This window comes from Lycium barbarum, chromosome 7 (assembly GCF_019175385.1).
Source record: "Lycium barbarum isolate Lr01 chromosome 7, ASM1917538v2, whole genome shotgun sequence".
Lineage (NCBI taxonomy): Eukaryota > Viridiplantae > Streptophyta > Magnoliopsida > Solanales > Solanaceae > Lycium > Lycium barbarum.
This window is the reverse complement of record NC_083343.1, coordinates 122,156,109-122,216,213: the sequence shown is the minus strand read 5'-3', so window position 1 is coordinate 122,216,213 and position 60,105 is coordinate 122,156,109. Positions and strand designations below refer to the sequence as shown.

The 60,105-nt window shown below is 35.1% G+C and overlaps 4 protein-coding genes across 6 annotated transcripts; 2 read left to right on the top strand and 2 right to left on the bottom strand.

Moving 5' to 3' along the window:
- Positions 1–5,820: 5,820 nt before the first annotated feature.
- Positions 5,821–19,004, top strand: LOC132604079 (WD40 repeat-containing protein HOS15-like). Of its 3 annotated transcripts, none has more exons than XM_060317406.1 (14): positions 5,821–5,979; positions 10,228–10,373; positions 10,466–10,829; positions 10,974–11,068; positions 11,210–11,256; positions 12,397–12,547; positions 12,704–12,767; positions 13,741–13,899; positions 14,019–14,140; positions 14,704–14,778; positions 15,582–15,635; positions 15,762–15,835; positions 17,953–18,027; positions 18,362–19,004. In XM_060317406.1, exons 1-14 carry the CDS (start codon positions 5,919–5,921, stop codon positions 18,579–18,581), a joined length of 1,707 nt encoding a protein of 568 aa, XP_060173389.1. In that variant the 5' UTR covers positions 5,821–5,918; the 3' UTR covers positions 18,582–19,004. The 3 variants fall into 3 exon arrangements, with proteins under 3 accessions (XP_060173389.1, XP_060173391.1, XP_060173390.1); XM_060317408.1 differs by lacking the exon at positions 5,821–5,979 and adding an exon at positions 8,957–9,215; XM_060317407.1 differs by lacking the exon at positions 5,821–5,979 and adding an exon at positions 8,957–9,288.
- Positions 19,005–20,260: 1,256 nt separating this feature from the next.
- LOC132604077 (G2/mitotic-specific cyclin C13-1-like) lies at positions 20,261–23,214 on the bottom strand. The gene is made up of 6 exons (XM_060317404.1): positions 22,643–23,214; positions 21,507–21,739; positions 21,229–21,415; positions 20,985–21,134; positions 20,768–20,902; positions 20,261–20,674 (listed from the first exon to the last, which is right to left on the bottom strand). The coding sequence occupies exons 1-6, from the start codon at positions 22,943–22,945 to the stop codon at positions 20,606–20,608; spliced, it is 1,077 nt and encodes a 358-aa protein (XP_060173387.1). The 5' UTR covers positions 22,946–23,214; the 3' UTR covers positions 20,261–20,605.
- A 2,353-nt stretch (positions 23,215–25,567) lies between these two features.
- LOC132604078 (G2/mitotic-specific cyclin C13-1-like) lies at positions 25,568–28,420 on the bottom strand. Its single transcript, XM_060317405.1, has 6 exons — positions 27,881–28,420; positions 26,872–27,104; positions 26,594–26,780; positions 26,350–26,499; positions 26,135–26,269; positions 25,568–26,041 (listed from the first exon to the last, which is right to left on the bottom strand). Exons 1-6 carry the CDS (start codon positions 28,163–28,165, stop codon positions 25,973–25,975), a joined length of 1,059 nt encoding a protein of 352 aa, XP_060173388.1. The 5' UTR covers positions 28,166–28,420; the 3' UTR covers positions 25,568–25,972.
- Positions 28,421–39,054: 10,634 nt separating this feature from the next.
- Positions 39,055–39,845, top strand: LOC132601864 (uncharacterized). The gene is made up of 2 exons (XM_060314922.1): positions 39,055–39,294; positions 39,354–39,845. Exons 1-2 carry the CDS (start codon positions 39,055–39,057, stop codon positions 39,843–39,845), a joined length of 732 nt encoding a protein of 243 aa, XP_060170905.1.
- The last annotated feature ends 20,260 nt before the right edge of the window (positions 39,846–60,105 follow it).

Genomic DNA, 60,105 nt, shown 5'->3' with positions numbered 1-60,105 from the left:
TCTGGCCCGATTCTAAGAATAAAAATCATCTAACATTTACAAATTAAAGTGAAAATATATTTTACTTAACCAAAATTAAACAATCAATTTGAGTATTCAAAACACATGTCTTGCATTCTTGGTAAATATAAATACCGAAGAGTGAGTAAGCTTTTACGCTAAGAAGAAAAAGGCGACGACATAGAATCATCTAACACTAAAAAAATTAAATTGGAAACATTTTATTTAATCAATAAAATACTGACAAATATGACTATTCAAACACATGTCTTGTCTTCTTGATTAATATAAATATCAAAAAGTGAGTAAGTTTTTAAAATGTCTAAAGCAAATGACCAAGTTTTATTGCCTGTTTTGACTAAGGTTCTAAAATTGACTTATTTTGATAAGTGTTTTTTCAAACTAAGTACTTTTGGTGAGAGTCATTTTGTGTTTTTCTAATCAATTTGAAAAACACTTTTGAGCAACAATTAGTGTTTGACCAAGCTTTAAAAAATGTTTTTAAGTGTATTTTCTCGAACGTGTTAAAAATGTATTTTTGGGGAAAAGACCTTTTTAGCTTCTGTAAATCAACCTTTTAAAATAAGCAGTTTTGACCTCCTAAAAGCTTTGACCAAACGGGCTATTAGTCATCATTTAACTAGGATGGAATTTGTGAAATTTAACTAGTTCTAGTAGGTCATGACTACCTTCAGTTTGTCTATATAGCTTTAATTAGAATTCTTAATATTTTGAACTCGAATTTCACACGACAATAATATTGATTTCAAATCTTTTGAGGCAGGGGCAGCTAGTGAAGCCGTTGCCTTAGGCTCCAAATATTTTAGTAGTGAATTTTACAATTTTATTTTCACTTAAATAATATTAAAATATGCAAAAAAAGAAAAGTACAATTTCTCATTTATAAGAGAACAAAAGAAATATTGTCTACTTTTTAACAATAGAAATATTTTAGAACTTCAAATTAAACTATTCAAATCTTTATATTAGAAAATAATTTTTTTCATAACAAGATCAAATGTAATGTATTGCAAACACATAATTAACATCTTATAAGCTTGAATTACTTTAAAATGTAGAACAAAACGTCTTGGAAGCAAAACTATTCTTAATTCTATTCTTCATCCTTTCCATCCGCCGCCGCCTCGGGTTTATTCAGATAAGCACCGTCACTCTCGAGTTCATCACCAACAATCTCTTTTTCTGCATCCAAACCATAAGGCCCAGCATCTACTTCGGATGACCCAGCATCCACTCTGAAAGGCCCAGCATCCACTCCCGACTCAGCTCTCCAAGCCACTGCATGTTGGTGATGGCGGAAGATTGCCTCGTGTAATTGCTTGGTGAACCTATGCATATTAGGGGTATAAAAGGTGATTTGATTTTAAATAGTCTTGAAAATGTACCTCGCGTATTCGAAACCAACCACTTCGATCACGACTGTGGCGGAAGCATTGGCGCTAGTGTGAGCGATTTCTCTAGTACCTATCCCGACTAGATCCTAGAGCACTTTAATCTCAAGCTCCGCATCATCCAAAATTTGAGTGGAACTACACCAACTAGAATATAATCCGATGGAGTAATCGGTTCAGCTAACACGACTCCTTCCTCCTCGGTTTCTTCATCGCTTTGCAGTAGCTGAAGGTTAGTTAGCTCGGCAGCTACGAGCGAATCAGGCCTGGGGAGTTTCCAGCTGAATTTGTGAACTCGCAAGTGCTTCCGCTTCCTTGAGCAGCTCTGACTTATTACCAGAGCTTTTTCCGTGAAGAAACAGGCAGATGGGCTCTGTGTATCTGGTAGGGGCTGAGGGTAGAATAGGCGGTATTACTACTCCGCGAGGGTTAAAGAAAAATATTGAGATTTTCTTGGTCATAAATAACCTCACCAAAGAAATTCCTCAAACCAGTGTCGACTTTCTCCTTCATATTTCCTTTACCTTTATCCGCCATGGAATTCAACTTGGGTTGAAAGAACTATATAGGCTCAGTCTCTCTCAATATTCTGCCAGAAAGTTTGTTATTGTGCTCACAGTGAGTGCATACCAACAAAAAACGATTGTGGTACAATTTTGTTTTATTAAACAAAAGGTAGGCCAGAACAACATAAGAGGATAATAATGCCAGTCTCTTTTAATTTTTAGTGACAATTGAATTGCAACCCTTATATTTTATTATGATAAGTTGCAAAGATTTGAAACAAGTATGTTTGTTTTTTGTCAAAAGGAAACAATCTACCAATTGCAGAATATGTAACCACCTACAAGTCGTAATGCACATAAGAAATCAAATTGAAGGTCAACGAGAAGGATTAAATATATATATATATATATATTATCCCATAGCTAATAGAGTATTTAACTGTAGCTCTAGCGGTAAGTTATACTTCAATTTTTACAACTCGAAGAAATTTGCAAACCAAACTAAAAATCACGAAAACACAATGTCATAGTTATTTGGCACATCAACCTCTCGGTAACCCTCGACACACAATCCAAGAGCCTCCACTCCACCAACTTGGGCCACTCTACCGGATCTTTAAACAATTAAACCTCGAAGACAAGAGTAAGCAAAAAATCAATTTTTGAACATTTGATGATGAAGACATTCAGATCTCCAGTGTCACGCATCAGTGAAGCACTAGAGATCTGGATGTCTTCAATGGTAACAAGGCTTAAATGAAAAAGACGGATAAATTTAAGGGGTTGCTCATGTATTTTTGTCCCTTCCCACGTTAATTTCCACAAAATGTGATTCTTCCATGTAATGTTGTACTTGAATCTAAATCCAGATTCTGGGAATAATGCATTTTGTTTGCTTAAATAATGTGAACACTCAGTGCAGGATCGAGTGTAATCTGCCAGAAGGATTTAGCCAGTCTGCCATGTATACACTTTAATTCTAAGTAATTGTTTAATGAGCTTAATACAATCCCACTGCATGCCCACCATTTGACTTGTATATATACTAGTTATGTGAGGCCCGTGCTAAGCCCGGGCCCAAACTCAAGATATAAAAGTAGATATTTTAACTAAAAAAATATAATATGTGTTAGTACAAGTGTACAACAACAACAACAATCATATACCCATTGTAGTCCACAAGTGGGTAATTATATAAAAGCAAAATTTTCATTCCACTGCTTTAATATTTTAACTTCCATTTTGATAAAATTATTTACTTCAAATCAAATGCGGAGCCAGAATTTGACATTTATAACTTATGTATCCTAATTTTCTGAAGTTATTTAGTTCTAAATAAATAATCTATACATAGTTAATGAACTTTTAAGACAAATACATAATTTAACTTGTGCAACGGATGGAGCTGCTCCTCTCTTAATTAGGGATTAGGGGTTCGAACATGGATATGGAAAAAATCTTTGGAGGAAGCGTTCCCTCCGAATAGGCGCGATACAGTGCTAATTATCTAGATTAATTGGGCTTAAATGCGGATATCGAGCACGAACCAGAAAATCAAAGAACATGAAAAATGAGGTAGAAGGTTCGATAGCTTTTGAAAAGTAGACCTTAAAAATAAAAAATAAAAAAATTGACTTAAATAAATAAGATTAGGACCTAAAAGTAATTAATTTTTTTTTTTTAAGAATTAGAAATTATTGTGAGGACTACAAAAGTCCCCAGGTTCGATAGCTTTTGAAAAGTAGACCTTAAAAATAAAAAATCAAAAAATTTACTTAAATAAATAAAATTAGGACATAAAAGTAATTAATTAAAAAGTTTTTAAAAATTTGGGAAACTCTTGTGAGGACTACAAAAGTCCTCACATTCCCTCTTATATTATATAGTAATATATATATATATTTTTTTTCTTCTCAAAATCAATTTCAATTAGAGTATATCTAATCATTACAACAGGGATGAATTTACTACATATATAAGAATTTATATGCCCTTGATGTTTACATCAACTTAATGAATAAATGAGACATGCCTTCATTTATATTCTTATTACTAAGTTATATAATCAATTAATACATATTCTCATCTTAATTTATAACTTAATCATGGTAGATTAGTAAAAATATAGTGTAAATATTGGGTGCAAATAACTTTTCATAATTCAATTTATGGGTTTATCTCTAAATTCATTAGTCGTGGCTCGATCCATCCACTAAATAGTATAAATAATGTATTTGAATGTGTTGTGGTAAAATCTCAAATACAAATCATAAAATTTGAATTCCAAATTCGCCTCTACGTCTTAAATATAATTAAATAAATTTACCCTTCAACTCAAGTCTATGCCTTGGCGAGCTAACAGGTTCATCTAGACCTAGTCCATTAGTCTAGCTTTTCTTTCACTCAGTAATATATTTACTCAAAGCCACAAAAGTAGTGTAACACCAAATTTTGTTCCTGAAAAATAATAATCAAGAAGAAAAATAGTGATAAGTACTAATATTTGATTTCCATAATTTGTGTGATTTATAATCTTTAGATTTTTTTTTTTAATCAAAAGATTATATCTGATTCTTCTCCTCACGATCGTCAAACTCAAGGGCTTTGTTTGTTCTTGAATTGACGGACAAATTGTTGGGTTGAATTTGGTCACGAATGTGGAGTTAGGATTTGATCACAAAAGCAGAGGTATGGACGACCTACGGATCACCACCGAAGATGAAGACTTTGGATCACCACTTTAGATGAAGACTTCTCAATTTGCGGAAGACTTATGTATTACCATCAGAGATGAAGCTTCTTAATATGCGAAAGATTCGCGGATCGACACTGGAGAGATGATGTATTTATTCCTCTCATCTTCTTTGGATGACTTGATTTTGATTGGCTTGTGTGAGTCATCAAGTCTATCACAACGACTAAGTGATGGTTGAAACATGTCATTCAGGCACTTGACAATATTTGATTGGTCTTTTTTTGTTGACTTGACATGCTACATCACTTAAACATATGCCATCATTTTATTGGGTCTTGAGTTCGCTTGGTGCGCCAAGTTATTTTGACACATGACATAAAACTTGAGCTAGTGTAGCGGGCTCATGATTTGAAGACCAGCTCAATGGATTAGCCCAATAAAATTAGACTTCAATTTAATCTATGTCTTGGACTTAGATAATTTAATATTAATTTGAGCTCGACATTTCTTGAATTTAGAAATTTATTCAAATTTAACACGAATTTTAATCTCATAAAATTCGTATGTCTACAAGTAGTTTTATCTTAAACAAGTGATTTTTTTTTCTCCAAATAGTTCTTTTTTAACGTTTTTGGAAAAAACTCATTTTGTCTAATTATGTTAGTTGAAGAAAACGACTCTACCAACTTCACGAGATAGGGATAGCGTCTGCGTACACTTTACCATTTTCAGACCCGATATTATAAAATTATATAGGGTATGTTGTTGTTCTTGAAAAAAACCCGGAACAACTAAATGGGTTGGGAGGGCCAAGGGGTCGTCTGGTACGCGGGATAAAAATGGAAGATTTTAGGAGTAAATTTTTATTGTGTTTGGTTGATAGTGTGAATTTATTATGCGAACCGTCAATCAAACACACTATAAATTTAAACCCAGACTAGATAAATTTATACACCAAACACAATATAAATGTAATCTCAGACTAAGTCATGAATATCCCACCTTATCCCATCAAACTTGAAATTATTTATCCAACCTCCCAGATGAGTTAAATTAATCCAAGAATTATAATCTCAAAACTATAATCCCGAGATAATTTAGTCCGCGAACCAAACGACGACCTCAAGCATTTTAGCTCGAGGTTAGTTTAGTCATTATACAGTCAAAACAATTTCATTCGAAGTCTCCCAATTTCCCCCTCTCTCTCTCTCCATTATATAAATATCAAAGGGGAGTAATAGTAATAGTAGCCTAACTGTCTGTTTATTACACCAACGGCGATTATTATTATTCACAACAACAATAATGATTTCTATTACCTCTGCTGAACTAAACTACGTCGTTTTCCGTTACCTTCACGAATCAGGTACTTACATTTTTTAGGGTTTAATTAACGAATGCTAATCATAATTTTATGTTATTCATTGTTCTTAAACTCATTTTTAAGAGTTTTATGTGTAGAATTGTTGTGTTTCTATTGTATAAACTTCTGGTTTTAAAATTTTAATCAGGTGTCATTTTTTTTTTAATTTTTTTTTTATTCTCTTTGCTTTCTTTACTTATATGAGTTTAATTCTGCAAAGTATACAATTTTTTCTTATATATTGTTACCGTGTATCTTTTAGGGTTCAATTATCGATTGTTAGTCATAATTTTATGTTCTTCATTAATTCTTAATTTTGAATTAGAGTTTTGTTTGGAGAAACTGATGTTTTGTTTCTATTGTAAATTTTTCGTTTTGATTAGGTCTCTGTGTTTTTTTCCTAAAATAGATGAGTTTAAGGACCTGTTTGGCCATGAAAATTGTGAAATTTGAACAAAATTATTTTTTGTTTTCAAAGTGAAAAATGGTTTTTTTGGAAATTGGAGTTGTGTTTGTCCATAAATACAAATTGGAGTTGTTTTTGAATTTTTGTGAGTGATTTGGAGTGAAAATTCTGGAATTTTATGGCCAAACATGATTTCCGGTACTTCATTTTTAGGTTTATGTTCTTAATAGTTCTTAATTTTGAATTGAGTTTTGTTTGGAGACACTGATGTTTTGTTTCTATTGTAAACTTTTCGTTTTGATTAGGTCTCTGGCCATAGAAACCAAATAATTTTCACTTTAATTGGAATTTTTGTAGATGGAATTGTGTTTGGTTATAGTATTTGCAAAGAATATTTGGTTGTTTGAATGTACTGAAATTGAAAAAAAGTGAAAACAGGGTTTTTGGTGTTTTCCAAATTCAAGTTGTATTTGGAATTTTCATGGCCAAACGCTGATTTTCAAATAGAGCGAAATTTGTTTGCGAAAAAAAGTGAATAATTCTCATGGCCCAATGGGCCCTTAGACGAGTTTAATTTTGCAAAAGTATACATTTTCTCTTTTACATGCAGTTGCCGTGTATCTTTTAGGGTTCAATTATCAATTGCTAATAGTAATTATATAATTCATTGTTTTTAACTCGTTTTTAAGAGTTTTGTTTGGAGAATTTGATGTTGTGTTTCTGTTGTAAACTTCTTAAATTCTGTTTGTTTTGTTTAGACTTTTAGACCAGTTTAATTTTGCGAAATATACATTTTTTCTGTAACGATTCTAGTGCATAAACATGTCGTGAATAAACTTTATCGAGCAGTGGCTAGGATTTCTAATCATAATTTTTAGGGTTTAATTATCGATTGCTAATCATAATTAATGTTCTTAATAGTTGTTTAACTTGTTTTTTAAGATTTTTATGTTGAGAATTGTTGTGTTTCTATTGTAAACTTTTTAAGTTCTGTTTGTTTTTTTTTACAGTATTTTTATTTTGATAACCGTGGTGTCTAGGCCAGCTTGACGAGTTTAATTTTGCAGAGTTCATTTTTCTCTTCATATGCTTTTACCGTGTATCTTTTAGGGTTCAATTATTGATTTTTAATCATAATTATGTTATTCGTCTCGTTATCTTTCCTTATTAGTAGGCGCATTAGCGCATTATAATTTCTTGTGCTTTGATTTATGTTATTATTTGCTACTTTCTGTACTTTGATTACTCTATTTTATCTGTGCCGCTTTCGTGATTTGCATTTCCATATCGCTTTGAATTCCTTGATTATCCTGTTTTACTGTGTCGCTTGCATTATTTCATTGCAATATCGTTTTAAATCTTTTAACCTTATCTGACCCCCTTTTTATGCTTCTATTGAGCCGAGGGTCTCTCGGAAACAGCCATCCTACCTTGGTAGGAGTAAGGTCTGCGTACATTATACCCTCCCCAGACCCCAAGATGTGGGATTTCACTGGGCTGTTGTTGTTGTTGTAATCATAATTATGTTATTCAGTAGTTCTTAGTGGCCGTTTGGCCATGAATATTTTTTACTTATTTCTGGAGTTGAATTCCAGGTATCATGTTTGGTCATAAAAATTCCGGAAAATTATGGAATTCAACTTCGATTGAATTCCGGAATTTGAAAAACATCGAAAAGTTGTTTTCACTTTTTTTTTTTTTGCTCCAAATCACTCACAAAAAGTAGTTTTTTCAAATTTCACAATTTTCATGGCCAAACGGGCCCTTAATTTTGTTAGACTCTTATTTGGAGGAACTGATGCTGTGTTTCTATTGTAAACTTCTTGTTTTGATCAAGTCTCTGTGTTTTTTCTTAATTCTATTTGCTTTGTTTACTTAGATAGATGAGTTTAATTGTGCCGAAGTATGCATTTTTCTCTTTATATGTTGTTACCAAGTATCTTTTAGGGTTCAATTAGTGATTGCTAATCATAATTTATGTTCTTTATAGTTCTTAACTTGTTTTTTAAGAGTTTTATGTGGAGAATTGTTGTGTTTCTATTGTAAACTTTTAAAATTCTGTTTGTTTTCTTTATAGTATTAGACGAGTTTAATTTTGCAAAGTATACATTTTTCTTTTTATATGCTGTTACCGTGTATCTTTTAGGGTTCAATTAGCGATTGCTAATCATAATTTATGTAATTCATAGTTGTTAACTTGTTTTTTGAAGAGTTTTATGTGGAGAATTTGTTGGCGAAATTTGATGTTGTGTTTCTATTCTAAGGGTCCGTTTGGCCATGAAAATTGTGAAATTTGCAAAAAGTAGTTTTTGTTTTCAAAGTGAAAAATGATACTTGAAAATTGGAACTGTGTTGGCCATAAATACAAATTGGAGTTGTTTAGAATTTTTGATTGATTTAATTCTCTTTGCTTTGTTTACTTAGATGAGTTTAATTCTGCGAATTATACAATTTTCTGTAACCATTCTAGTGCATAAAAATTTTCGCAAATAAAATTGACTTCGTCGAGTAGCGGCTAGGACTGCTATCCGCCGGGGGGGGGGGGGGGGGGGGGGAGCAATTGAGATGAAGAGAAAGCGTTACTCAGTAAGCTTTGAGATCTTGAGGGGCTGTGATCTGGGCAGGAGGAAGGTTTCGGTTGTTTCTGCACTTACTATTCAACATCCTTGGAAGCTCCATCCTTTGTTCACAATTGGAAATAGTTTGAAAATGCGGCTGGTTACTTCATTATCTTGCCAGAAAAGAATCACTGGGATGAGATACAATAAAATAAAATAAAAACGATGAGATCATTTTCAGTTGATCTAGTGATATTTCTGTAAGGACATGTGAGGTACTATCTAGCTTTGAGCTTCAGCATTAACAGACTACAACACCCACTGCAAGTTGTGATATTCTCTTTAGAGGTACTGTCTAGCTTTGAGCTTGAGCACCAACAAAATAACATCACCCTCTGCAAGTTGTTATATTCTATTTAGAGGCTAGTAAGTTGCATATAAAATACTACTTTGTCAGTTGATCCAGTGATATCCGATATGGCTTCACTGCCTCAAATCGCTCCTCCTTTTTTGGATTCTTGTGAGGGGCTGCTATTCTCATCAGAACTACTGAAAGAGCACAAATGGAGGACGCGGCTATAAAAAATGATTATCTTCTTCAAACGCTTCTGACTTGATTTCATTGAGTTTACATGTCCTTGCTTCAGTGTTTCTGTTAGTTAGGATAGGCATATCTTGCTATGGTGAACATACTAATGTTACAGGGCTGTCATGTGCTTTGTGTTTTAATTTCAATTGAACTGCATATTGTTTTTCTTTTTTTCTGGATGACAAACAATCATCTTTCAGTTTCATGGGCTTCCTTATCTATTAAAGGGGGTTTAGAAGCTTCCATTTTCGTGCTTATTTTAATTATTGGTTTAGTCTATGTATGCTGTATGGGGGCATTGGAACAGTCGCTCCGGATTGTTTAGACAATACAGCAATAACAACATACCCAGTGTATTCCCACAAGTGGGGTCTGGGGAGGGTAGGATGTACGTAGACCTTACTCCTACCTTTGTGGGGTAGGGGTAATAATAACAATAATAAGAAATCCATTCAGCTCCATTACTTGATTGAACAGCCGAAATTTCAGTTACTTTTCGCGATCTACCAAAGTTGGTCAAGACTCTAGTAATGGCTGGTTCTTTATGGTACCAATTGATGCTTCATTGAATTTGCTTTGATAATAGGCTGGCTGACATCTTGACTTTGATTGTGTTGGAGTAGTACGGTAGTACCAAGATCGAGTCCTAGGAAAGTGGATCTAATCAGTCTACTGGTTTCGCTGATATATTTTTTCAGGATTCTCGCATTCAGCATTTGCTTTAGGATATGAGGCAGGGATCAATAAGAGCACAATCGATGGAAATCTAGTTCCTCCAGGTGCTCTTGTTACCTTTGTGCAAAAGGGTATTCAATATCTTGAACTGGAAGCAAATTTGAGCAATGTAATGCAAAAATTTTGATATTCTGATTTTTGGATCTGAAGTTGAGCTCTGTTGAGAACTCTGAACTAACCAATAATAACTATGGAATGCAGGATGATACTGATATGGATGAAGACTTCCAGTTTCTACAACCTTTGGATCTCATTACAAAGGATGTATATGAGCTGCAAAAAATAATAAAAGAGAAAAAGGAAAAGCTTCAGAAAGATAAACCTAGGCGGAAGGATAAGGCGAATGCTGACCATGAGAGGGACCACGAACGAGAATCTGCAAGAGAAAGGGAGAAGGAGAAACAACAGAAGCAAAAAGAGCGAGAACGGGATAGAGAAAGGAGTGAAAAGAACAAGGAGAAAGAAAAGCGCAAAGACAGAGAAAAACCACGTGAGGATATTATGGATGTGAAACTGAGCGGAGAAAAAGAGGCTGCCAGACGTGAGGAAAATGGAAAAGCTGGAGGTAATACATCCCCATTGCGACTAATTTGCTTCTCATATGAGCATTATAGATGTAGCATAATTTGAGCGTGCAGCTGATACTTCTGCACTTTTCTTTGTTGGTCTTGTGACACCCTTAAGTTTTGCTTGTTGAGTTGCAAAATAGATTTGGAGCCTATGGAGATCTGCACAGACTCAACCTCTTTACCATGTGAAATTCCTAGTTGTGATGTAATGGTTTTGGAAGGGCATACATCCGAGGTTAGACTGCTTGTCTCAATAGGTGATCCTATATATATATATATATATATATATATATATATATATATATATATATCTTGTTTCTTTTTCTGTCTTCGATATTAACATGATAATTTTCTCTTGTTCCTAAACTCATGCCAGGTTTTTGTTTGTGCTTGGAGTCCAGAAGAGTCAGTTCTTGCATCTGGGTAAGCATCAGTACCATTTCTTTCTGTTGGTGCTCTCGTCTATGAATCAACTCATGTTCATTTTCATATTTCTGTTTCCAATTCTCTTGTGAGCTTACGACATCGATTATAATCATCATAAGCACTAGAACTTTGAAATAATCTTGATATTTTTGTTTCCACATTTCTATTTCTTATGCTCTTGCAACATCAATCTGTTCAAGGATAGTTGCTTCATCTTCAAAATTTTCGGTAGAACCGCTGTTGTCCTTTTCCGAATGCTTTAGACAGAGTACAACAACAACATACCCAGTGAAATCCCACGGTGTGGGATCTGGGGATGCTTTAGACAGAGTAAGTTTTTTTATTCACTGGATGTTCCTAGGTACTCCATTCTCTTCTTTCTTATGGAATTGATAGACAAAGGAGATTCTCATTCTAGGAAAGCAGATTAACCTAGGAGAAATGTGCTTATGCGATAAAGCAAACACCACACTGCAGAAAAGGAAAATGAGCGGAAATAAAAATTCAACAAGAACTATTCTGCTGAAGTAATAGACACATGACCGAGAATTTAGCAGTTCTCCAATATGTGATATGATAAGTATTGTGGGGCCACAAGGGCTTATCTTTGAAAATATATAATTACCAAGTAATACGTGCAAAGATGAAATTGCCATCTTCTAGACAGATTACTGGGCCGTGCTATACCAAATTGGTAGTAAATAGTTTGCAAAGAGTCAAAGACAAAACCCATTTACCAGCTTGGCTCCTCAATTAGCATATATTTGGTCTCGGGACTTCTGGTCATGAAGGCTTTACTAGAACTGTATTCCAATTTCCAAATTAGTTCTCTGACATGAATTGGAAACGTTTGACAATGATGTGGCTTCGTCAACTACAGTAATTTGCTCTGTCAACAGTTTTGTCTACCTTATCGATGAAATGTTGGTCAGTAATATCCTGATAACAGCTTTTGGTTACTGGATTTTGTTTTAACTATTTGGGTGCATCTATTGCCCCTAGCCCCTACTCTCCGATATGTCCTAAAAGGTCAAATTCTTCGAAGTTGTTTTTCCTTAGTTAAAAGTTTGAGACTTGTTTTAGACTCTACTAAGAAACCATCTTTCTTATAGCTAACCATATTAAATATCAACCTAGGGCTGGAGACTCTACTGCTAGAATTTGGACCATTGGAGATGGTCCATGTAATTCTACTATCCAAAGAGGGCCTCCAAATGTTGTGGTTTTAAAGCATTTGAGAAGTCGAGCAACTGAGAACAACAAGGATGTTACAACACTTGATTGGAATGTGAGTTTTCTGCTCTGCTTATTTTGGGCTGACTTTCATTGTCTTTCTATACTTTTCTGGTGGACTTTCTGAAATTAGACTGCTTTGCTTATGGGTTACCAATTTGATTTTCTTGTTATTATTCGGTCTTGTATTTATGACTTCTTCTTGTGTTAGGGCGAGGGTACCCTGCTTGCAACAGGTTCTTACGATGGCCAAGCCAGAATCTGGAACCGAGCTGGTAAGGGACATGTAGGAAAAACTGGTTCTGATGATTGAATGTATAAATTGGCCATTGAAAGTATGATTTCGGAAATGTGTTTGCTTAAGTTTGTTCTTTGGATTATTTTCATGATACGCCACAAAATATTCTTATGTAATGGAAAAGGCACCAAGAAACAATCCATATTCTTATCTAATGGGAACTAAAAGGCACCAAGAAATAAACCATATTCTTATCTAATGGAAACTATAAGGCACCAAAAAACAATCCATATTCTTATCTAATGGGAACTAAAAGGCACCAAGAAAGAAACCATATTCTTATCTAATGGAAACTAAAAGGCACCAAGAAACAACCCATATTCTTGTTTGGGAAATTGATTAGCTTTTTGCTATAGAGGATCAGTTGACTCATGAGATAACCGTACTCAAAAGCATTTAACCGATGTTTTCAGTTATCTTTCTTTAGCTTCATTTTGTAGAGAAAAGTTTTACTAGAGTCTTCATATGCAGCTATGAGGAAGGCTGGGAATTTATTTTCTTTTGGAGGACAATGGGTTAAGGTTTTCAAAGTCTATAAATCATGTTAGGGTACCCTTGGTTCATAATTGACCCTTTTATTCCAATAACCTTCCCTCAAGCTTTTTAAGAAAACCTGGGATGAGTTGTACTTGATGCTTAAGCTTGATATGTGATCCTTTCTGACTTTTGTATTTTACCCTGTCGAAACAATTCAAGAACGTTGAGTACTTCCCATTGTTTTCCACAGAATATCTTTGCTTTATCCTTTTCACTAATTGACAAGATATTCAGCCTTGCAGTTGTTAAAATACTCGTGTTGTTCATGTGTCATCAAACTGGATTGTTTTTTCAATTATGTAACTTCTGTTCAGTTTTCTTGGTATTTACTGTTCGTGGCACCTTTATCATCTTATTATGTCATCTCTGGTTCTGATATCCATGATCAATCCTATAACTGACTTTTCATCCAGGGGAATTGGTTAGTACTCTTCACAAACATAAAGGGCCAATCTTCTCTTTGAAGTGGAACAAGAAAGGTGATTATCTCCTTAGCAGTAGTGTTGATACAACTGCCGTTGTTTGGGATGTGAAGTCTGGCGAATGGAAGCAGCAATTTGAATTTCATTCAGGTGTTTTGTTGTCCTCGTTCTGTCTTAATTTTGCTGTATATTTTACCTCATATCTTGGCAAGGATAGAGTTTGTTTTCTTTTGCGTATTTTCTCACTATTGTTATACAACCCCATTCAGGTCCAGCACTTGATGTTGATTGGCGAAACAATAATTCTTTCGCGACCTGCTCCAGTGATAGCCTGATTCATGTTTGTAAAGTTGGGGAGAATCGACCAGTCAAAACATTCTCAGGACATCAGGTGTGGTCCAGTTGTTGCTTCTTTTTTTTTTTTTCTCTTTTTTTTTTGGGGGAAAATTTCTTTCATAAATATTTGGTTGATATTGGAGGGTTGAAACTTGTCAAGAACATTAAATTGGATCAGTGTACATTTTCTCTTTATCTATTTGATGTATGTGTACTGATTATTACAGATTAACGAGATGATGTGCTAAATAATCCCTCTTGGTCACAGAAAAACTGGCTTGGTGAAAGTTTTATGTTGTCATTTCAAAAGTTTTATAATCCAAGATAAGAAAACTAGCTCTGGGGTTAAAGGGTCATTGTCACTGTATTTTGATCAAATAAAACAAGGCACTCATTTACAATACACGAGAAAATCTCAAACAATCATGTGTATACTTTCTCATTTGGTTTTTATCATAGCAATTCTAGTTCTAAATCTTCTTTGCTCTTTTCAATGTGAACTGTTTGTGCAAACTTGAGTACCAGTTGAAATACTGAAGCTTAGCATGATATGTTAATTGGAACATTGATGTATCCTTTGTGAATATTCTTAAAGGGTTGTTGACTTCGCCATTGCAGAGTGAAGTCAATGCTATCAAGTGGGACCCCTCAGGTTCCTTGCTGGCTTCATGCTCCGATGATGGCACAGCTAAGGTAATTCCTAAATTGTCCTTCTAAACCAAAAGCAGGTAAAATATTTGTTGAAGAAAAAAAAAAAAGAGGCAGTCAAAGTAGGCCCCTGCCTCTACATGTTTCAGAAAGTGGCTTTTTACGGTTTTCTTGTTTTCTAGACCTTGCTAATTACGCTTGAATAATATTAAGCTAATTACGCTTGAATAATAGTTAGGTTCGGAATTTATGTATTAGTTATATTAATGCATCTTATTGTCTTTTTCTTCTGGTAGTTCCTTGTCATTTTATTTTTATCTTATCAGAAAGTCCCTTATTTATATCTTTGTCATGGAATTTGCAAGTTATTCTCCAAAAGCAAGATCAGCTTAATTAGGTCTGGCAGATAGCATAATTTGGTTATTGACACTATATGAGCTCGTAGTTTCACCAGTGACCTCTTAATGTGGAAAAATATGCATTTCCTACCCCCTAAGAGTTTGGTCTAGCGGTAAGAGCGCAAATCGTGATGTGTGGGTTAGGCGCGCATGTCACGTTTCAAACCCTGCCACAGACAAAAGCTTGGTATTTTTAATGGAGAAGGGTAGAGGAGCAGTGCGATGCGCCACTGGCCCTCGGGGATTTTTGTGTTATCAAGAAAGAAATTCCTAATCCTTGAATCAATAGTGCCAAGAGAGCTCAACAAATTACAGAACTCCAGATTAGAGAAAGTTGAATTTTAGCTTCACCTTTTTCTGAGCTGGACTTTGAATATGTTGTTTCCAAGAAAGTCTGTTTATTGTGTCGGATAAAATAAAATTTGTCAATAATCCATTCTTTCTGTGCAGATATGGAGCATGAAACAGGATGCCTGCTTGCATGATTTCAGAGAACATGGCAAAGTATCACATATAACATAAGAATTTCATCTTAAAGTCTTCTATTTTTATTCTTTCTTCTTCTTTATGGTCTGTTGATTCATTTAATCAAATCAGACATCAGCTGCTAACCATAATGTTTTTTTATAGGAGATATATACCATCAAATGGAGTCCAACTGGTTCTGGTACAAGCAATCCGAATAAGCAGTTGTTGCTGGCAAGGTAATTACTCTCTCTATTGCTACCAGTCATGTTTAAAAATTACACTATTCTTTCTACCATAATTTTCTGTAACATGTGGTGGTAGCACAAGGTTCTCGATAAAATTTTATATCAGTGTCGTAAAATATGATTGGATCATTGTTCATAGCTAAGTGATAAGGATTCTATGTTCTGCCAGACACAGTTTTCACTGATCTATAAGATACTCCCTCCGTTCCATTTTATATGACTCTATTTCTGTTTTGTACTTTCAGAAAGATCGGGTACCTTTCCTTATTTGATACTATTTCTGTTTTGTACTTTCAGAAAGACCGGATACCTTTCCTTATCTGCAATCTCGTTAACCTTAACAATCCCTTTTTACCTTGATGCATGCTCCTTTAAGAATGATATAGCATGTTGAGAACCACCATATTTCTAAGGGTATGTTTGGTATGTTATATACATTTAGATTACGTGTCAAAAGTAATGCTTTCTTAAACTTCACTTTCAATCAAACACCATGATATAAAACGAAGCACGCGGAGTAACAGTTTTGCACTTTATCCTCGAGTGATCTGTGGAGTTAGATGTAATCTGAAGATTTATTCAAGCCCCTCCTCTGTTTGCACTTTACGCTTCAAGTTGAATTAATCTTGTGTACCATATAGCAATTTTAGGTGGTAGGGAAGGATGGTGGTTTAGTTGCCTGCTGGTTACATTTTTCTAGGCAAATTTTTTCTGATTGCCTAGATATTCTAATTCCTTAGATAGAGGAGCAACAGATGTTTGAACCAATAACTTATGTTACCAATCTTAAAAAAATGTTTGAACCAATTAGTCCCTTGCTTGATTCTGGTGCCCAAAGTCCCAACCAGCATGGAATTTTAAATCCTGCTTACTCCTAACTTGAATCTGAAACAACTATCCATAAGCAAACCCTTCCACCTGGCCAGTTTGTTCGCACCTTTAATGTTCCATTGGGTAGCTCCTAACTCTCACCAGCTCATGGACAGGTTACTCTCCCAACCAAGGTTTTAGACAGATAGGAAAAACTTACCTAAGGTTTTTGTCCTTTTTAGGATTTAAACTCTGGTCTCCCATGATCTTCACTCAGTTCATGCTTGCTACTTTACAGCCTTTGGTGCATTGGGGCTGATTTATCTCTGTAGTTTTCCCTCTTCTTCTGGTATTAAAGGAAAAGAAGAAAGAGGTGAAAATAACTCCTATTAAAATTGGTTAACATTCAAGAGGGCTCCTTATTTTTGGAATGTTGTGCCCAATATTTTACTGGAGTATTTAAACTTTTCTTTTATTCAAGTTCAGTGAACTTAGATACATTTTAAATTAAAACAAACATTTAACATCATTAACTCTATCATCTTTCAACATCTTGGAAGTATCTTTTTCGTCAAGCTTTTCTTTCTGAAATTTGCTTTATTTTTGTATTCAATGTTGATCATCCATTTTTGGGATTTATTGTTCAACTGTGATATACTCAAAATTCATTTTGATTGATCACAATTTATGGTTTCTTTGGTCATTTACAGCAACCATGCCCCAATTCTGAGATAATTGGGGCCGGCTATGTGGATTCTCATCCATGTTGTACCACTTAGATTCATCTCAATCCAATATTTAATACTATAAGTTCCCTTATCTAAAGAAAATTTAAGTCTATCATTAAAAGTTTTCTACAGTTTTTTACTGTCATACAAATCTATAACAAGAATAAAAGAAAAGCTCCCTAAACTTTGGCTGAAGGTTGTTGTGTAATTTTTTTTTTTTTTTGCATGTTTTGAATATGAGAATATAAATGAATGGCCAACTACAACATTGGCCAGAGGCTCTTTTGGGAATAAAAAGATTCAGTCCTGTGGTAATTGAACATTGAAGTTGATAGGACGGGATTAGTGGCATGTTATTTGATGGGTGATCTGATATTTCAGATTTTGGGATGATTGCAATCTGGCCATAACCTTGCCTGTAAAAATAATCCAGAGACATACAGTTTCACTTTAACCGTCCAGCAAATCGATTCTTGATGTGCGCTGGCTCCAAAAAGAGATCTGATGTATTGCACCTCACCTTTTAGTTCTTTGAGCTTACTGGTTTTGTTTTATTGTCTGTCTGTGTAGTGCCTCGTTTGACTCTACCGTGAAGCTATGGGATGTTGAATTAGGCCGTCTTCTTCACAGCTTGAATGGTCACAGGTAATGGATGTGCACTCATTTTTTTTTACTTGAATTGGATAGTCAGGAGATACTAAGACACTCTTAGTACAATTACATTGTAAAAGAAATAATTCCCGCTTGAATTTGTAGTGTTCAACTATCAAATGACAGACTCGAGCATAATGGGGTTTGTTTACTCATGCTCAAGTGAACTATCAATAACTATATAACTCTTCCTTTTATTTGGGTGTGGGTGTAGGGGGTGGGGAGGTAGTTGAGTGAGAATGAGAGAAATGTTTCTCCTTCATTTATATTGTTCTTGTTGAACGTTTTTGTTTTGTACTGAGTAGGTTCCCTTCCATTTTGAACCCAGGGATCCTGTTTACTCCGTTGCATTTAGTCCAAACGGTGAGTACTTAGCAAGTGGGTCATTGGATAAACACTTGAATATATGGTCAGTGAAGGAGGCCAAGATTGTAAGAACTTACCAGGGCAATGCCGGTATGTTTGAAGTATGTTGGGACAAGGAAGGCAACAAGGTCGCAGCTTGTTATGCAAACAACGTGGTTTGTGTGTTTGATGTTCGATTGTAGAGATGGAGGAATATTTTTGAAGGACTTGTAGAAATGCAGAACAATTGAGGCTCCATAATTGAAGTCATATTGTAGATAAGTGTTTTTTGGTTCTCATCCGATGTCTGGTACCCGCATTGGAGCCCAACAAAATCATTATGGCACTGACCTAGACTCAGGGTTGCGGTACTGCTGTAGCTGCTACAAACTGTTCCGCTGTTCTTGCTGTTGTTGCTGGCAACAAAATTGACATGGTTTTGTAGTAAGTTAGAGCAGCAGCATTTAGTTGATCAACTGCAAATATTTTGATTAGATGTAATTTAGTTGCATCGTCATCTCGTTGCTCGAAAGTGATTCCAAAAACCCCAGGAATCGTTGGGTTTGCAAACTGGAATTATAACGTGGGAATTATAATTTGGGGATTTAAAATATCTTATTTTAGTATCTTTTTGTTTTTAATATTAGATGCATGCATGCTTTTATCCTTTCATGTCACTTAACTTCTCTGAATTATATCTTTACATTAACAATAATAACGAAAGCAAAATAAATAAGAAAACTTCTCTACTCATTTTTAAGCATATCTTTTTCAACCGTGCACGATAAGGATCAGATTCATGATCCAGTAAAACAGAAAAATATAGCCTTGCCACACAAAAATAACAAATTTAAAGCATAAAGGGAAAAATTAGCTACCTGTAAATTGAACTATAGGTTTGTTATATATAAATTAGGAGAAAGGTCTAAATTTGCCTTTGAACGTATATTTACTTTTGATTGATAGTTGGAATTAGATGTACTCTTGCCATTACAAAAATAGGTTAGACTTGTTGACTAACGGTTAACTATTCAATTTGCACCGTTACTGCATGGTTCACGGACAAATTTGGACCATTTTGCATAGCTCGGGCAAGTTTAAGAAGTTGTCGATCTATTAAAAAAAGAAAGACCAAGAGAAGGTATAGTACTTCTATGTTTCTTATTTCCATTGGCGATTCATGTCCAGGACTTGGGAGTTGGGACTGCCTAGACCACCAGGTTCCAAATCTTTTTTTCCTAATATTGGATCAACTCGTTAGTCACTATACTGAGTATTCTCGGTGAATCAATCTTTGAATTATCACATTATTCCACTATTTTTGTAGGTGTATAATTAATGTGTGGACAAGATAATGTGGTCACAAGGAAGTTGACATATTAATAACAATCATTTCTCTATAACTCATACATTTTATGTATGGTTGAGTTAATAATGCTCTTCGGTTTCTCCTTTTTTTTTTTTTTTTTCTTCCTCATTCATCATTTTCTTCCCATTTTTATTCATATCAATTGCTCTCTGATGGGAAAACCCGACTTATTTGATTGGGTAAACGTAATAGGTATATGCTTTCTTGCCTAAATTGCAGAGGAAGACTCGTGAGAACTTTTAACTGTAATTTGGTGTCTTATCATGAAGGACGTTACATCATCGGATATAAGACTATTCTCAAAATCTTTAGGAATTGCTATAGGTATATATTTTTTCCCTTTTAACCCAAGGTATTAAATTGTAACAGTTGTAGGATGTTCATAACGGATATAATTATTTAATATATCTGTAGCTAAGTCATTAGGTCCGGAACAAACGAGACTGTTACAAAGAGGTTTAATCTATAAATTCTAAAACCATTTTAAGCTAGGCAACCAAATAGAACTGCAAATGAAGGTAATACTGTGTACATTCATATCTTTTCATATAACTAGTAAGTATTCTGGAGTTTTTTCCAGCTTATTACAAGATGTCAAGAGTACAACAACGCAGAATCATAATTTTTGCTATCCATGGCTTTAATCTAAACATGCAGAGACTTTTAAACCAAGCTACATCGTTTCAATATTATCTTACTAGTTACCTATAACTTTCATACATCATAAAGATTATACCAAATATGCTAAAATGATGTCCTCAAAGTAGCATGAGCCAGCACCAAGAAGGCAGTTCACCTCCTCCAGAGTATCATTTGTATCGTCCCTTTCCAATTTCCAAGCATATACCCGAGTAATCATTAACTTGTATCTTCGAAGAAAGAATCTGGTATCTCCAGAGGAGAACACAATGTCGACACACATTTGAACTGTTACAGGAAAATCATCCAGTGTTTACATTAGATTACTCAACTATGAAGGTGTTTACAACAAAATCACCAATTATCGACAAGGATTGATACCTTATGCAGCTTGTATTTGTCCCTCACAGCTGCCAAAGTGCTTCCTCTTTTACTTAATTGCAAGTCATGTATGATGAGAACACATTCCTTTATATCTGCTGCTCTATATCCTGAGCAACTTTGAAGGGCCGGACTCTGTAAAATGAACAAAGTTAATTCAGCACTTTTATATATCAAGGAACTATAAACATAGTGAACACGGAATCAAAACCCTCACCCAAGGATGAGACTTTGGCAGTAATGTGAACCTTGAAAGGAATATCACAGCAGCGGCTACCAAAGAAGGCAAGAATTTCACACAGTTGTAATCCAATAAACTTAACTCTGCTAGGTAGTAACCCAGAAACTCCAACTGCAAATCAGGGCTCTGTAAAAGGCGGAATGAATAAAATAAGCCAACATTTAACGGAAACAAAGTTGGATAAAAAATCATAATGTTCATGTCATATTTGCGCACTTACTTTGTAATCTTCTTGGGCAACCCTAGTAAATCTTCTGAGAAATGTTTTGGTTGTGGGATTACCCATTTCAAATTTGAGGGATTGTAACACACTAGCCTCCATCTTCACCACGTCTTTCTTTGTAAATGTATTGGCTGTAATGTAACTAAAGTCTTTAGCATGTGGAGGCTTAATTTCCTCATACTTCCTGATCATAATCAACAGATTATATCAGATTCAAAAGCAAAATTACACACATTACCAAGGGAACAAAACTGATTCTTGGCTCAGATACTTACGCAGCGATGAGCATTGAAGAAACACCCAAAAGCTGAAGTCTTTGCCGAGGGATGACATTCACTGATAAGAATCTATCGATGTAGGATACAGTAAGGTACAATGTGTCCACTAAAAGTTTGTATTCCCCTGCAACTTCCACCAGCCAGTCCACCAAAACCCCTCTCATATTTGCAGTCACATCCTTTTGAACCTTCTCAAGGTAATCAGGCAACGGTCTTCTCCTTTTCTCAATCTGATTTGAAAAACCAGAGTTAGTCAAAAACTCAAAAGCCCAAATTTCAATTAGGTACTGTACCAAACACAGACACAAGCAACTTTACATGGCTAGAAATCAAGATTTAAAAAATCAATGATATTAACCACAACCTAGTTGCTAAAATTCAATCTTTAGTTTGCCCATTTGCAACATCATCCATAAGAAACCAGATCAGGCTCTATTAGGTAAAGACCCAATTAAACATTTGACTTCTTAATTCTTCTAGATAAAATTTACATTTTTAAACATAGATGAAATGCAAACACACTTATATCATTGAGATCTAAATACTAATTAAGACTTGATGTCTGGAATCAAGATTTGATAATTCAATGATAGTAACCACAACCCAGTTGCCAAAATTCAATATTTAGTTGTGCCCATTTTCAAAATCATCCATAAAAGAAACCAGCTCAGGCTGTATTAGGTAAGATCATAAGACCTAATTAAATCAACTGACTTGCTAGCAACATATAACACACTTGATCTCATTAGAATTTAAACATTTCACTTCTCAATAATTCTTTTAGATTGAAAAAAAAAAAAGGGGGGATCTTTACACAAATAGCCCACCGGATTCACTATTTACTTTTTCTAGCTGGTATACATAGATTATACTTGGTTATATACATATTATAAATGGATTATACATATGGCGGCTATCTTTAGTTAAAGCGGTTGGGTGAGATGCTATTTAGGTTAATTCTTCAATTAAGACTTTGTTATAGTTTTTAATCATTCAGATCTATCAAAACTTAAAAATACAAACTCTAGTAATCATTGAATCTAAAAGATTAAGATTTAGATATTCATTAAATACAAACAAATGAAGCCTAAAACAACAGTAAAGTATATTGAAAAGAGTAAAAGACTAATTACCTCCATTTGATGAAGATAATGATATACATCAGAAACATAAGCACTACACATCTGAGGGTCATCATCCAATTTAGCATCAACATCAAATTCCTTATCTTTTTCAGTAACAGACCTTTTCACCTTCCTCTTAGTAGTCTTCTTACATTTAGGCTTAATCTGATTAAAACCAACATTTGACAAATCTTGAATCTCAGCCAAAACAACTCTCTTCTTGTTGGGTTGTTGTAAGTGCTTAACCATTGCTTCTGCTTCCCTTTTCTTCGCCAATCGTGTAACTCTTACAGAATTACCTTGGTCTGCCATTGCTTACGATGAATTTATACCGTCAACCAAACACAGTATAACTCTATCTTTCTCTTCCTTTTCCTCTGTGTGTGTGTATTGAAAGGGAAGAGAAAGAAGATGGAATGAAAGAGAGATATGTGTGTGTATATTTATATGGCGCCATATTTTCAGAGTGTTTTTTTTTGTGAAAATTTTGAGTTTGGGCGCTCTATGTGGGGTGGTGTATTTGGTTTTTGAGTTTTTAAGATTGGGGAATTGTTGTTTTTAAGAGGTTGTCTTGTCGGGGCAAATGTTTTGGTTAGATTGTTTTTTCAGATTGAATTTTTTAGAAAGTGAGCTTTTGAGTTTCCCTCCACAGACACCCACTTCTTTAATTATTTTTCTTTAAGAAAAAACTCCAAATAAGTCCCTTAGGTTTAGACTTTGAATCAGTATCATCCCTATTCTATTAAATAGAGCATTAATACTTCTTATACTATGCAAAACCAGTGCAGTTTTAGTATAACCATAACAGTGCCAGTAAAAATTGGGACAATGGTCAAATTTACTCTCCAACTATAGTCTATAGTTTAGATTTAACCTTCGTTAGAGTTTTAGTTCATATTTACCCTTCCCGTTAAGAAACTTGTTAAAAATACTCTTACCATTAACGGATTGCTGACTAGGAACTCTTACTTATCCACATAGACACCATGTGTATATATAAATTTTCTTTTGTTTTAAACCATACCAATTGAATTTTGCCCTATAATTTTCTTTTTCTATAAAAAAAAAAAACAATACCTAACCTTCTTCTCCATCAAGCCACCACTTCCCCTTCTTCGTCTCCGCCACTATTAGGAAAGGAGAAGGTTTTTGCAATTGATTTGCAAGAAAAAACAAAGGAAAGCCCAAATATAGTCAAATCTTTCTATAACAGCACATCCGCCTATAACAACATATCTCTATAACATTCAAGTTTTTTCAAAACTGATTTTTTATGTTATCTTTTACTTTTCCATAATAGCATTTTACTTATAACGACAACAACTAACGTTATAACATGACGCTCTTTGTAATATAACCCCCCCCTCTCCCCCCCCCCCCCCCCCCCAATATAGCAGCTATCTTCCATCTTTAGTAATATAATAATTAACCATCTTTATAAAAATAGAATATCTATGCTTACCAATAATAAGTGTAGATATTTTGACCAAATATTTGATCATCTAATACACTGTTTATGACAAAGAATATTATATGTAACAAGTGTGACTAATTTAGATTCACGATGTGTAAACCCACTAAAAGGGATAAACCACTCTTGACAAAATGCTCTCCTCAAAACCTACTAAGGAGTAAAATGTTCGAACTTGAACTTCTCCTTCGGGATAGGCGAGAGGGGAGTGAAATGAAATTCAAGCGTTGCAAGTCTACAAAGTACTATCGTGGACTTTATCGTTCGGAGTTTAGAAGAGGAAAGTCAATATTGTCACTAGACTTAAGGGTGAGCGTTCGGTTCTTTGGTTCAATTATTTTGAACTTTAGTTTGTGTGAACCGAACACCCATCGAATCGGTTTGGTTCGGTTTGATTTTTTTAATTCGATTCTTCGATTGGTTTCATCTTGTACTTCATTGAGATAGCAAATGTTGAGTTCTTGATACCCTGAAAGGCATTTCACCATCTGGACATCAACGTTGTGTCAGGATTTTCATTCAGAAGATTCGAAAAAACAACAAATGCTAAATATAAAAAATAAAGTTGTCTTTAGGAATCGAACCTAAGACGCTAGAGACAATTTTGAACACCCTGAACAACTTGAGCTAACCTTTTGCATTTGTTCAGATTATTCAAAAGTTAATATATATAAACACAGAAAATCTACCTTATATATATAATATAATTTTTTGCCGAGGGTGAACCGACGGAGAGATAGAATCTGTAGATACTTAGCACACGAAAACAAATTTATATTGTATCATCAAACCCAACAGTGCATGACAACAAAAGTAAAAAAGAAAAAGAAGAGATTGAGTAAACAGATCCATAGCGTACATCAGCTGCAACAGAGTGAAATGTGAAATTAAAATGAAATTAACGCAAGAAAGCATCCACAGCAACCATATCATACAGCTACTCTCGCAGTCAATTCGACTCTCGGGCCTCAATGGGAAGAACAAAAAGTGAAATTCGGGCAAAGCATAAGGCTTGGTAATTGGGAATAAAGGAAAAATATGGGCTTGAGGATGGGGCACGTTAATATGGGCCTGAGATTGGGAATTCAGATTAGTGTTATTTACATATATTATTATATTTTGTACTTATGTATTAAAAATTGGTTAAATCGAAGAACTGAAATATGAAACACTAAACCGAGAACCAAACCGAACACCAAAGTTTTAAAAATTTTAACACCAAAAAACCGAAATAATTCAGTCCGGTTCCACATATTGCAATTGTAGTCATAAGAATGTGCACTTATGACAGAAATAATAATTAGCCTCAATTACAAACTAATAGGGATTAGAGATCAGTTGCAAAGCTCCTAAATTCTTTCTGATATTTGAACCCCAATCTCATTCAATAGTTTACAGTTATATATATATATATACTACTAGCACCATTTTAAGCTAGGCTAGAAAGAGAACTGCAACAGGGGTTAATGCTGAAAATGGAAGGCAATACTGAGTACACCTTTTTATTAGTAGTATTCTGTAGTTGTTTCCAGCTTATTACAGGAGTAATGTATCTGTACTAAACTCCAAACAGCACTTCAGTACAACAATGTAGAAGCATCACTATTTTTACTATCCATGTCTCTAAGCTTAACATGCAGAGACTTTTAAACCAAGTCACAAAATTTCAAGATTATATTATTAGCTACATGTTATAACTTTCATACACCTTGAGGACCAAATCTATTATAATGACACACAGGTTAATGATGTCGTCCTCAGAGCATCATGAGCCAGCTTTCCTGCTTGAGGAAGGCAGGGCAGTTCACCTCTTCCAGGTATCATTGTAACATCCCTTTCCAATTTCCAAGCATATGCCCGAGTAATCATTATCTTGTATCTTCAAAGAATGAATCAGGTATTTCCGAAGGAGAAGACAATGTTGACACACATTTGAACTGTTACAGGAAAATCATACAGTGTTCATATCAGACTACTGATCTATGAAGGCGTTTATAACAAAATCACCAATTATCAACAAAGACTGATACCTTATGCAGCTTGTATTTGTCCCTCATAGCTGCCAAAGTGCTTCCTCTTCTACTTAATTGCAAGTCGTGTATGATAAGAACACATTCCTTTAAATCTGCTGCTCTATATCCTGAGCAACTTTGAAGGGCCAGACTCTGTAAAATGAATAAAGTTAATTCAGAACTTCAATATATCAATGAACTAAACATAGTGAACACAGAATCAAAACCCTCACCCAAGGATGAGACTTTGGCAGTAATGTGAACCTTGAAAGGAATATCACAGCAGCGGCTACCAAAGAAGGCAAGAATTTCACACAGTTGTAATCCAATAAACTTAATTCCGCTAGGTAGCACCCCAGAAATTCCAACTGCAAATCGGGATTCTGTGAAAAACAGAAAAGATAGCATAAGCAACCACTTGACAGAAACAAAGTTGAATAAAAAATCATATTGTTCATGTCATTTTTGTGCACTTACTTTGTGATCTTCTTGGGCAACCCTAGTAAATCTTCTGAGAAATGTTTTGGCTGTGGGATTACCCATTTCAAATTTGAGGGATTGTAACACACTAGCCTCCATCTTCACCACGTCTTTCTTTGTAAATGTATTGGCTGTAATGTAACTAAAGTCCTTAGCATGTGGAGGCTTAATTTCCTCATATTTCCTGATAATAATCAACAGATTATATTAAATTCGTAAGCAAAGTTACACACATCACCAAGGGAATAAAACCAATTCTTGGCTCGGGTACTTACGCAGCAATGAGCATTGAAGCAACACCCAAAAGTTGAAGTCTTTGCCTAGGGATGACATTCACCGATAAGAATCTATCAATGTAGGAAACAGCAAGGTAAAAAGTGTCTACTAAAAGTTTGTATTCCTCTGCAACTTCTACCAGCCAGTCCACCAAAACCCCTCTCATATTTGCAGTCACATCCTTCTGAACCTTCTCAAGGTAATCAGACAATGGTCTTCTCTTTTTCTCAATCTGATTTGAAAAAGCACAGAGTTAGTCAAGAACTCAAAAGCCAAGATATCAATAACTTGTTAAAGTAATGCACACAAACCCAAACAATTTTTTTTTTGTTGGTAACTAATGTAAATATTATCATTGACAACAAAAACCCAATACACCTAAAGAGCACTTAACCTCATAACCACCATCTAGGAAGGGGGCTATGAGAATTAGGCCTCCAACAGAGCTCTAATTTCACAAAAATCTCTGAACTTAAGTACTGAATCTAATTACAGATTCCTGTTTGATCGAGTAATTACTGTATCTATATTTACAATTAATTCTCTAATCTAATTACAAAACCCAAACAACTTTACGTCGGTGGAAATCAAGATTTGATAATTCAATGATATTAACCACAACACCAGTTGCCAAAATTCAATCTTTAGTGTGCCCATTTACAAATTATCCATAAGAAACCAAATCAAGCTCTATTAGGTAAGACCCAATTAAACTAGCAACATATAGCACACTTGATCTCATTAAGAATTTAGACATTTCACTTCTTAAACCTTCCTTTTAAAAAAGGAACATATACATGAAATGTACCACAAATTACATAGTTAAGAACTTTTTATAGCACTTAATAATTCAGATCTCTTCAAACTCGTTAAATAGTTGCAAAATAAGGGGGAAAAATCCACTTAATCATTGAGATCTACATGATTAACTAAGATCTTTCTTAAATACAAACAAATGAAGCCTAAAACAACAGTAAAGTATATTGAAAAGAGTAAAAGACTAATTACCTCCATTTGATGAAGATAATCATATATATCAGAAACATAAGCACTACACATCTGAGGGTCATCAAATTCCTTATCTTTTTCAGTAACAGACCTTTTCACCTTCCTCTTAGTAGTAATCTGCTTAGTTTTAGGCTTAATCTGATTAGAACCAGCATGAGACAAATCTTGAATTTCACCCAAAACAACTCTCTTTTTGTTGGGTTGTTGTAAGTGCTTAACCATTGCTTCTGCTTCCCTTTTCTTCGCCAATCGTGTAACTCTTACAGAATTACCTTGGTCTGTCATTGCTTACGATGAATTTATACCGTCAACCAAACACAATATAACTCTCTCTTTCTCTCCCTTTTCCTCTGTGTGTGTGTGTATATTGAAAGGGAAGAGAAAGTTGAGGAAATGAAAGAGAGATATGTGTATGTATATTTATATGGCGCCATATTTTCAGAGTGATTTTTAAGGAAAATTTTGAGTTTGGGCGCTAGTGGAATATGGTTTTTGAGTTTTTAAGATTTGGGAAATGTTGTTTTAAGGAGGTTGTCTTGTCGGGAAAAGATTTTTTGGTAGATTGTTTTTGGGTTTCCCTCCATATATTACCCGCTTTGGGAAATCGCACCATAATGTCGAAAAAAGATTGCAAAAAATGGTCCTTAATGTATTGGGTTGGACTGATATAGTCCTTTACTCCTTTATGTACACCTTTATGCCCACCAACTTAGCACATTTTAAGATTTATTTAAATTTGAGTTTACTTTATTTTTTGTATGTATACATTTTTCTTGTATCATGTATCTTATAAGTTTGTAATGTGTTTGATATGAAAGGAAATATTTTTCACGAAAAATATTTTGCTCGAAAATATTTTCCACGAAATGTTTTTATGAAAATAGATGCTTCAAAAAAATTGGGTCAAGTTGGACGGGTCATACCCAACCCATTTTTGGTCCATTTCAGCCCAACTCATTTTGGCCCAAGTAACTTTTGAGTCAATGTTAGCCCAACCCATTTATCACCTAAGTCCATTTTGATTGGGCCAATTTCAGCCCAATCCGCCTATTTGATACCCTTACATTTAAGTTAAGTGAGAATCTATTGTAGTACTCTCTCCATTTTAATTTGTTTGTCTAATTTTGACTTGACATGGAGCTTAAGAAAGTGAAGAAGATTATTGAATCCTGTGATCTTAAATTAAAGATATGTAAAACGTATCAAAATACCCTTAATCTCGTGGTCTTAAACATGACATGTGAAAAATTGAAATTACAGAGTTTTCCAAAAAGAAAAGAGACATTCTTTTTAAACGGACGAAAAAAGAAAGTAAAACAAACAAATTAAAATAATGGAGTATTATTTTTTGTCTGATAGAATATGAATATATTAACGAAACAGGGATAAAATTATTTAAAGCTAGTAATTTGGGAATTATTGTTTTAAGGGGTTGTCTTGTCGGGGCAATTTTTTTGGTCAATTGTTTTTTCAGATTGAATTTTTAAAAGTGAATTTTGGTTTCCCTCCACATATACCCGCGTCTTTAATTATTTCTTCATCCTCTAACAGTAACATTTTATTACGCCTTCCTTATAATGATAAGAAAGTAATTCTTCACGCGATGGATCAGAAAAGCAAATCCTAGAATTAAAAAGATCGTTCTAGGATTAAAAAAATTGTTCAACGTTTGGTTGGAGCGATAGTAAAAAAGTATTCTCGCATAATGTAACACTCCCTCCGTTCATTTTTATTTGTCTACTATTAACTTTGCACGCCCTGTAAATTAATAATTGGAGTATATATTTTACCATAATATTCATATTAATTGGTGTATATCTCATTAAACTTGTGAAATGATTGGAAATGAGTAATAATTAATATTAAAGGAACAATAAGAGAATAAAGTTTGTCTTCTCTGGATACAAACAAGTAAAGGTGAAAGCTTATTTTTGTATAGTGGACAAATAGCAATGAACATAAGACGTATTTGATTGGTCGAACGTGAATAAAAAATTCTGAAAAAATAATGCATGCATCGTTTAGTTGATGACATTAAGTTGCGCGAAAATCTATTGAATATAGATATATAAGAACACATGTATTAACAAAACGGATATAAAATCATTTAAAAAGAAAAATACTCTTACGGATCCTTTAGGTTGGGAAAAAGTTTTATATTAGAATTATAAAGTGGGGATTGCAATATGCAAGATTAAATTAATATGGAATTATTAGTAGATATACCTTTTCGTAGATGCGGGTGAGGCAGGTGGTGGATGACTAGGTTGTTTAATGTCATATTTAGTTCGGTTGTGCAAGAATAAGGGTAATATTCAGGATTGTAACAACTATAGGGGTATCAATCTATTAAGCCATACTATGAAAATTTGGGAGAGAGTGGTGGAGATGAGGATGAGGAGGGGTGTACTTATATCGGAGAACTGATTCAGTTTCATGTTAGGGCGATCAACTACATAAGTCATTCATCCTGTAAAGAGATTGTTGAAACATTTTAGGGACATGAAAGAGACCTACACATGGTGTTCATTGACCTAGAAAAGGCATATAATAAAGTCCTAGGGAGGTCCTTTGGAGACGTTTAGAGTCTAGAAGTGTACCTACGACTTATATTAGGGTCGTCAAGGACATGCACGATGGCGCCAAGACCACTTTTCAATCGTGATGGGGTTACATCATGGATCATCCCTTAGTCCGTTACTTTTTGCTTCAGTGATGAACGAATTTGACACGATATATTCCCAGGGAGGTGTCGGAGTGTATGCCATTTGCCGATGACATAGTATTGATTGATGAAACGCGTGATAGAGTTAACACTAGGCCGGAAGTTTGGCGACAAGCCCTAGAGTCTAAAGATTTTAGGTTAAGAGGACTAAAACAAAGTACCTGGAGTGTAAGTTTAGTGATGCAATGCATGAAGCAGAGTTGGAAGTGAAAATTGATGTGCAATTCATATCCAAGAGAGGAAGCTTCAAGTATCTTAGGCCAATAATTCAAGGAAATGGGGAGATCGATGAGGATGTCGCACATCGTATTGAAGTGGAGTGAGTGAAATGGAGGCTCGCTTGTAGGGTTTTGCGTGATAAAAATATTTCGCCAATGCTTAAAGGTAAGTTCTACAGAATGGTGGTTAGACCAACTTTGTTGTATGAAACTGTGTGTTGGCCAGTCAAGAACGCCCACGTCCAAAAGATGAATGTAGAATAGATGAGGATACTCTGCCCAAGTGTTTTGATCATCATACTCTGAACCTTTTACATAAATTGAGACAGAAGGAGTAATAAGAAAAATAGTAATTCTTCACCTAGTGGTTTGGTGGGAGGGATCAGAAATTTTTTGTATGAGAATAAGGAATTATACTCGTTTAGTTGCAGGGATTGTAAAAAATTATTCTCATAATGCAATATTTGATTGGCCCTACAAGAATAGATATTTTGGATAACCAATATAAATGGAGTGTTTAGTTGGTGACATTAAGTTACACGAGAATCTATTGTAGCACTCTCTCCATTTTAATTTGTTTGTCTAATTTTGACTTGACATGGAGCTTAAGAAAGTGAAGAAGATTATTGAATCCTATGATCTTAGATTAAAAATATGTAAAACGTATCAAAATACCCTTTAATCTCGTGGTCTTAAACATGACATGTGAAAAATTGAAATTAAAGAGTTTTCCAAAAAGAAAAGAGACATTCTTTTTAAACGGATGAAAAAAGAAAGTAAAACAAACAAATTAAAATGATGGAGTATTATTTTTTGTCTGATAGAATATGAATATATTAACGAAACAGGGATAAAATTATTTAAAAGCTAGTAATTTGGGAGTTGTTGTTTTAAGGGGTTGTCTTGTCGGGGCAAGTTTTTTGGTCAATTGTTTTTTCAGATTGAATTTTTAAAAGTGAATTTTGGTTTCCCTCCACATATACCCGCGTCTTTAATTATTTCTTCATCCTCTAACTTAATGTTTTATTACGCCTTCCTTATAATGATAAGAAAGTAATTCTTCACCCAGTCTTCTAGTGAGATGGATCCGAAAAGCAAATCCTAGAATTAAAAAGATTGTTCTAGGATTAAAAAAACTGTTCAACGTTTGGTTGGAGTGATAGTAAAAAAGTATTCTCGCATAATGTAATACTCCCTCTGTTTATTTTTATTTGTCCACTGTTAACTTTGCATGCATTATAAAAATTAATAATTGAAATATATATTTTATCATAATATCCATATTAATTTATATGTAATCTCATTAAATTGGTGAAATGGCTAGAAATGAGTAATTTTCTTTTCTTTGGAGTGAAGGATCTTTCGAACATAACCTCTCTGCCCCACAAAGATTGAGGTAAAGCTAATCTAAATTGCATGTAACTTTAAAAAAACAAAAGTAGGCTCAAAATACAACTGAAAATTCCGAGCTATGTCTCTATAGAAGTTTCTAACCCATATATTCATTCTTCCATGTGCAAGAAAAATCTGAGGTCGAAATGAGGTCACTTTTGAGTTAAATAAGGCAAAATTTTCAATGATAACTTGTTAACCAACTGTGAAAAAGATGAGTAATTCCTTTTACATATCGCGGTGTCACATCATATGACAGTTTGGTGAAGAAGGGCTAGATTGAAGAACTGCAGCATGTCTTGAAGCATATTCAATTGGTTTTAATTCCATAGCACTTGATCTTGGAGTAATTCATAAATGGCATCAAACCAAGGCAGCTAGACATCATGCACATCCCTTCATCCTGTTCTTTACATAATTTGTTTAGCTTTGTTTTCCCGTATTGATGTTCGTCCAAGATCTGGTTTCCTTTTGTTTCTGTTTTTCTGCATTTTCCTTTTCTTTGTAACACTCTTTTTTGATTTATTTAATTTGCCACCTTGCTGGTGGTTTTGGGGAAAAAAGAAGAAAACGAAAGAAGATATCGCGGTTTCATGGGTCACCTTTTATACGTCTTGTAGGAATTACTGGAGAGGACGATGATGATGAACATAGAAAATATCGTCTTCTCCGATGATGAAGAACAACTTAGGACATATCGAACAAAAGTCCTAAGTGTTCAAAGTGGTGTTAATGGACTGCTGTGGTGTTAATGAGCTGCTACAATTATTTGTGTTAATGGGTTGCTTCAATGATTTCGTGTATTAGGTTGTTTGGACTATTGGGCTCAAAATTCATCAGAACAAAGATATGACCCAATATCATATTTTTCTCAAGATTGCATCCTAGCCTTCCAAGAGTTGATAAATGAATATTAACCATGTGATCAATTAATCTTGATGAACAAGGACAAGTCACTATCAGATTTACATAGAAAGGAATAAAGTTAATTAGAGAGCAGCCAATAGGATTTAGACAAAATTGTATAGGAATTAAACATTATTCTTTTATTCTTATTTTGGATACATGTATAAATAGGTGCACCTTCTTTTCAAGAATACACACAGAAAATTTCAAATCATCTTCCATTATATTTTGTACATGGTATCAGAGCAGTGAGCTCGATCCAATCTAAATATCAACCTAAATCATATTCTGTGTCTCTTCTTCAGTGAAGTCAAATGCCTCAATCAACACCAACTGCTGCTGAAGCAAGCAGCACCGAAAGAACAATCACATATGACGCCAATCACCCTTATCATCTCAATAATTCAGATTCACCAGGAATGACACTAGTTAATAGTGTGTTTGATGGCAGGGGATACTGTTGACACCCAATTTTGTCCCACCTTTCCTCCGAAATACCTATTTATGCTTCTAATATTTTTGGAAAAAATTAAAAAAAAAAAACATATATATTTATATTTTACTATAATTACTAGCCTCTTATCAATACCGGCGTTTCATTATTCTATTACAGTTACTAGCCATCATTATCATTATTATTATTATTATTATTATTATTATTATTATTATTATTATTATTATTATTATTATTATTATTATTATTATTTATTACTATTATTATAATTCACAGCTTTTATCATTTTCGACATTTTACCAGCTTACGCACACGCATCGCATTTATCTTTGCATAATTAAATAATAGTATTTATTTTACTGTGGATTTTTGAAATATTATTACACGGCTATTACAACGCCATTTTTTATCTGAGCATTAATGATTGCATATTTCATATTGAGCAATATTTTAACACAAGTTATTTATACAGGCCTTTTATTTAAATTTAGAAGCCAAACTATTTCATGCACTCAGTCCGTATTTTCGATTTATCGGATCCCAAATCAAAGCCCAATCAACTCATAAATATTTCTTGACCAGCCCATACTTCTTATCTCAATTTTTAGACCAGTCCATGTTTTAATTCACTAGTCCATCCTTTTAATACCCAGTCTAAAATTTGACCCGATCCACAAATGGACCGGGTCCAATCCATTTTTCATCCAAATAAGGGAAACCCTTTTTAGGGTTTCCCCTTCACTTCCTCATTTCCACCGCCGCACCTCCTTCTTTCCCGCTCCCTTTTCTTCTCCTCCTTTCTCCTCCGCCGCGCACACCCCTCCCCCTTTTCCTCCTTCTTCTCCGCTCCCCCCACTGGTTCCTGTTCCCCACTTGATCTTGTCTCCCCCACTCCTCTCTCCCTTCTTCACACGAGAAGCCATAGCTGGCAACTATAAATACCAGTCCTTGCATCCATTTAGGGGGGATGGTTTTTGATTGAGGAAATTCCCCAAGAACTAAGTTCTCAGCCGCACAAATCCCTCGAAAATTTGAATCCTTTAGCCTGAAAAATTCCATAGAATTGGGTGGTTCTTTTTTTTTTTTGAGTCACAAAATTCCCCAAGAATTAAAGTTTGAGCCGCCTTGAATTCCTTAAAAATATTAGCCTTTAGTAGTCCAGAATACCCGAATCAATTTTCTGTTTTCATTTGCCTTATTGCTGCTGCGAATCCGAGCATACGCAAGTTCGAAATTCAAAGTGTTGCGAGTGTAGATCGAGGATTCGTTACCCACTTCGCTGCACTCAGAAAAGGTAATCTTCCCCCCCTTTTTTTTAATTTCTTTTAGCATGTATTAGCTATTTTCTGCTTATATGTGCTGGATTGTTTAGTGTAGTAGCGTTAATTGCTATATTAGTTGTTATTCGCACATGTTAATTACTATTCTCGCCTAGCATGTTTATTAGTCGCTGGTTTTAAGTCCATTTGAATCCATCTTAGTTATATTCGATCATGTTCAAATCTTGCTAGTTATGTTTATGAGTGTTAGCTTCCTGTTTTAGTCCCTCTAGTTTAGTTTTAGTTTGGGTTTGTTGGCTGAGTCTCTATTATGTGGAACTGGACCCTGCTTGTGTTAACTCAGTTTTAAAATTATTTCTAGTTGCAGTTTATCCTGTGCTAAAGATAAGTTTGTGTAATCCGAATTGCATGTGTGTGTTTAGTATAGGAATAGGCCTGTCTGCTGGTGTTTTTACCTAAACATGATTAGTTGAATCAAATGTTCAGTTAAATGAGTGATGAATTATCTGAGATTAGTATAAAGCCTATTTGATTATTTGTTGACTTAGACTGATAGAGTGTAATTATGATTAAGAGAAATCCTGGTTTAATTTGGAGTAAGCTTAAGTGCTATTTGCGATAATGACATATAGTGTCATTATGTATACTTAAGAGTTAGTTTAAAATGGGACCCGAGCATGCTGAATTTGGCTTAACATCATATTAGAGGCTATTGTATATTTGTTTGTTTAAAAAATGTTTAAACTAGTTGTTTGATAATCTGATGAGCATGTTTTGAGGCTCAGATCTTGAGCTGATATCAAACAAGTTATGACAAAGTTCCCCTTCTGTGTTTAATGTAGCATAAGTCCTTAAACTAATCAAGTGCCTTAATATGCTGAAAGAGGTCATATATGTCATGCCATTGCTTTGTTGAAGTTTATATTAACTCTTAAAGCATGCTTGCTCACTCCCATTTTGCCATGTTTGATTTGCGTATCATGTAATCGTGTACACCATCCACATTTAGTTGAGATGTTCAATTATTCCTAGTCAATTCACGTCTGCATATTACATAAGCATAATGAGGAGAAATCATACATGAAGTTAGCTTAAAATTCGCATATTAAACCTAACTCGATCTCTGAAACTCTGTTGCCTAAGGCTAAGTGTCTAGCCTGTATAATAGAGCATGTTTTCTTCCCATTAAATGGTAAATATTAGAATATAATGGAAATCACAGAGGTTATCCTCATCTTGTCCCCCCTATCCCACTGTTGCCCCTGTATCTTATTTCGGAGAAGTGTAAAGTGAAGTTAGGCAGGCATGAGCTGTCAAAATTTTTCTTCTATTATTTAGATCCATTATGCAATAGCGCAAATGATGCTGGTTTGGATGTTTTGAATTAAATATGCTCAGGAAAGTGCCAAATTTAAACCACTGGCTGTGTTTAAAAGACCTTGCATAATTCCCCTCCCTGTTAGTTTATTTTCATTTATGCTTTTGCTGTTTATATGAGTTATTCTTCTATTAGTTAAGCCTAATTTAATTGAGTAGCTCTGTTTAGTACGTCAATCACGTAGCTTGTAAGTTGTTAATCTAGATTAACCTGCTTAGAAGATTAAGTATGCATGATTAGTGTTAGTCTACGTGTTTAGCTTAAGTGATCTTGTGATCTCATTGGTTAGTTTGCTTCCTTAGTATCTTGTTAGTTTAAAACTGTTAGTATAATCATGTAATAGATATGCGTTGAGCACAAATCCTGTTAAATCATACTAGCCAAGCCTAATTTATTCCTTTAAGGGCATTTAGCCACTGCTCATATGTCTTATGTTAGTATAAACTGTTCTTAATCAATAATCTAGCATGTTAAGTGAATAAATGGATTAGAATAACGTTTTAGCTATAGGTTGCTGCCTTAATGCGAGGTCATTTACGTTCGAATTCTGAGTTCGTGCTATGAGTTACCGAGGTATTGGATTAAAGGCATGTTTATACTAATGTAAATAACAGAACCAGCAATTCATACTTTGGTTTAGCAATCTTTTAATCTATTGCTCTCTTAAACTGTATGGGATGAGTATGCTTCCCTTTAAAAGCTGTTTATTAAAACCAGAAGTCTAGGTGATCGAAACTTACCATTAAATTATGTAGCATATTTACATGCTTATAGTTAGAGCTTCAATTGTTATCCTAGTATTAAAGCATGAAATATGTTTAGAGGTAGGTCTCCTTTCCATGTCTAGTTGATCTGTGTTTTGGTTTAAGCTAGTCTCCAGTTGTGCCTTCAGTTACCGTGTTATGAATTAAATTGGATGGGATATCAATATAACCTTTATCAAGTTCATCAGACTTCCCAATTGCTCGAACAACAGCTTTCTTAATTCATCACTAAACTTCCTTCCATGTAACTGCATATGCTAGGCTAGTTGATTCCATGAAATAAGATTCTCTTGATCTATTTATGGTCCTTTGATGGGTAAACGTAGCATGATATTAATGATTAAGACCGAATCAATGGCTGATTTATGTGGCATGCTAAACCTTTTCTTCCCCTCGCATTGCACTGATAGTATGTTTTATTTTCGGCATTTGTTTAAGATTTTGTATGCTTTCATACGTGCCATATTTGATTATATATGTATATGACTAGCATATTTTAGAATATGCATAATTTGCTGATTTGTTTTGAATTTATATTGCGCATTGTTTAGCGTTATTCATTGATCGCATACTAATTGCGTCCTTTCACTTTTTTGCATGAACCGTGCATATGAGTCCAAGGGACTCGTCGTCACCTTCCGCATTCGGTGTTGGGCCAAAGCCCAACAATATAATATTCCCCCTCTGTCCACAGCAAATAAAATTTTGGGCCGGGGCCCAATAGCAGAAACAGTCCACAGCAGCTATTAAAAGAAGACTTCTGGGGCTAAGCCCAAGAACACACATGATCACAGCAGCCCAAAATGGGCTGAGCCCATTTATTTGCATTTCTTGTGCCCCTATTTTATTTTATTGCATTCAACTTGTGTTGTTTAATTAACACTTGATTTTATTTTGTCCCTTAGCTTAGACGAATTATAGGAGAACTTAGTGGGTTTAGTTTTAGTAATGAATAGTTAATTTAAGGAAAACTAATAATTAGTTCCATAAGTTTCATTTTTCTTCTTTCATATTAAAGTTATTTATAGTATTTATAATATTTACTTTAGAATAACTGATTTTCAATAGCGTAAATTCATATTTTTGAGTCAAAGGAATTATATTTTATTATCCTGAGAATTTTCAAAACGCCATTAACCCGCAAATAGGAATTAAAATATTTTGTGGACATCTTTCAAGGTTTATTCAAATTATGCATATTTTTAGCCAAATGTAGTTAATAAAACATAATCTTGTTTATACTTCTGAAAACGTCAAGTCAATTAATATGTCATCGTTTAGTTTGTTTCAAATATTTATTAAAATACTGTGCAAACCCGCGTTTTCCTCTACATATATATTATATGTAAATCTTATTTTAAAGAGCATTATTATTTAAAGCCCTAGCAACCTTTATAAGTTTATTTTAAATGTCATTTGAAGGTTCCTTTCATGCAAATTATTACATTTTTACAAATCTCATTTTGAATAGCCTTTTTTTATTTAAAGCCTTAGCAACCTTATAAGTTTTATGTTAAATGACATTAAAAAATAAAATCTTCTTTTATGCAAATTGTTATATTTAAATCCTATTTTGAGCAACATTCTTGTATTTTTCTTAAAACCTTAACAACCTTTCTTAGCCCTTAAAAAATTCAAACGTCTTTAACATTAATTCACTAACCTAAGTTTGGCCGGATAACCGTAGTTAACGGATTCTAGAGGATGCCTAACCCCTTCCCTTTAGGATAATATAGAACCCTTACTTAGAATCACACTGATTAAGCAGACTATTAACGGAGGTTTAGTTAGCTTTGCCTTAGTTAATAAATTAGGTGTCCTAATTCACCATTAAACTAATTAGGTGGCGACTCCTTAAAACAAAGCAATTTAGGAATCTCCAATATGTTGTACTCCGCTCTAACCCGGTTAAAATGGGGTATAACAGATACCTGGGATGAAGGAGATCTATCCTCTTATCTTTGTCAGCCAAGAAGAAGCTTGGTTTCATCAATGGAACCTGCAAATCTCCAGATCTGAACTCTGCAGAATACGAACAATGGTCATGTGTCAATGATATGGTCATTACTTGGATCACAAATGCATTGACAAAAGACATTGCTGACAGTGTGATACACTCTAAGACAGCACGGGAACTATGGGAAAGTCTAGAGCAAAGGTTTGGGAGGTCAAATGGTGCCAAACTCTATCACTTACAAAAGGAGATAACAAGTCTGGTTCAAGGTAATGATGATGTTGCTAAGTATTTCACCAAACTCAAGAAATTATGGGAAGAATTAAATGCTATTCATGTCATTGTATGCTGCTCTTGTCCTTGTGTGTGTGAGGGTAAAGCAAACTAACAAAATCTCTACAGGATCAAAGACTAATTCAGTTTTTGATGGGGTTAAATGATATTTATACACATGCAAGAGGGAACATTCTAATGATGAATCCCTTGCCTAGTATGGACCTTGCATACTCACTACTTTTGCAAGATGAGAACCAGAGAGAAGTGTATGCAAATGCACACTCAACATTTGATTCTGCAACTTTTATGGCTGCTGGATTAAGTAAACAGCCCCATGCTCAGTTATTTTCTGAGTTTGCAGCTTTCATGGCATCAGGAAATGGCAAACATGTTCAGAAATTTAAGAACCAGTCATTCAAAGGAGGAAACACACCACAGAGGTTTAACAATTCTGCTCAGAGGTTTGTTAAGCCACAACAACGGTTTAAAGGAAAGAAGAAGTATAACCCAAATGTTAACTGCACCTATTGTGGGAAAACAGGACACACACAGGATGATTGCTACAGATTGCATGGATTCCCACCTGATTTTGAGTTTACTAACTCTAAAGACTATTAAGGGACAGTCAAGGGAAATGCAGCAGAGACACATGAGGAAGAAGAAAGCATGGGTGGATATTACAATGATATCAACAACAATCTGGCACAACAATACACCAAGGAAGAAATTAAGGAAATGATGCATTTATACAAGCAAGCAAAACTGGGACAATCAGGAAATCCAAGCATAAATGCTAATGCTGTGGCTGGTACTATTCTTAAATACTCTAGTTCAGTTTTTAGCAGTCTCAAATCAAGCACCTGGATAATTGATTCAGGAGCATCAGAACACATATGTTCTAATCCTAATTCATTCATGTTTCTCATTCCTCTTCCTGTACCTTTGAACATTAATTTACCTAATTCTTTCAAGGTAAGTGTTACTCATACAGGAAGCATTCCTATTCTGCCAGGTCTTATTTTAAAAAATGTTCTTCATGTTCCAGAATTCCAGTATAACTTATTATCTGTGCGTAGGTTATGTGTTCAAATCAAGTGTGATGCAATATTTACATGTAGTAAGTGTCTCTTGCAGGACCATTCAATGAAGAGTCCTCAAGTTTTTGGTGAAGTGAGAGAAGGACTATATCTACTGGAACCTACTGATTCTAAGTCTAGGTGTTTATTTAATGCAAATGTTCTTTCAATTCCAAAAGGAAGAAATTCCAATTCAGAGTCTGTTCCTATTTATGCACATGTTAAAGCTACTTCTGATGTAAAACTTTGGCATGTAAGGTTGGGACATCTCCCATTTTCAGCAATGAAGCATTTACATTTCCTTCATTGTGATTCTATTTCTGATTTTATCTGTGATGGGTGTCCTAAAGCTAAACAAACTAAGCTTCCTTTTCCTGTGAGTAGTATCAAAACAAAAGAAATATTTGAACTCATTCACATTGATACTTGGGGACCATACAAACAACTACTTATAATGGGTTTAGATATTTCCTAACTATTGTGGATGATTTTAGTAGAGGAACTTGGACATTTCTGTTAAGTACCAAGAGTAATGCTTTTCCCATTCTCAAGAGTTTTCTTTCTATGGTTGAAAGACAGTTCCATGTGAAGGTGAAGATGATAAGATCTAATAATGCCCTAGAATTAGGAAAAGGAACACAAGAAGTAGCTTATTTTGCTTCAGAGGGTATCATTCATCAAATTTCTTGTGTAGGGACCCTTCAACAGAATGGCATTGTTGAAAGGAAACACAGACATCTCTTAGAAATTGCAAGAGGTCTGATGTTTCAGTCCAACATGCCTGTTACTTACTGGGGGGGGGGGGGGGGTGTGTGCATTTTAACAGCTACATACGTTATTAACAGATTGCCTTCTAGTGTTCTCAAAGGGAAAACTCCTTATGAAATAATTTTCAAACAATTGCCAGATTATTCTCACCTAAGGAACTTTGGGTGCTTGTGTTATGCATCTACTCTAACTCAGGGAAGGAGTAAGTTTGATCACAGGTCAAAGGCTTGTGTGTTGCTAGGATATCCATTAACTCAAAAAGGATACAAATTGTTAGAATTAGATACCAAGAAAATTGTGGTATCTAGGGATGTCAAATTTCATGAGAATCATTACCCTTTTGCTGTTTCTACTGCCTCTAAGCTGCCTATTTTTTCAGATCATTCATCACATATCTTTTTGGACACCACTTCTTCACCATTTGATATAACTAATCCTGATGCAACACATGATCAGTCTACTCCTAGTTCTTCCAGTTCCCTGACAAATACACCTAATTCTTCCCTATCTTCTCATTCCCCTTCTGATCATTCTGATCCTACTACATGTCCTGTCTCTCCTCCTATCTCTACTGATCTAACCCATACTGTTAACACTCAACTTGAACCAGAACCCAGAAGGTCACCCGGATCAAACAAAGGAACTCTTCCTTCCCACCTTAATGAATATTTTTGTAATACTATTTTTCTTAGTAATGTTGCAGAGTCCTGTTTTGCTACTCCTACTACACCCACCATTCTATCTTTCAATGCCCTTTCTAAGCCAAATCAACTCATTTTAGACTATGTTTCTACAATTAAAGAACCTACCAGTTTTAATCAGGCTTGTCATCATCCTGGATGGATGAAGGCCATGGAAGATGAACTAGAGGCACTGCAATCAAATCAAACTTGGGATTTAGTTTCTTTACCTCCAGGAAGAAAAGCTCTTCCTTGTAAATGGGTTTATAAAGTCAAACAACATGCAGATGGTACTATAGAGAGGTTAAAGGCTCGACTAGTCATAAGAGGGGATATACATACTGAAGGAGTTGATTTCAATAAGACCTTCTCCCCAGTAGTTAAAATGACTACAATCCAATGTTTGCTAGCTATTGCAGTAAAGAAAGGCTGGGATGTGTCACAATTTGATGTGAATAATGCCTTCTTGCAAGGTGATTTGCAAGAAGAAGTCTATATGAAATTTCCTTCTGGTTTATATCCCCCTACTCCTGGTTTGGTGTGCAGACTTAGAAAGTCTCTATATGGTTTGAAACAAGCTTCCAGGCAGTGGTATGCCAAGCTTGCTGGTGCATTAACATTTACAGGTTACACAGCCTCACTCAATGATTACTCTCTTTTCTTTAAACATACAGGGTCTTTGGTTTCTATTGTTGCAGTGTATGTTGATGATATACTTATTACTGACAATAATCATCAGGAAATTAGGGATCTTAAGGTGTTTCTTCATTCAGAATTCAAGATTAAGGACCTTTGTCTCATCCACTATTTCTTGGGAATGGAAATTTTAAGGGAAGATCATGGTATGATTATCAGTCAGAAAAAGTATACCTTGGACCTCCTGCATGAATTTGATGTTTCCCACCTTGCCTCTGTCTCTTCTCCAATGGATCCATCAGCAAAACTATCTGCAACAACAGGAGAAGTATTATCAGATTCCACCATTTATAAACATCTTGTTGGAAAATTGAATTATTTGACTCATACTAGGACGGATTTATCTTTTGCTGTTTTGACATTGAGTCAATTTATGCAAACACCTACTATGGATCACTTTAATGCTGGTTTGCGAGTGTTACGTTACCTTAAGAAATACCCCTGTCATGGGATTCTTCTCAATGCTTCACCGAGTTTTTCTTTATCTGCCTTCTGTGACGCCAATTGGGCGACTTGCCGTGACACTCGTCGTTCTGTAAGTGGGTTATTTATTAGCTTGGGTGGATCGCCTATTTCTTGGAAGTCCAAGAAACAAGCTTCCGTCTCTTTATCCTCTGCCGAGGCTGAATACTGCTCCATGCGGCGATTGGTTGCGGAATTGACCTGGATGACTCGTTTACTTTCAGATCTATCGATTCCTTCTCCGATGCCGGTGCCTGTATATTCTGATAGCAAGGCGATTGACATTGCTTGGAATCCCGTGTTTCATGAAAAAACGAAACACGTTGAGCTCGATTGCCATTTTATCCGGCAACAGTATCTCTCCGACTTGATTTCACTTTCTTTTGTGCCATCAAAGGACCAGCTTGCCGATATTTTTACAAAATCTCTATATGGGTCGTCGCATCATCATCTTCTTCGCAAGTTGGGAGTCAATGCGATCCCCTCCAACTTGAAGGGGGGTGTAGGAATTACTGGAGAGGACGATGATGATGAACATAGAAAATATCGTCTTCTTCGATGATGAAGAACAACTTAGGACATATCGAACAAAAATCCTAAGTGTTCAAAGTGGTGTTAATGGACTGCTGTGGTGTTAATGGGCTGCTACAATTATTTGTGTTAATGGGCTGCTGCAATGATTTCGTGTATTGGGTTGTTTGGACTATTGGGCTCAAAATTCATCAGAACAAAGATATGGCCCAATATCATATTTTTCTCAAGATTGCATCAAAGCCTTCCAAGAGTTGATAAATGAATATTAGCCGTGTGATCAATTAATCTTGATGAACAAGGACAAGTCACTATCATATTTACATAGAAAGGAATAAAGTTAGTTAGAGAGTAGCCAATAGGATTTAGACAAAATTGTATAGGAATTAAACATTATTCTTTTATTCTTATTTAGGATACATGTATAAATAAGTTGTGAGGACCCACAGCTGGGCGCTGACCATACTGTGAAAACCCCTGGGCCTCGGCCCCATGAACATGCGTACATGACATGACATACTCAGGTATTGTGCGTGAGAGGGTGCTTAGCCAGTTCGATATACGCTGCAGCGGCTGGTATCGAACCCGCGACCTTGCAGTCACCTTTACATTCCCCTGAGGGAATCGACTCTTACCAATTGAGCTGATGCATGTCAGCAGAGGGGGCAACCCACAGGCGAGCCTGTGGATCCTCGACAAAAAGTCGTTTTTTTTGTGAGGACCCACAGCTGGGCGCTGACCATACTGTGAAAACCCCTGGGCCTCGGCCCCATGACCATGCGTACATGACATGACATACTCAGGTATTGTGCGTGAGAGGGTGCTTAGCCAGTTCGATATACGCTGCAGCGGCTGGTATCGAACCCGCGACCTTGCAGTCACCTTTACATTCCCCTGAGGGAATCGACTCTTACCAATTGAGCTGCAGCTCAATTGGTGAAAGTCGTCTCCTTCGGGAGAACAAAAAGGGAGAGGTCACGGGTTCGAGGCGCTGCAGCGTGCTATCTCGAATTGTCTGTGATTCTTGCTCATACAATACCTGAGTATGTCATGACTAGTCAGCAGGGCCGAGGCCACAGCAGTCAGTTATGGGGTCAAGACCCAGGGGGTCCACAGGCGTGCCTGTGGGGTCCTCACATAAGTGCACCTTCTTTTCAACAATACACACAGAAAATTTCAAATCATCTTCCATTACATTTTGTACACGTCTCCGGATGAGTTTAATACATGCCACTTTCGCGGATGAGGTTAATACACACCACCGTTGCCTATGTGTCCTACGTGTGCTTTACCAACAAAAGCATTTGAAGACTAAAAAGAAAGATGTATCTCATGCTTTAGTTGAATAATTTCAGAAGATGTGAATGCAAAGTGAAATTCAAGAGTGTTCATACTACTGTTTTTATTTTATTCATTTTAAAGTTAAACATATAATTAGATGGTTGAGATGGTTCGACCAATTTACGAAAGCGGATATCTGAATTTTGGAATGATATAGATTCTACAAGTTTTATTGGACAAAAGCTTTTGGACAAACTGAGCTGTTCTGATATTGTTAACATTCTTTACTTCGACTCCTGCATTTGTACACTAATATCTCAACTAAAATCATACCATTATGAATGAAGACAGATAAATAAGGTAAATATGATCATACCTCTTCCGGTATAAAAAATAAAAACATCTCAACTTTAAAGTCTAACAAATGATTTTAGATTTTAACAGATTCCTTTTTCTTTAACTCTACTCTTGTTAATAAGAAGGTCCTACCAGTTTCAAGATTATCCCATCCAAAATGAATAAAACCAAATTAAAAAAAGGCAAGCAATAATAATTAAGATATTTTTAGAAGGCAAAAATGATTGAAAACAATAGAAACCGTTAGTTGTACATTAAAATTTGAAGGATTGTGATATTTTATTTAAATTTGCATAGATCTGATATCTAGGTAATTCAACTTTTTGATGTAACTACTTTTAAGTATACTAGATGAGACATGCCCGTGCTAAGCACGGGCCCAATAAGACCTACCAAACTATTTCCAAGGCAGAATGTTGAGAATATTGGATACATAATGTATACATTCCAAGGTTCTCCAACTAAACAACTAATATAGCTATGAGCGGATGGATCATCTCAAGTTTATACATAAATCTTATAACAATGTGAAATGGAGGAAAAATCACAAGTCCATTTCATAAACTATTCATTAATATTAAATTCCCCAAGAGCGGCCATTAAGGTTGCCCTTGAATTATTTGACTATAATAGGTTGATGCATGCTTTAGTATTGGCAATTTCTTCAACTTTTCTTTGGTATACGTGCATTTCGTGCGCCACATGTGCATCTCGTGCGTTCCATCCCATGAAATAAACTTAGTTGAAATGTGGCCAGTACGATTTCTCGTGCATGAAATGTACACATCGCTGAATGCTAGCTCACTCCCTTCCAACTCTACTAGAAGAGGTATGATCCTATTTATCTTCATTGGTGTGATTTTATTTGAGATAACAATGTACAATTGCAGGATCCTTGGAGTTAACAAACAACATAAGAAAACAACTGAGTCTTGCATTCACACCTTGTTGTATCAAACTACTTTGATTGTCAAATGCAGCAGATCATACCCCCACAATCCAAACCCCTATAAATACTGCATCACTCTACTCCTTCACTACCAACACTAATCTACACTTACTTTAACTATTATCTACTACAATGTCTTCTGATCATGCAAGCTCTTCAATTGATGTTGGACTGACATCAAACGAACCATTCCTAAAAGAGTGTTTCTATTGCCATTCTAGACTCAATCCAGCAGAGGATATATTTATGTACTGGTACTGTTTTTTTTTTTTTTTTTTAAATTTTTTATATCTGATTTTTTGTGCTAATGTAGTGTAATTTCGGCAAGTCACTTGCATTCTGCACGAAAGAATGCCCTGACAAACAAATTGACGTTGACAAAGCGAACAAAAGGCAGGATAACTAAGCACTTGGTGTTAATAAGAACCTAGTTTCTAGTGTTGTAATAGTAGGAACTTAGCACATGGTGTTAATAAGAAGTTCATATCCTAATTCCGAATGTTGTAATAGTAGTATTATTGAATGTTGTTTGCAGGTCAGACTACTGGGACTATGTCTAGTAGCAAGACCATTTTTGTGTATGTTTTAAGTTTGGTAATAAAAGTTTGGGACTACAGTTTTTGCATGTCCTGAGTTATGTTGCCTCTATTAATCATATGAAACATCTACAGTTTTTGCATGTCATGAGGTATATTGCCTCTATAATAATCGTATGAAACATCTTAACATAATGGTTTTGTTGGTAAACATTAGGCTTAGGAAGTTCACATTATCTTTTTACTTGCAGAGCTCACTGGTTGATTTCCGATTGAAGAACTACTACATATATGTTATACCAACACTGGTATGTCAGGGCAACTTGTCTTTGCAAGTCCTTCAAACAAATCGTGCTCATAATAATGCCTTATTTTAGTCTCTAAAACACGTGCATCTCGTGCGTCCCTTGTGTGTCCCACGTGCATCCCTTGTGCGTCCCACGTGCATCCCTTGTGCGTCCCACGTGCATCCCATGAAATAAACTTAGTTGAAATGGGCAATACGATTTTTCGTGCATGAAATGTACACATCGTTGAATACTAGCTCACTCCCTTCCTTCAGTTCCAACTCTACTCTACATTAAATTATTACTTTAAACTATACTACAATGTCTGATCACGCAAGCTCCTCCACTTATGCTGGACTGACATCAAAGCGAGAATTCCCAATAGAGTGTTACTACTGCCACTCTACCCTATAAGAAAATGATATATCTATGTACAGGTACTATTCATTTTTCTTTTTTCTTTTTTATATGTGATTTATTTCTGCTAATGTAGTGCTTAATTCATGCATATCACTTGCCATAGAGAGGTGTCACATCACCTTATCTATGCCTAGCTTTATTATATATATATATATTGCTTACTGTTTCCTCTTCTCTCTCTGTATGTATATATTTTTGGGCAAAGGTGCATATATACCCCTCATTAAAACAGTGGTGCATATATACCCTTGACATTGCAAATGGTGCAAATATACTCTTTTCACTGACAGAATTTTAAAAAAAATATTTAGCTTATTTTTTTAATTTAAAAAAATGCCACTTGGCTTTAAAAAAATAAGTCTATTCTTCGGTGAAATCTGAGTAACCGAGCAACATTAAAAGATGCATAGAAGTCAAGTATGGTGTGTGGTCCGGATACGAGAGGGAGTTTTGTCTGAGTTTGGTTAAAAATGGCATAATGATCTAAGTTGGAGAGGAAGTGAGTTCACTGTGTATTCTTAATTGTATTTCCATGAGATGACCTTGATTAATTGATTGTTACATAGTGTCTCCTCAGTTGAGTGTTTGTTTTGCTAATTATTGAACTTGAACGGATGGAACCATAGTTATGATTTTGATTTTTCAAAGTAGAATACTCTGTATGCATTTTTCTTTGGTCTTGGTTGTCGGGTTTAACTTTTTAATCTGGTATATGTGTGAGTGATTGTAGAAGTTTAATGACTACTCTTGTGAATTTGTGGAATTTGAATTTCATAGGCTGAAATGTGAGGTTATTTTTGTGATCATGAAATGTTTTGTCAGGACCCAAATTACCGATCGTGCGGGCACCTACCTTATTAACACTAGTAGGCGAACTCTTACCCGTTAACCCATTAATCACTAGCCAATTTCAACTTCTTTAATCATTTATACTCTAACAATTAATAAATACGTGAATGAATAAATAGTCTGACCAAGTCATAAATAATAATTAATATAAGTGCAAAAGTCTTAACTATTACACCCCCAAAATCTGAAAGTCATCGTACAAGGACTATAACCAACAGTGTCTAAAGAATGAAGTATATCTCAAATATAATAACAAATAATGTCTGGAATGAAAGTAGACATCTGAAAAGAAAGATCTTCAGGTGGCATGGTATGGATAGAAGCTCACCCTCGGATCCGATCAAGCTAACTAACATCAAGCTACAGAGGTGGTCTGAATGAAATCTCTGGACCACAATTTGCATTCGAAAAGGGTGCAGTAAGGTAGCATCAGTACAAACACTATGTACCGGTAAGCATCGTAGGCCGACTAAGATTAGTTCACGCATATAAGTATAAAATCAACAAGATAAACAGATAAGCACTTAATACTCAAATCCAAGTCACAGAATAGCCCATAACAGAGTCACGACCTAAGATGAAGCTTCTAAACCACAAGTCTGTCAAGTTTCAATAATCTCACCTGATAATCACAAGTCCAAGTTCCGTCCATAGGTAGAGTCACTAATCCACAATTTAACTTAGTCAATGGTCATATCTATATCACAATAGACATTCAAAATCCATACCAAAATCAGAACCAAATGAGCATATCATAATGCAGAATAAAATGCAATGATGTACAATGCAAAATATGATGAACTGCATGCAATGCACTGGCCAAATACACACTGTACACATATGCTCACTGGTGTTATTGCCCCGAAGTCATGACCTACAGGGGACCCATGGTGTCCATGTACCACTCATTCCGGATCCATTCCTTGGACCCGAGCTCACAACTAGGCCACATCCTCACCCCCGGTCAAATGTGCATGTTCATATATATATATATATCACTCGTTTCGGAACTAACTTCGGACCACGAGCTCAACTAGCATCAAATAGTATCACAAGTTCAACAAGAAGATTATATTAACTTCTTAACTAATTTCACATCACAATGTATGTGTCACGACCCAGCCCCGTGGGCCGTGACTGGTGCCTTACTTAGACACCCAAACAGACATACATATCCAATCGTCATATTATAGCTTAACTCAGATTTAATATTCACCATTTTAAACAGAACTGGAAACAAAGATTTCCTTAAGCGGTCGCGCGTACAAGATATCATACCATGACCAAAAGAAGCGGCGGAATACACATCGCCGGATATATATACATATACAGACAAATGGGCCGTTTTGGCCATAATAGCAAACGGGACCGCATTAAGACGCAGATCATAAACAAACGAACACACATACCTGACCCATGACCCACATATATGACTACAGGACTCTACAAATCATAACGAAATCATATGACGGGACAGGGCCCCGCCGTACCCCAAATAGTCAAATATACGGAGACATATACATCATAAAAGATATGTACCAACATATGGGCTCCGAATCAAAAAGAGCACTCTGTGATAGCAGAATATGTGGCCTACACTGGCGGATCACGAACCTCTGTACCTGCGGGCATGAAACGCAGCCCCCCGAAGAAAGGGGGTCAGTACGAAAGATGTACTGAGTATGTAAAGCATAGAGTACAGAAATACGAACCATAACTGACATAAAAAGGTACAGAGCGAAAATACCGAATCAGTACATCAGAGTCTGTGCTGAAAGCATATGTATATATATATCATGCAAGTAAAAATCATGCATAAGGCTCAGGAACGTGGTCACCACTCCGACGCTGGTGCCACCCACAGCATACTCCAGAAGGTTTCAAATCTCCGTACAAACCCCGAACATAATATATCATCACAACATATCACATCATCAAATCATGTCATAAGCCATATCACAGCATAACTCCATAAACGGTACCCGATCCTATGGCGAGGTCTCGGGAACCGTAACACAGCATACTGCCGAATATATCATAGTGCGCACGATCACAAAACCGGCCCGGGAACCGGCGAACGATGTCATCATAGTAGGCACGAGCAGAGTAGTGCGGAAATCATATGCATATACATATTTAAATCCATGACTCGACAAATAAATACATATACATATATTTTGAAATCAAGAAGCTCAAAGTAATATCGAGTCTGTCGGAATTAGTATCCAAAAGATGTAAGCCTTTAAATTTACAAACTTTTGAAAATATGCTTCATAAGCCATTTTCTGAAAATCTAGTACCATCCGCATTAGGGAGCTTTCAAATAACTCATGGAGCAAATCAAACGAAACCTTAGATTCATAGACAAAAGTTCCCTTTTTATATTATACAAAAATAGATTAAGTAAGATAAACGAAGGAAATCTCGGGACTAGTGGGCCCACCTCGGGTCAAGTCGAGGTGGCAGACATAAATCACGAACATTAGACTCTATGGAGTCATCCATGAAAGTTTCAAAGCGATTCTATCATGTTTGTGCAAGTTATGGATGTTTGAACAGTTTTCCAACAAAACATAAGGATCATAGTTCAATTACATTGAATGAATAGTACTCAAAATCAGACTCGGATTTCTATGAACAGAATAACCCCCGAGGCTCAAATCCAAACCTAGTATGCCTAGGACATGCCAAGAGAAGGAAAGGAGATAGCTTTACATACCTTACTTGCGTCTTACGCTAGCTCAAACTCAATCCCCGTTTCGTCCAAAATCTACAATTGGTCATAGTTGCCAAATGTAAGTCATATGCTTTTAGAATTTAAATGTTAAATTCCTATTGTCTACCGAAATTTTGGCAGCATTTCCCCTATAAATTCAACATCCCCGAGATTTATCTCGGCCATACCATCAACAACAACACCCAACCATACCAACAACAACATCAACAATCATCACAAAACACATTATAACACAAATAGTCTCTCTTCTACATTATGCAACAACTTCCATTTCCAACTTCACACTTTAAACTAATATCAACATTTCTATATTCATTAACTAATTCAAGATTATTCAAACATAATTCAATAGCATTCCAAACAATATTCAAGGATTCAAGTCATCCCGCCAATTCCATATTCCATCCGAAACTTCTACAAATGCAACGAAACTACCAAATCGCATTGTTTTCCTCCAAATTCATTAATGACAACAATAATTCTCATTTTTGAATCTTACTTCCACAATTACATAAAATCTATATTAAAATCACATAATTTCCCATAACAACCCACAACTATTTTCAATACCAACTTGATTCATTAAACCCTTATTTACATCACAAACACCACAACAACACAACTAACAAACTAAATGGAATTTAATTCATCTCCTCCCTTCATCACCATGGCACACGGCCATGTATACACCCACACACATACACGGCTATGCACACATACATCACAACTCCATAATTCTCATCTAATTCCAATCCTTACAACATATATATTTATTCGATAACACAAAAGAATAGATTTCTTACCCTTTTTCTTCAAACTTCAACTTGCCGCAACGTTGTTCTCTCGCTTAACTAATTATACCGCGTTGAAGAGCATCTTGAGCTTATTAAGAATCCAAGGAGAAAGAGATTTTAGGATCACAATTGAAGGACTTGGAAATTTTTGTTTCTTTTTCTTGAAGGGCCGACCCCCCCCCCCCCCCCCCCCCCCCCCTTGTTTTTCTTGCTCTTGCTCTCTTTTGTTCTATGCTTCATGAATGTTCTAAGGATAATGATCCTTTATAACTAATTCTAGCACATGGAAATTTTTTATTTTGGTGGACTTGGGCCAAGATGATGGCCGGCCACCCCTACCTCTCTGGGCCTAAATTTTCTTATTTTATTTTGAGCCCAATAATTTGTGAATCTTATTTTGTAATTCCCGAAACTAATTTTTAAAATTCCACTTTTGCCTCTCGCCTTCCTCAATACTTCCACATCAATATTTTTCGTGAATATCACACATGTGTTAAATAAAATAAAAACATAGCCTCATTTCCCACAAGGCAAGATTATTCCAAAATTTTCCAAATGCGCAAAACACGGGATATAACAGTATGTCTCCACTTATTCCAGTTCATTAGTACGTATGGACTATGAACAATTAGCAATATCAATGTCAAACACAAGGCATCATGCAGGCTCGGCTCTATGGGTAGGCCAATAAGGCATCTGCCTTAGGCCCCAATTTTACCCCAAATAAATGATGTGTTAATTTTCCCTTAAAGAAAATTAATTATTTATGATTTTTTTAAAAAGTACATTATTTTTATATATTTATATTATTTTATTCTCCTTAACATTTTTCGAATAGAAGAAATAAAAAAAACACTGTTTTCCCTTTTTATACTCTTTTCGCTAGCACTCACATTATTTTATTCTATTAACTCTTTTCATATTCTTTTTCACTCATATTATTTTATTCTTTCTAACTCTTTTTGTGCTCTCTTTCTTCAAATCTCTTATAAGGTAGAGTAGTATTTTGTCAAGAATAAGAGCCAATAGTCGAAAAATATTGAACAAAGTGAATTACAAATCTTTTTTTTGTTTTTTCGTAGGTTTTCAAGCATTGTAGCAAGCATAAGAAAGTGAAGATGTCAAGTTATCAACTTCTTGAATTAGATTTCATCGTTCTAATCCTATTATTTTTATCTAAAATTTGTCAACGTATTGCTTATAGAATTATGTTAACAGTTCCTGTCGCACCCCATTTTAACCGGGTTAAATTAGGAGTATGACGTATTGGTGATTCCTATTAGATTGTTTTAAGGAGTCGCCACCAAATTAATTTAACGGTGAATTAGGACACCTAGATGTTAACTAAGGTAAAGTTAAAACTAAACCTCCGTTAATGGTCTGCTTAACCAATATGATTCTAGATAAGGGCTCTATATTATCCTAATGGAAGGGGTTAGGCATCCTTTAGAATCCGTTAACTACGGTTATCCGACCAAACTTAGGTTAATTAATTGAGAGTAAATATAATGTTTAAATTCGTAAATGTTGCTAAAATTTTAAAAGGAAAATAATATTAGTGAAAATAAGATTTACAGAAAATATAATATAAAAGAAAACTTAAAATGCCATTTTTTTTAAAATAGAACTTATAAAGGTTGTTAAGGCTTCCAATGAAAGTATGATAGTGCCGTTTAAAATATAATAACTTTTTAAGAGAAGATTTAGTAGATGTGAACTTTAGATAGAATTACATTATATGAGTATAGTAGTGTAGAAAATCTAAACTTATTTTTTATAAATAGAATGCAAAAGATAATGAGTTTTCTTTCTCTTTTATTTAATTATGCTTTGGCTATAACTATGTATAATTGGATGAATCTTGAAAACAGTGTTTATAAAATATACTTGAGTTTATATTTGCGTATTAGTGACGTTTTAAAATGTATTTGATAGTAAGAATAAAATATGATTCCCTTTACTTAAAATATATAATCATGTTATTTTGCAAATCAATTGTTCCAAATAAAACAAATATTAGACATTATAAATAGTTTTAACATGAAAAGAAGAGAATAAAACTTATGGAATTAATTATTGGTTTACTACCCATTACTAAGACTAAACCCCACTAATTTCACTAGTGTTCATCTAAATTAACAAGTATTAGTCATGCGATACAAATTAAATATAAAAAAAAAAATAGAGGAGTAAGTAAGTTAAATGGGATCAGCCCATTTTAAAAGACAACTGCAATCTGTTTGCCATTGGGCTTGGCCCAGAATTCCTTTTTTGGTATGCTTGCGGGCCGCTGCTGTTATACACATGGGCCAAGGTCCAGATATTTTGTTTTCTTTGTTGCGAATAGGCCTGATGGGAAAATGACTCGAGAATATTGTGTTGGGCTTTTAGCCCAACACCGAAGGCGGGAGGGATGAGTCCCCTGAACTCGTATGCGAGTTTCATGCATAAAAAAATGAAAGGAAAAAGGATTAGTATATAATCAATATTAAGACAAAACGTAAAAAATAAACTCGAAACAGATTGGTAGATTGTGTATATTAGAGGTATATCTAGTGTATATGCATATATATCTTATAAACAGAACAGTACATGGCGTGCGCGTATACATTATCGGGCTTTGATAGTATTTTATTTAGATCAACAAATAACTAAAATACAGGATTTATTATACTACGACGTAGGATCTGCCAAACCAAGTGCAGAGTTGCAAACTTAAAATTGCAACAGCGATTTGCATCAACTGTATCGAAATATTCATATACAAGATATTGCAGTAAATAGACGCAGCTGCTCACTAAAACTTGTAGTGTGGATCAAATGTAGTATCGTTCTTTTCAGTAGAATATTTGTTCCTTTCAATAATATCAAGGATAGACTCTTTTAAAAGTGAGGCATCAAGTTAGACAACTCTTCATCGACCCAAGCATAGTGTCATGTTTGAATCAATGATCTTTGACCAAGTACAGGATATGTTCATTTTTTATTTTTTTTAGTATAGTGATCTGTTCATTTTTAGCAGGAAATAACACCAGCAAACAGAACCAAGTAGCAGCCTTAGGTAGCAGCAATGAACAGCAGCAAAGTAACATAAAGTGCAACAGGGAAGTGCCACAAAGTGAGTTTCAATAGCCATAAGAATAACTGAGCAGCAGCCCATAACAATTGAGCAACAACCAACAATAGTCAAACAATGTCTAGCCAAAGACATGGCCCAAGATATAGGTTTGGTTTCAAACAATAAGTTTCTTTTGCCTTCAAAGCGATATATAGCAGTGGTAATTCAACCAGATAAACAGCAAACCGTCGGTGGTATGTTATAGTAAACAATAGTAACAGGCAGCCACATATAGGAACAGTCACATTAAGACAAATTCAGCATACTCAGTTCCCACTTTAAACTAACTCTTAAGCATACGTAATGACACTATATATCGTTATCACGGATGACATTTTAAGCTTACTCCAAATTAGACCAGGATTTTTTCTCAATCATATCACTCTATCAGTCTAAGTCAACAAATGATCAAATAGGCTTTATACCAGTCTCAGATAAACCATCACTCATTTAACTTAACTTTTTATTCAACTAGTCATGTTTTGAAAAACAACGACAGCAGACAGGTTCAATTATTCAGGCATGATATAAGAACAACATCAAGTTTTAGCTAGGTTCAAAATGATACCAAGAAATATATAAGTAACTTCAAGACTTGCACATGCTATAAACTAAAAGATATGGCAAAGGACAGGAAATCAGTCTTGCTTTTGAAAGGTAGAGACTTTAAGTGATCAGTGATCAGATGATTCATTTTAATGATTTTAAGATTCAAGATCCCATCTCTGGTTAAACTTTACTCTTCCTTTTAAGACTCAGCAACCAAAACAATAAGCCATAACAATGAATTTATCAAGCAGCAACAGATCAGTCTGAAATTTAAAGACTTAGAATTTAGAGTCATTTTTACTACTGTTTTAAAGCCTACCAGCAGCAGCTGACTGGAAAAGAGAGAATCTTGACGTGTCATTTCCAGCTTAGACTAATTTCAACAACCAAGTCAAATGATGTGTATTTTTCTTCATTGAAACTGAATCAGGCTAGATATAGTGATGGATATTTTTATATATTTGAAACTGAATCAACCTTTATATATTTCAACCGACTTGTCATTTATCAGTGAACCATAGACTGAATCCGATAAACAACCAGTGTGAGATAAGAAACAACCAAACTAGTATGCATAATTCCCCTTTGATACAATGAAACTTAAGCAGAATGTAACTAATCTACAGACTGGACTCATTCATTGGGTACCCTGGATCTCTAATGAATTCTGTTTTGACTTAAATCAACACACAGATATATTAAAGCAGCAACAGACAAGCATCCTTCAAACAATACACTGAAGATCGAATTATCCATCAAAGAGTACAATGCATTAAACTCGCACTAGACAAAACTAATTCTAAAGCAGAACTGGAACAATATCTGCCAATATTATCACATTGTCTAAACCAATAGGATATGAAGCAAATGAAAACATGCCATACACAAACAGAGGCTAAAATAGGCATGATGTCGATCGAACCGATTACTTAATATATTTGAATTTTCGACTAAACAGGACCCCAGTTAATACATAAGCAGGAATTAAATGTTCCTAAACATGATTGAACTTTACAAATGATAAAGATACCACTAAAAACCCGACTGATTTTTTAGCGTATACAATCATGGTTTAAACTAACAAACAACATAACTGTCCTAATCAGGCTTACTACTAATACAGGACTAACTCATAGCATGAACGGTATGAACAATAATTTAGCCAAACAGAAACAGCTAAAGGAAGGGGTTTACCTTCTTCGGGTGCAGCTAAGTGAGGCGAAGGTCTCGAATCTACACTCGAACACTACTAAATCAGAGGTTGCGATGCTTAAACTCACAGCCACAAACAAAACAGGCGAAAAAACAGGAAAACGAATATTCTAATATTTTGACTCGATATTTTGGATCATCACAACTACTACGAGCTCAATATTTTGGGGATTTTATACTGTGAAACAAAAAATAAACTCAATTTCCTTGAGGAATTTTTGAATCGAAAACCTCTCGGTTTTGAATTTTCTGACTGACAAAATCGATTCTTGGGGAGTTTCAAAGAAAATCCTCTACTTCTTCAAATAACTTCGTAAACCCAAAAAATCCCCCCGAACATGGATGATGAAACCAAATACTTATAGACTAATTTTTCGTTTGAGTTTGAGAGGAGCGGGGAACAAGGGAAAGTGGGGAACAGAGGGAAGTGGGAGCGGGGTGTAGGCGGCGATGGTGGGGACGAGGGATGATGAAGGAGAGAAGGAGCGGCGGAAAAGGGGAGAAGAGAGAGAAAGGGGAGAAAGAGGAAGGGTGCGGCGGATGGTGGGGAAAATGAGGGGTTTCCCTTGTTAAATGGGAAATGGGCCGTCCGGGTCGGGTTAAAAAATGGGCTGGTTTGGCTAAAATATGGGCTGGGCAAAATTAAAAGAGTGGGCTGGTCCGAAAATGTTGGTTAATTATTTGGGCTGGGGTGAATTAAATGATGTTAGGTAAATTAAAATGTGGACTGGTTTTGTGAATTGGTCCGAAAATAGTATGAGTTGATTGGGCTACTACATTTAAATAAAAGACCTATTTAATAACTTGTGTTAAAATATTACTTAATATAAAATATGCAATTATTAGTGTTCAGATAAAAAATGGCGTTGTAATAGCCGTGCAATAATATTTCGAAAATCCACAGTAAATAAACACTATTATTTAATTATGCAAATATAAATGCGATGCGTGTGCGTAAGCTGGTAAAATATGCTAAAATGATAAAGATGTGAATAATAATAATAATAATAATAATAATAATAATAATAATAATGATGGCTAGTAACTGTAATAGAATAATGAAATGCCGGTATTGATAAGAGACTAATAATTATAGTAAAAATATAAATATATATTTTTTAATTTTCCAAAAATATGAGAAGCGTAAATAGGTATTTCGGAGGAGAGGCGGGACAAAATTGAGTGTCAACAGTTCCTATAATGGTTTCCTCGGTGAAAGGATTTTTTTAAAGTTGCAATTCATAAAATCTTATCTAAAATTAACAGTTGAAAAAAAATCAAAGAAATCAACTATAAAACAATTTTTCAGTAATAATTTTGCAGCTAAAAAAAGTTAGAAAAAATAAATTTCAAATAAAGTATGTATGAAGTTTGTTTAGATTTTAGGCCTCTAATTATAGTTTCGCCTTAGGCCTCTAATTATGTTGAGCCGCCCATGGTATCATGCCACAAGTTTTTCATGAATCCTTACCGAACCATTTCCATCATGTATGAGTATGAATGCATAAATGAGTGTAAACAGGGTAAAACAATGCAACAAAATAAAAATAAAGGTACAAGTCACAAGCCACAAGTCATATCAAGGCTTAGATAAATCAGCTCCCATGAAATGAATCATGCAAACCATCTCAGCCAACATTAGAGGCTATGTCCCTCTTTACTTCCCAACATAACAAGTACACCTCACAACAAAGTCTTGTATCACCAAGGTGTTATATATCATCATCAACAGTAAAATCATACATCAAGTTTCCACCTACGTACTGTCATAAGTTTATATCACAATTCAAGTCTAAACTCATTATCCTTCCTTTCTCTGATGATATATGTCACAATAAGATAGAACTGAGTACAACACAACAATTTAGGTAATAAATAATTATAATCACAATAACAGGGCAACAAGTCACCATCAACAACAATCAACCTAATATAAATCCATCCCGAATCACCACAGTATGAATACAACTACACCTCATATTTCAGTACATAACGTAATGGCGACGAGCCCACAAAATCAGAAGTCATACCAACCTAGCTAATATCCAACCAATACACCATGTCCGAAGACCTAATCATGCTTTCTGCCGTCAATTCTACACAATACATACGTTTCTCTATTCAAAGTCTAATTAAAGTAAGCCGTAACCTACCTCGAACGCAGAACAGGAGCCACGAACTACTCCACACGAGTCTTCTATTTCCAAAGCGTCTCATATCGGTCAAAGCATAACAATATGATGCTAAGTAAGCAACAAATCATATATTTAAACAAGAACAACAATTTGGGAAAGAAGACCCACTTATTTCTACCCTTTATAATGGATGAAACCATCCTTTAATGGTGAATGTATCATAACTTCTATCTCTACAATCATTAACCTTCAATTCATGGGTTTCTAATCAATTTATCCCTTTCAAACAGATTTTAGGACAAAATTTCCATTTTTATTAGAACTCTAAGTCTCAACATGCAATTTCAACCATAAGAAATCAAATTCCCTTCCTAGAAAGTGATAATCTATACTCCTAGATGATTAATCAACAACAAAATCAACAACCCACCAATTATTTAAGGGTTTACTAATTCTAGGGTTCTAACATTTCCACCTACCATTGATGGACCTTAAAATAATCGTGGAACTTTGAAGAAGAAAGGAAAAGGAACAAATAAAGGTGGGGACTTACCCTCCAAGATGCTTTCACCAAAGAATGGAATGAAGTTTGCCTCTTTCTCTCTTGAAAACTGACTTTGGGGTCTTGTGGGTAATTGTTCGGAGTTGAGGTATAAAAATAGGGCTTTCTGCCCCCGTCGGTTGCTGCGGCGATCAGTAAGTCGCTACAGCGGACCGGCTATAGCGGCCATGGGTCCGCTACAACGGACCTGCTGGAACAGCCCAAATGAAAAAAGGGCATAACTCCCTCATACGGAGGAGAAACGCGACGATTCTTTTTGCTATAGCTTCGTAATTATGATACAGATCAAATGGTTCAAAATAACTTAAAACAAAGGTTGTTCAATCAATATGGACCCCTTTCTATCCAAATACCTACGACGAAAACATCGAATACGAGCGCGACAAAACCCAAACCCATCTGAAACTCTTCGGAACCTCACCAAAAGTTGTGGACAAGTTCAAAATCATCATAATAACTCGTTGGAACTTTCAATATATTGACACGGGGTCATCCTAACCTGGCGTTGACCGTGGTCAACTCTAACCTGTTAACTTAACTAGTTTTTCCATCAATGACTCAATTTATACTCGAACCTTGCGGGAACCAACCCAGTGACTTCACTAAGTCATAGATCGTACTAACGGGACTCTGGGGAAGGGGCAACAAGGTTAAATGAGTCAAAACATTATAACAACCAAACGGGTCGTTACATGTTTTGAGGACACATTCTCTTTACTGGAAAAGTTTTGTTGATCAAGGTGAAAGAAAAGTCATTACTTGAATTTTGGGGCATTTCTCTGTAAGTTCAAGCTTAGGGTCATTGTGCTAATTCAATTGATCACACACATTTGGCAATTAGAAGACAAGGCAACCCCAACATCTCTTTCATTCTTTCTT

Coding starts and splice junctions, on each gene's coding strand:
- LOC132604079 (XM_060317406.1), top strand. CDS start 5,919: ATGATTTCTATTACCTCTGCTGAACTAAACTACGTCGTTTTCCGTTAC. Junction 5,980..10,227: donor CCGTTACCTTCACGAATCAG/GTACTTACATTT, acceptor ATATTTTTTCAG/GATTCTCGCATTCAGCATTT. Junction 15,636..15,761: donor ATTTCAGAGAACATGGCAAA/GTATCACATATA, acceptor GTTTTTTTATAG/GAGATATATACCATCAAATG.
- LOC132601864 (XM_060314922.1), top strand. CDS start 39,055: ATGGTCATTACTTGGATCACAAATGCATTGACAAAAGACATTGCTGAC. Junction 39,295..39,353: donor TAAATGCTATTCATGTCATT/GTATGCTGCTCT, acceptor AAATCTCTACAG/GATCAAAGACTAATTCAGTT.
- LOC132604078 (XM_060317405.1), bottom strand. CDS start 28,165: ATGACAGACCAAGGTAATTCTGTAAGAGTTACACGATTGGCGAAGAAA. Junction 26,500..26,593: donor TTGCCCAAGAAGATCACAAA/GTAAGTGCACAA, acceptor TGTTTTTCACAG/AATCCCGATTTGCAGTTGGA. Junction 26,270..26,349: donor TGCCAAAGTCTCATCCTTGG/GTGAGGGTTTTG, acceptor TTCATTTTACAG/AGTCTGGCCCTTCAAAGTTG.
- LOC132604077 (XM_060317404.1), bottom strand. CDS start 22,945: ATGGCAGACCAAGGTAATTCTGTAAGAGTTACACGATTGGCGAAGAAA. Junction 20,903..20,984: donor TGCCAAAGTCTCATCCTTGG/GTGAGGGTTTTG, acceptor TTCATTTTACAG/AGTCCGGCCCTTCAAAGTTG. Junction 20,675..20,767: donor ACAAATACAAGCTGCATAAG/GTATCAATCCTT, acceptor TTCCTGTAACAG/TTCAAATGTGTGTCGACATT.